Source organism: Oncorhynchus nerka, unplaced genomic scaffold, assembly GCF_034236695.1.
Source record: "Oncorhynchus nerka isolate Pitt River unplaced genomic scaffold, Oner_Uvic_2.0 unplaced_scaffold_934, whole genome shotgun sequence".
Taxonomy (NCBI): domain Eukaryota; kingdom Metazoa; phylum Chordata; class Actinopteri; order Salmoniformes; family Salmonidae; genus Oncorhynchus; species Oncorhynchus nerka.
In genome coordinates, this window is record NW_027040372.1 from 14,354 (window position 1) to 86,442 (window position 72,089).

The 72,089-nt window shown below is 45.3% G+C and overlaps 1 protein-coding gene across 1 annotated transcript; it reads right to left on the reverse strand.

Annotated features, from left to right (window-relative positions):
• Nucleotides 1-34,187: 34,187 nt before the first annotated feature.
• Nucleotides 34,188-51,428, reverse strand: LOC135570686 (cleavage stimulation factor subunit 1-like). The gene is given in 8 exon segments (XM_065016642.1): nucleotides 34,188-35,029; nucleotides 43,614-43,631; nucleotides 43,634-43,821; nucleotides 48,765-48,946; nucleotides 49,463-49,660; nucleotides 50,099-50,376; nucleotides 50,649-50,846; nucleotides 51,350-51,428. Coding segments are annotated over 7 exon segments (1,293 nt in total). The 5' UTR covers nucleotides 50,818-50,846; nucleotides 51,350-51,428; the 3' UTR covers nucleotides 34,188-34,769.
• Nucleotides 51,429-72,089: the final 20,661 nt, after the last annotated feature.

A 72,089-nucleotide genomic window follows, 5' to 3' on the forward strand; every position in this document is an offset into this window, starting at 1 on the left:
TATCAGATGACCTTCTGACACTACTAGTCTGTTCCCTATCAAATGACACTACTAGTCTGTTCCCTATCAGTTGACACTACTAGTCTGTTCCCTATCAGATGACCTTCTGACACTACTAGTCTGTTCCCTATCAGATGACACTACTAGCCTGTTCCCTATCAGATGACACTACTAGTCTGTTCCCTATCAGATGACACTACTAGTCTGTTCCCTATCAGATGACACTACTAGTCTGTTCCCTATCAGATGACACTACTAGCCTGTTCCCTATCAGATGACACTACTAGTCTGTTCCCTATCAGATGACACTACTAGTCTGTTCCCTATCAGATGACACTACTAGCCTGTTCCCTATCAGATGACACTACTAGTCTGTTCCCTATCAGATGACACTACTAGCCTGTTCCCTATCAGATGACACTACTAGCCTGTTCCCTATCAGATGACACTACTAGTCTGTTCCTATCAGATGACACTACTAGCCTGTTCCCTATCAGATGACACTACTAGTCTGTTCCTATCAGATGACACTACTAGTCTGTTCCCTATCAGATGACCTTCTGACACTACTAGTCTGTTCCCTATCAGATGACCTTCTGACACTACTAGTCTGTTCCCTATCAGATGACACTACTAGTCTGTTCCCTATCAGATGACACTACTAGTCTGTTCCCTATCAGATGACCTTCTGACACTACTAGTCTGTTCCCTATCAGATGACACTACTAGTCTGTTCCCTATCAGATGACCTTCTGACACTACTAGTCTGTTCCCTATCAGATGACACTACTAGTCTGTTCCCTATCAGATGACACTACTAGTCTGTTCCTATCAGATGACACTACTAGTCTGTTCCCTATCAGATGACCTTCTGACACTACTAGTCTGTTCCTATCAGATGACACTACTAGTCTGTTCCCTATCAGATGACACTACTAGTCTGTTCCCTATCAGATGACACCACTAGTCTGTTCCCTATCAGATGACACTACTAGTCTGTTCCCTATCAGATGACACCACTAGTCTGTTCCCTATCAGATGACCATCCGACACTACTAGTCTGTTCCCTGTCAGATGACACCACTAGTCTGTTCCCTATCAGATGACACCACTAGTCTGTTCCCTATCAGATGACACCACTAGTCTGTTCCCTATCAGATGACACCACTAGTCTGTTCCCTATCAGATGACACTACTAGTCTGTTCCCTATCAGATGACACCACTAGTCTGTTCCCTATCAGATGACACCACTAGTCTGTTCCCTATCAGATGACACTACTAGTCTGTTCCCTATCAGATGACACTACTAGTCTGTTCCCTATCAGATGACCTTCTGACACTACTAGTCTGTTCCCTATCAGATGACACTACTAGTCTGTTCCCTATCAGATGACACTACTAGTCTGTTCCCTATCAGATGAAACTACTAGTCTGTTCCCTATCAGATGACCTTCTGACACTACTAGTCTGTTCCCTATCAGATGACCTTCTGACACTACTAGTCTGTTCCCTATCAGATGACCTTCTGACACTACTAGTCTGTTCCCTATCAAATGACACTACTAGTCTGTTCCCTATCAGTTGACACTACTAGTCTGTTCCCTATCAGATGACCTTCTGACACTACTAGTCTGTTCCCTATCAGATGACACTACTAGCCTGTTCCCTATCAGATGACACTACTAGTCTGTTCCCTATCAGATGACACTACTAGTCTGTTCCCTATCAGATGACACTACTAGTCTGTTCCCTATCAGATGACACTACTAGCCTGTTCCCTATCAGATGACACTACTAGTCTGTTCCCTATCAGATGACACTACTAGTCTGTTCCCTATCAGATGACACTACTAGCCTGTTCCCTATCAGATGACACTACTAGTCTGTTCCCTATCAGATGACACTACTAGCCTGTTCCCTATCAGATGACACTACTAGCCTGTTCCCTATCAGATGACACTACTAGTCTGTTCCCTATCAGATGACACTACTAGCCTGTTCCCTATCAGATGACACTACTAGTCTGTTCCCTATCAGATGACACTACTAGTCTGTTCCCTATCAGATGACCTTCTGACACTACTAGTCTGTTCCCTATCAGATGACCTTCTGACACTACTAGTCTGTTCCCTATCAGATGACACTACTAGTCTGTTCCCTATCAGATGACACTACTAGTCTGTTCCCTATCAGATGACCTTCTGACACTACTAGTCTGTTCCCTATCAGATGACACTACTAGTCTGTTCCCTATCAGATGACCTTCTGACACTACTAGTCTGTTCCCTATCAGATGACACTACTAGTCTGTTCCCTATCAGATGACACTACTAGTCTGTTCCCTATCAGATGACACTACTAGTCTGTTCCCTATCAGATGACCTTCTGACACTACTAGTCTGTTCCCTATCAGATGACACTACTAGTCTGTTCCTATCAGATGACACTACTAGTCTGTTCCTATCAGATGACACCACTAGTCTGTTCCCTATCAGATGACACTACTAGTCTGTTCCCTATCAGATGACACCACTAGTCTGTTCCCTATCAGATGACCATCCGACACTACTAGTCTGTTCCCTGTCAGATGACACCACTAGTCTGTTCCCTATCAGATGACACCACTAGTCTGTTCCCTATCAGATGACACCACTAGTCTGTTCCCTATCAGATGACACCACTAGTCTGTTCCCTATCAGATGACACTACTAGTCTGTTCCCTATCAGATGACACCACTAGTCTGTTCCCTATCAGATGACACCACTAGTCTGTTCCCTATCAGATGACACTACTAGTCTGTTCCTATCAGATGACACCACTAGTCTGTTCCCTATCAGATGACACTACTAGTCTGTTCCTATCAGATGACACTACTAGTCTGTTCCCTATCAGATGACACTACTAGTCTGTTCCTATCAGATGACACTACTAGTCTGTTCCCTATCAGATGGCACTACTAGACTGTTCCCTATCAGATGACACTACTAGTCTGTTCCCTATCAGATGACACTACCAGTCTGTTCCCTATCAGATGACACTACTAGTCTGTTCCCTATCAGATGACCTTCTGACACTACTAGTCTGTTCCCTATCAGATGACACTACTAGTCTGTTCCTATCAGATGACACTACTAGTCTGTTCCCTATCAGATGACCATCCGACACTACAAGTCTGTTCCCTATCAGATGACACTACTAGTCTGTTCCCTATCAGATGACACTACTAGTCTGTTCCCTATCAGATGACACTACTAGCCTGTTCCCTATCAGATGACACTACTAGTCTGTTCCTATCAGATGACACTACTAGCCTGTTCCCTATCAGATGACACTACTAGTCTGTTCCCTATCAGATGACACTACTAGTCTGTTCCTATCAGATGACACTACTAGTCTGTTCCCTATCAGATGACACTACTAGTCTGTTCCCTATCAGATGACCTTCCGACACTACTAGTCTGTTCCCTATCAGATGACACTACTAGTCTGTTCCCTATCAGATGACCTTCTGACACTACTAGTCTGTTCCCTATCAGATGACCTTCTGACACTACTAGTCTGTTCCCTATCAGATGACACTACTAGTCTGTTCCCTATCAGATGACCTTCTGACACTACTAGTCTGTTCCCTATCAGATGACACTACTAGTCTGTTCCCTATCAGATGACACTACTAGTCTGTTCCCTATCAGATGACACCACTAGTCTGTTCCCTATCAGATGACACTACTAGTCTGTTCCCTATCAGATGACACCACTAGTCTGTTCCCTATCAGATGACCATCCGACACTACTAGTCTGTTCCCTGTCAGATGACACCACTAGTCTGTTCCCTATCAGATGACACCACTAGTCTGTTCCCTATCAGATGACACCACTAGTCTGTTCCCTATCAGATGACACCACTAGTCTGTTCCCTATCAGATGACACTACTAGTCTGTTCCCTATCAGATGACACCACTAGTCTGTTCCCTATCAGATGACACCACTAGTCTGTTCCCTATCAGATGACACTACTAGTCTGTTCCCTATCAGATGACACCACTAGTCTGTTCCCTATCAGATGACACTACTAGTCAGATGACACTACTAGTCTGTTCCCTATCAGATGACACTACTAGTCTGTTCCCTATCAGATGACACTACTAGTCTGTTCCCTATCAGATGACACTACTAGACTGTTCCCTATCAGATGACACTACTAGTCTGTTCCTATCAGATGACACTACCAGTCTGTTCCCTATCAGATGACACTACTAGTCTGTTCCCTATCAGATGACCTTCTGACACTACTAGTCTGTTCCCTATCAGATGACACTACTAGTCTGTTCCCTATCAGATGACACTACTAGTCTGTTCCCTATCAGATGACCATCCGACACTACAAGTCTGTTCCCTATCAGATGACACTACTAGTCTGTTCCCTATCAGATGACACTACTAGTCTGTTCCCTATCAGATGACACTACTAGCCTGTTCCCTATCAGATGACACTACTAGTCTGTTCCCTATCAGATGACACTACTAGCCTGTTCCCTATCAGATGACACTACTAGTCTGTTCCCTATCAGATGACACTACTAGTCTGTTCCCTATCAGATGACACTACTAGTCTGTTCCCTATCAGATGACACTACTAGTCTGTTCCTATCAGATGACCTTCCGACACTACTAGTCTGTTCCCTATCAGATGACACTACTAGTCTGTTCCCTATCAGATGACCTTCTGACACTACTAGTCTGTTCCCTATCAGATGACCTTCTGACACTACTAGTCTGTTCCCTATCAGATGACACTACTAGTCTGTTCCCTATCAGATGACCTTCTGACACTACTAGTCTGTTCCCTATCAGATGACACTACTAGTCTGTTCCCTATCAGATGACACTACTAGTCTGTTCCCTATCAGATGAAACTACTAGTCTGTTCCCTATCAGATGACCTTCTGACACTACTAGTCTGTTCCCTATCAGATGACCTTCTGACACTACTAGTCTGTTCCCTATCAGATGACCTTCTGACACTACTAGTCTGTTCCCTATCAAATGACACTACTAGTCTGTTCCCTATCAGTTGACACTACTAGTCTGTTCCCTATCAGATGACCTTCTGACACTACTAGTCTGTTCCCTATCAGATGACACTACTAGCCTGTTCCCTATCAGATGACACTACTAGTCTGTTCCCTATCAGATGACACTACTAGTCTGTTCCCTATCAGATGACACTACTAGTCTGTTCCCTATCAGATGACACTACTAGCCTGTTCCCTATCAGATGACACTACTAGTCTGTTCCCTATCAGATGACACTACTAGTCTGTTCCCTATCAGATGGCACTACTAGACTGTTCCCTATCAGATGACACTACTAGTCTGTTCCCTATCAGATGACACTACCAGTCTGTTCCCTATCAGATGACACTACTAGTCTGTTCCCTATCAGATGACCTTCTGACACTACTAGTCTGTTCCCTATCAGATGACACTACTAGTCTGTTCCCTATCAGATGACACTACTAGTCTGTTCCCTATCAGATGACCATCCGACACTACAAGTCTGTTCCCTATCAGATGACACTACTAGTCTGTTCCCTATCAGATGACACTACTAGTCTGTTCCCTATCAGATGACACTACTAGCCTGTTCCCTATCAGATGACACTACTAGTCTGTTCCCTATCAGATGACACTACTAGCCTGTTCCCTATCAGATGACACTACTAGTCTGTTCCCTATCAGATGACACTACTAGTCTGTTCCCTATCAGATGACACTACTAGTCTGTTCCCTATCAGATGACACTACTAGTCTGTTCCCTATCAGATGACCTTCCGACACTACTAGTCTGTTCCCTATCAGATGACACTACTAGTCTGTTCCCTATCAGATGACCTTCTGACACTACTAGTCTGTTCCCTATCAGATGACCTTCTGACACTACTAGTCTGTTCCCTATCAGATGACACTACTAGTCTGTTCCCTATCAGATGACCTTCTGACACTACTAGTCTGTTCCCTATCAGATGACACTACTAGTCTGTTCCCTATCAGATGACACTACTAGTCTGTTCCTATCAGATGAAACTACTAGTCTGTTCCTATCAGATGACCTTCTGACACTACTAGTCTGTTCCCTATCAGATGACCTTCTGACACTACTAGTCTGTTCCCTATCAGATGACCTTCTGACACTACTAGTCTGTTCCCTATCAAATGACACTACTAGTCTGTTCCCTATCAGTTGACACTACTAGTCTGTTCCCTATCAGATGACCTTCTGACACTACTAGTCTGTTCCCTATCAGATGACACTACTAGCCTGTTCCCTATCAGATGACACTACTAGTCTGTTCCCTATCAGATGACACTACTAGTCTGTTCCCTATCAGATGACACTACTAGTCTGTTCCCTATCAGATGACACTACTAGCCTGTTCCCTATCAGATGACACTACTAGTCTGTTCCCTATCAGATGACACTACTAGTCTGTTCCCTATCAGATGACACTACTAGCCTGTTCCCTATCAGATGACACTACTAGTCTGTTCCCTATCAGATGACACTACTAGCCTGTTCCTATCAGATGACACTACTAGCCTGTTCCCTATCAGATGACACTACTAGTCTGTTCCCTATCAGATGACACTACTAGCCTGTTCCTATCAGATGACACTACTAGTCTGTTCCCTATCAGATGACACTACTAGTCTGTTCCCTATCAGATGACCTTCTGACACTACTAGTCTGTTCCCTATCAGATGACCTTCTGACACTACTAGTCTGTTCCCTATCAGATGACACTACTAGTCTGTTCCCTATCAGATGACACTACTAGTCTGTTCCCTATCAGATGACCTTCTGACACTACTAGTCTGTTCCCTATCAGATGACACTACTAGTCTGTTCCCTATCAGATGACACTACTAGTCTGTTCCCTATCAGATGACACTACTAGTCTGTTCCCTATCAGATGACACTACTAGTCTGTTCCCTATCAGATGACCTTCTGACACTACTAGTCTGTTCCCTATCAGATGACCTTCTGACACTACTAGTCTGTTCCCTATCAGATGACACTACTAGTCTGTTCCCTATCAGATGACACTACTAGTCTGTTCCCTATCAGATGACCTTCTGACACTACTAGTCTGTTCCCTATCAGATGACACTACTAGTCTGTTCCCTATCAGATGACACTACTAGTCTGTTCCCTATCAGATGAAACTACTAGTCTGTTCCCTATCAGATGACCTTCTGACACTACTAGTCTGTTCCCTATCAGATGACCTTCTGACACTACTAGTCTGTTCCCTATCAGATGACCTTCTGACACTACTAGTCTGTTCCCTATCAAATGACACTACTAGTCTGTTCCCTATCAGTTGACACTACTAGTCTGTTCCCTATCAGATGACCTTCTGACACTACTAGTCTGTTCCCTATCAGATGACACTACTAGCCTGTTCCCTATCAGATGACACTACTAGTCTGTTCCCTATCAGATGACACTACTAGCCTGTTCCCTATCAGATGACACTACTAGTCTGTTCCCTATCAGATGACACTACTAGCCTGTTCCCTATCAGATGACACTACTAGTCTGTTCCCTATCAGATGACACTACTAGTCTGTTCCTATCAGATGACACTACTAGTCTGTTCCCTATCAGATGACACTACTAGTCTGTTCCCTATCAGATGACACTACTAGTCTGTTCCCTATCAGATGACCTTCCGACACTACTAGTCTGTTCCCTATCAGATGACACTACTAGTCTGTTCCCTATCAGATGACCTTCCGACACTACTAGTCTGTTCCCTATCAGATGACACTACTAGTCTGTTCCCTATCAGATGACCTTCTGACACTACTAGTCTGTTCCCTATCAGATGACCTTCTGACACTACTAGTCTGTTCCTATCAGATGACCTTCTGACACTACTAGTCTGTTCCCTATCAGATGACCTTCTGACACTACTAGTCTGTTCCTATCAGATGACACTACTAGTCTGTTCCTATCAGATGACCTTCTGACACTACTAGTCTGTTCCCTATCAGATGACACTACTAGTCTGTTCCCTATCAGATGACACCACTAGTCTGTTCCCTATCAGATGACACTACTAGTCTGTTCCCTATCAGATGACACTACTAGCCTGTTCCCTATCAGATGACACTACTAGTCTGTTCCCTATCAGATGACCTTCTGACACTACTAGTCTGTTCCCTGTCAGATGACACTACTAGTCTGTTCCCTATCAGATGACCTTCTGACACTACTAGTCTGTTCCCTATCAGATGACCTTCTGACACTACTAGTCTGTTCCCTATCAGATGACACTACTAGTCTGTTCCCTATCAGATGACACTACTAGTCTGTTCCCTATCAGATGACCTTTTGACACTACTAGTCTGTTCCCTATCAGATGACCTTCTGACACTACTAGTCTGTTCCCTATCAGATGACCTTCTGACACTACTAGTCTGTTCCCTATCAGATGACCTTCTGACACTACTAGTCTGTTCCCTATCAGATGACCTTCTGACACTACTAGTCTGTTCCCTATCAGATGACACTACTAGTCTGTTCCCTATCAGATGACACCACTAGTCTGTTCCCTATCAGATGACACTACTAGTCTGTTCCCTATCAGATGACACTACTAGTCTGTTCCCTATCAGATGACACTACTAGTCTGTTCCCTATCAGATGACACTACTAGTCTGTTCCCTATCAGATGGCACTACTAGACTGTTCCCTATCAGATGACACTACTAGTCTGTTCCCTATCAGATGACACTACCAGTCTGTTCCCTATCAGATGACACTACTAGTCTGTTCCCTATCAGATGACCTTCTGACACTACTAGTCTGTTCCCTATCAGATGACACTACTAGTCTGTTCCCTATCAGATGACACTACTAGTCTGTTCCCTATCAGATGACCATCCGACACTACAAGTCTGTTCCTATCAGATGACACTACTAGTCTGTTCCCTATCAGATGACACTACTAGTCTGTTCCCTATCAGATGACACTACTAGCCTGTTCCCTATCAGATGACACTACTAGTCTGTTCCCTATCAGATGACACTACTAGCCTGTTCCCTATCAGATGACACTACTAGTCTGTTCCCTATCAGATGACACTACTAGTCTGTTCCCTATCAGATGACACTACTAGTCTGTTCCCTATCAGATGACACTACTAGTCTGTTCCCTATCAGATGACCTTCCGACACTACTAGTCTGTTCCCTATCAGATGACACTACTAGTCTGTTCCCTATCAGATGACCTTCTGACACTACTAGTCTGTTCCCTATCAGATGACCTTCTGACACTACTAGTCTGTTCCCTATCAGATGACCTTCTGACACTACTAGTCTGTTCCCTATCAGATGACCTTCTGACACTACTAGTCTGTTCCCTATCAGATGACACTACTAGTCTGTTCCCTATCAGATGACCTTCTGACACTACTAGTCTGTTCCCTATCAGATGACACTACTAGTCTGTTCCCTATCAGATGACACTACTAGTCTGTTCCCTATCAGATGAAACTACTAGTCTGTTCCCTATCAGATGACCTTCTGACACTACTAGTCTGTTCCCTATCAGATGACCTTCTGACACTACTAGTCTGTTCCCTATCAGATGACCTTCTGACACTACTAGTCTGTTCCTATCAGATGACACTACTAGCCTGTTCCCTATCAGATGACACTACTAGTCTGTTCCCTATCAGATGACACTACTAGTCTGTTCCCTATCAGATGACACTACTAGTCTGTTCCCTATCAGATGACACTACTAGCCTGTTCCCTATCAGATGACACTACTAGTCTGTTCCCTATCAGATGACACTACTAGTCTGTTCCCTATCAGATGACACTACTAGCCTGTTCCCTATCAGATGACACTACTAGTCTGTTCCTATCAGATGACACTACTAGCCTGTTCCCTATCAGATGACACTACTAGCCTGTTCCCTATCAGATGACACTACTAGTCTGTTCCCTATCAGATGACACTACTAGCCTGTTCCCCTATCAGATGACACTACTAGTCTGTTCCCTATCAGATGACACTACTAGTCTGTTCCCTATCAGATGACCTTCTGACACTACTAGTCTGTTCCCTATCAGATGACCTTCTGACACTACTAGTCTGTTCCCTATCAGATGACACTACTAGTCTGTTCCTATCAGATGACACTACTAGTCTGTTCCCTATCAGATGACCTTCTGACACTACTAGTCTGTTCCCTATCAGATGACACTACTAGTCTGTTCCCTATCAGATGACACTACTAGTCTGTTCCTATCAGATGACACTACTAGTCTGTTCCCTATCAGATGACACTACTAGTCTGTTCCCTATCAGATGACACCACTAGTCTGTTCCCTATCAGATGACACTAGTAGTCTGTTCCCTATCAGATGACACTACTAGTCTGTTCCCTATCAGATGACACTACTAGTCTGTTCCCTATAAGATGACACTACTAGTCTGTTCCCTATCAGATGACACTACTAGTCTGTTCCCTATCAGATGACACTACTAGCCTGTTCCCTATCAGATGACACTACTAGTCTGTTCCCTATCAGATGACACTACTAGTCTGTTCCTATCAGATGACACTACTAGTCTGTTCCCTATCAAAATCAAATCAAATCAAATTTTATTTGTCACATACACATGGTTAGCAGATGTTAATGCGAGTGTAGCGAAATGCTTGTGCTTCTAGTTCCGACAATGCAGTGATAACCAACAAGTAATCTAACTAACAATTCCAAAACTACTGTCTTATACACAGTGTAAGGGGATAAGGAATATGTACATAAGGATATATGAATGAGTGATGGTACAGAGCAGCATACAGTAGATGGTATCGAGTACAGTATATACATATGAGATGAGTATGTAGACAAAGTAAACAAAGTGGCATAGTTAAAGTGGCTAGTGACATAAGAATGCAGTCGATGATCTAGAGTACAGTATATACATATGCATATGAGATGAATAATGTAGGGTAAGTAACATTATATAAGGTAGCATTGTTTAAAGTGGCTAGTGATATATTTACATAATTTCCCATCAGATGACACTACTAGTCTGTTCCCTATCAGATGACACTACTAGTCTGTTCCCTATCAGATGACACTACTAGTCTGTTCCCTATCAGATGACACCACTAGTCTGTTCCCTATCAGATGACACTACTAGTCTGTTCCCTATCAGATGACACTACTAGTCTGTTCCCTATCAGATGACACCACTAGTCTGTTCCCTATCAGATGACCATCCGACACTACTAGTCTGTTCCCTGTCAGATGACACCACTAGTCTGTTCCCTATCAGATGACACCACTAGTCTGTTCCCTATCAGATGACACCACTAGTCTGTTCCCTATCAGATGACACCACTAGTCTGTTCCCTATCAGATGACACCACTAGTCTGTTCCCTATCAGATGACACTACTAGTCTGTTCCCTATCAGATGACACTACTAGCCTGTTCCCTATCAGATGACACTACTAGTCTGTTCCCTATCAGATGACCTTCTGACACTACTAGTCTGTTCCCTGTCAGATGACACTACTAGTCTGTTCCCTATCAGATGACCTTCTGACACTACTAGTCTGTTCCCTATCAGATGACCTTCTGACACTACTAGTCTGTTCCCTATCAGATGACACTACTAGTCTGTTCCCTATCAGATGACACTACTAGTCTGTTCCCTATCAGATGACACTACTAGTCTGTTCCCTATCAGATGACCTTCTGACACTACTAGTCTGTTCCTATCAGATGACACTACTAGTCTGTTCCCTATCAGATGACACTACTAGTCTGTTCCCTATCAGATGACACCACTAGTCTGTTCCCTATCAGATGACACTACTAGTCTGTTCCCTATCAGATGACACCACTAGTCTGTTCCTATCAGATGACCATCCGACACTACTAGTCTGTTCCCTGTCAGATGACACCACTAGTCTGTTCCCTATCAGATGACACCACTAGTCTGTTCCCTATCAGATGACACCACTAGTCTGTTCCCTATCAGATGACACCACTAGTCTGTTCCCTATCAGATGACACTACTAGTCTGTTCCTATCAGATGACACCACTAGTCTGTTCCTATCAGATGACACCACTAGTCTGTTCCCTATCAGATGACACTACTAGTCTGTTCCCTATCAGATGACACTACTAGTCTGTTCCCTATCAGATGACACTACTAGTCTGTTCCTATCAGATGACACTACTAGTCTGTTCCTATCAGATGACACTACTAGTCTGTTCCCTATCAGATGGCACTACTAGTCTGTTCCCTATCAGATGACACTACTAGTCTGTTCCCTATCAGATGACACTACCAGTCTGTTCCCTATCAGATGACACTACTAGTCTGTTCCCTATCAGATGACCTTCTGACACTACTAGTCTGTTCCCTATCAGATGACACTACTAGTCTGTTCCCTATCAGATGACCATCCGACACTACAAGTCTGTTCCCTATCAGATGACACTACTAGTCTGTTCCCTATCAGATGACACTACTAGCCTGTTCCCTATCAGATGACACTACTAGTCTGTTCCCTATCAGATGACACTACTAGCCTGTTCCCTATCAGATGACACTACTAGTCTGTTCCCTATCAGATGACCATCCGACACTACAAGTCTGTTCCCTATCAGATGACACTACTAGTCTGTTCCCTATCAGATGACACTACTAGCCTGTTCCCTATCAGATGACACTACTAGTCTGTTCCCTATCAGATGACACTACTAGCCTGTTCCCTATCAGATGACACTACTAGTCTGTTCCCTATCAGATGACACTACTAGTCTGTTCCCTATCAGATGACACCACTAGTCTGTTCCCTATCAGATGACACTACTAGTCTGTTCCCTATCAGATGACACTACTAGTCTGTTCCCTATCAGATGACACTACTAGTCTGTTCCCTATCAGATGACACTACTAGTCTGTTCCCTATCAGATGACACTACTAGTCTGTTCCCTATCAGATGACCTTCCGACACTACTAGTCTGTTCCCTATCAGATGACACTACTAGTCTGTTCCCTATCAGATGACCTTCTGACACTACTAGTCTGTTCCCTATCAGATGACCTTCTGACACTACTAGTCTGTTCCCTATCAGATGACCTTCTGACACTACTAGTCTGTTCCCTATCAGATGACCTTCTGACACTACTAGTCTGTTCCCTATCAGATGACACTACTAGTCTGTTCCCTATCAGATGACCTTCTGACACTACTAGTCTGTTCCCTATCAGATGACACTACTAGTCTGTTCCCTATCAGATGACACTACTAGTCTGTTCCCTATCAGATGACACTACTAGCCTGTTCCCTATCAGATGACACTACTAGTCTGTTCCCTATCAGATGAAACTACTAGTCTGTTCCCTATCAGATGACCTTCTGACACTACTAGTCTGTTCCCTATCAGATGACCTTCTGACACTACTAGTCCGTTCCCTATCAGATGACCTTCTGACACTACTAGTCTGTTCCCTATCAGATGACACTACTAGTATGTTCCCTATCAGATGACACTACTAGTCTGTTCCCTATCAGATGACCTTCTGACACTACTAGTCTGTTCCCTATCAGATGACACTACTAGTCTGTTCCCTATCAGATGACACTACTAGTCTGTTCCCTATCAGATGACACTACTAGTCTGTTCCCTATCAGATGACACTACTAGCCTGTTCCCTATCAGATGACACTACTAGTCTGTTCCCTATCAGATGACACTACTAGTCTGTTCCCTATCAGATGACACTACTAGCCTGTTCCCTATCAGATGACACTACTAGTCTGTTCCTATCAGATGACACTACTAGCCTGTTCCCTATCAGATGACACTACTAGCCTGTTCCCTATCAGATGACACTACTAGTCTGTTCCCTATCAGATGACACTACTAGTCTGTTCCCTATCAGATGACACTACTAGTCTGTTCCCTATCAGATGACACTACTAGTCTGTTCCCTATCAGATGACCTTCTGACACTACTAGTCTGTTCCCTATCAGATGACACTACTAGTCTGTTCCCTATCAGATGACACTACTAGTCTGTTCCCTATCAGATGACCTTCTGACACTACTAGTCTGTTCCCTATCAGATGACACTACTAGTCTGTTCCCTATCAGATGACACTACTAGTCTGTTCCCTATCAGATGACACTACTAGTCTGTTCCCTATCAGATGACACTACTAGTATGTTCCCTATCAGATGACACTACTAGTCTGTTCCCTATCAGATGACACCACTAGTCTGTTCCCTATCAGATGACACTAGTAGTCTGTTCCCTATCAGATGACACTACTATTCTGTTCCCTATCAGATGACACTACTAGTCTGTTCCCTATAAGATGACACTACTAGTCTGTTCCCTATCAGATGACACTACTAGTCTGTTCCCTATCAGATGACACTACTAGCCTGTTCCCTATCAGATGACACTACTAGTCTGTTCCCTATCAGATGACACTACTAGTCTGTTCCCTATCAGATGACACTACTAGTCTGTTCCCTATCAAAATCCAATCAAATCAAATTTTATTTGTCACATACACATGGTTAGCAGATGTTAATGCGAGTGTAGCGAAATGCTTGTGCTTCTAGTTCCGACAATGCAGTGATAACCAACAAGTAATCTAACTAACAATTCCAAAACTACTGTCTTATACACAGTGTAAGGGGATAAGGAATATGTACATAAGGATATATGAATGAGTGATGGTACAGAGCAGCATACAGTAGATGGTATCGAGTACAGTATATACATATGAGATGAGTATGTAGACAAAGTAAACAAAGTGGCATAGTTACATAAGAATGCAGTCGATGATCTAGAGTACAGTATATACATATGCATATGAGATGAATAATGTAGGGTAAGTAACATTATATAAGGTAGCATTGTTTAAAGTGGCTAGTGATATATTTACATAATTTCCCATCAGATGACACTACTAGTCTGTTCCCTATCAGATGACACTACTAGTCTGTTCCCTATCAGATGACACTACTAGTCTGTTCCCTATCAGATGACACCACTAGTCTGTTCCCTATCAGATGACACTACTAGTCTGTTCCCTATCAGATGACACTACTAGTCTGTTCCTATCAGATGACACCACTAGTCTGTTCCCTATCAGATGACCATCCGACACTACTAGTCTGTTCCCTGTCAGATGACACCACTAGTCTGTTCCCTATCAGATGACACTACTAGTCTGTTCCCTATCAGATGACACCACTAGTCTGTTCCCTATCAGATGACCATCCGACACTACTAGTCTGTTCCCTGTCAGATGACACCACTAGTCTGTTCCCTATCAGATGACACCACTAGTCTGTTCCCTATCAGATGACACCACTAGTCTGTTCCCTATCAGATGACACCACTAGTCTGTTCCCTATCAGATGACACTACTAGTCTGTTCCCTATCAGATGACACCACTAGTCTGTTCCCTATCAGATGACACCACTAGTCTGTTCCCTATCAGATGACACTACTAGTCTGTTCCCTATCAGATGACACCACTAGTCTGTTCCCTATCAGATGACACTACTAGTCTGTTCCCTATCAGATGACACTACTAGTCTGTTCCCTATCAGATGACACTACTAGTCTGTTCCCTATCAGATGGCACTACTAGACTGTTCCCTATCAGATGACACTACTAGTCTGTTCCCTATCAGATGACACTACCAGTCTGTTCCCTATCAGATGACACTACTAGTCTGTTCCCTATCAGATGACCTTCTGACACTACTAGTCTGTTCCCTATCAGATGACACTACTAGTCTGTTCCCTATCAGATGACACTACTAGTCTGTTCCCTATCAGATGACCATCCGACACTACAAGTCTGTTCCCTATCAGATGACACTACTAGTCTGTTCCTATCAGATGACACTACTAGTCTGTTCCCTATCAGATGACACTACTAGCCTGTTCCCTATCAGATGACACTACTAGTCTGTTCCCTATCAGATGACACTACTAGCCTGTTCCCTATCAGATGACACTACTAGTCTGTTCCCTATCAGATGACACTACTAGTCTGTTCCCTATCAGATGACACTACTAGTCTGTTCCCTATCAGATGACACTACTAGTCTGTTCCCTATCAGATGACCTTCCGACACTACTAGTCTGTTCCCTATCAGATGACACTACTAGTCTGTTCCCTATCAGATGACCTTCTGACACTACTAGTCTGTTCCCTATCAGATGACCTTCTGACACTACTAGTCTGTTCCCTATCAGATGACCTTCTGACACTACTAGTCTGTTCCCTATCAGATGACCTTCTGACACTACTAGTCTGTTCCCTATCAGATGACACTACTAGTCTGTTCCCTATCAGATGACCTTCTGACACTACTAGTCTGTTCCCTATCAGATGACACTACTAGTCTGTTCCCTATCAGATGACACTACTAGTCTGTTCCCTATCAGATGAAACTACTAGTCTGTTCCCTATCAGATGACCTTCTGACACTACTAGTCTGTTCCTATCAGATGACCTTCTGACACTACTAGTCTGTTCCCTATCAGATGACCTTCTGACACTACTAGTCTGTTCCCTATCAAATGACACTACTAGTCTGTTCCCTATCAGTTGACACTACTAGTCTGTTCCCTATCAGATGACCTTCTGACACTACTAGTCTGTTCCCTATCAGATGACACTACTAGCCTGTTCCTATCAGATGACACTACTAGTCTGTTCCCTATCAGATGACACTACTAGTCTGTTCCCTATCAGATGACACTACTAGTCTGTTCCCTATCAGATGACACTACTAGCCTGTTCCCTATCAGATGACACTACTAGTCTGTTCCCTATCAGATGACACTACTAGTCTGTTCCCTATCAGATGACACTACTAGCCTGTTCCCTATCAGATGACACTACTAGCCTGTTCCCTATCAGATGACACTACTAGTCTGTTCCTATCAGATGACACTACTAGCCTGTTCCCTATCAGATGACACTACTAGTCTGTTCCCTATCAGATGACACTACTAGTCTGTTCCCTATCAGATGACCTTCTGACACTACTAGTCTGTTCCCTATCAGATGACCTTCTGACACTACTAGTCTGTTCCCTATCAGATGACACTACTAGTCTGTTCCCTATCAGATGACACTACTAGTCTGTTCCCTATCAGATGACCTTCTGACACTACTAGTCTGTTCCCTATCAGATGACACTACTAGTCTGTTCCCTATCAGATGACACTACTAGTCTGTTCCCTATCAGATGACACTACTAGTCTGTTCCCTATCAGATGACACTACTAGTCTGTTCCCTATCAGATGACACCACTAGTCTGTTCCCTATCAGATGACACTAGTAGTCTGTTCCCTATCAGATGACACTACTAGTCTGTTCCCTATCAGATGACACTACTAGTCTGTTCCCTATAAGATGACACTACTAGTCTGTTCCCTATCAGATGACACTACTAGTCTGTTCCCTATCAGATGACACTACTAGCCTGTTCCCTATCAGATGACACTACTAGTCTGTTCCCTATCAGATGACACTACTAGTCTGTTCCCTATCAGATGACACTACTAGTCTGTTCCCTATCAAAATCAAATCAAATCAAATTTTATTTGTCACATACACATGGTTAGCAGATGTTAATGCGAGTGTAGCGAAATGCTTGTGCTTCTAGTTCCGACAATGCAGTGATAACCAACAAGTAATCTAACTAACAATTCCAAAACTACTGTCTTATACACAGTGTAAGGGGATAAGGAATATGTACATAAGGATATATGAATGAGTGATGGTACAGAGCAGCATACAGTAGATGGTATCGAGTACAGTATATACATATGAGATGAGTATGTAGACAAAGTAAACAAAGTGGCATAGTTAAAGTGGCTAGTGACATAAGAATGCAGTCGATGATCTAGAGTACAGTATATACATATGCATATGAGATGAATAATGTAGGGTAAGTAACATTATATAAGGTAGCATTGTTTAAAGTGGCTAGTGATATATTTACATAATTTCCCATCAGATGACACTACTAGTCTGTTCCCTATCAGATGACACTACTAGTCTATCAGATGACACTACTAGTCTGTTCCCTATCAGATGACACCACTAGTCTGTTCCCTATCAGACGACACTACTAGTCTGTTCCCTATCAGATGACACTACTAGTCTGTTCCCTATCAGATGACACCACTAGTCTGTTCCCTATCAGATGACCATCCGACACTACTAGTCTGTTCCCTGTCAGATGACACCACTAGTCTGTTCCCTATCAGATGACACCACTAGTCTGTTCCCTATCAGATGACACCACTAGTCTGTTCCCTATCAGATGACACTACTAGTCTGTTCCCTATCAGATGGCACTACTAGTCTGTTCCCTATCAGATGACACTACTAGTCTGTTCCCTATCAGATGACACTACTAGTCTGTTCCCTATCAGATGACACTACTAGTCTGTTCCCTATCAGATGACACCACTAGTCTGTTCCCTATCAGATGACACTACTAGTCTGTTCCCTATCAGATGACACTACTAGTCTGTTCCCTATCAGATGACACCACTAGTCTGTTCCCTATCAGATGACCATCCGACACTACTAGTCTGTTCCCTGTCAGATGACACCACTAGTCTGTTCCCTATCAGATGACACCACTAGTCTGTTCCCTATCAGATGACACCACTAGTCTGTTCCCTATCAGATGACACCACTAGTCTGTTCCCTATCAGATGACACCACTAGTCTGTTCCCTATCAGATGACACTACTAGTCTGTTCCCTATCAGATGACACTACTAGCCTGTTCCCTATCAGATGACACTACTAGTCTGTTCCCTATCAGATGACCTTCTGACACTACTAGTCTGTTCCCTGTCAGATGACACTACTAGTCTGTTCCCTATCAGATGACCTTCTGACACTACTAGTCTGTTCCCTATCAGATGACCTTCTGACACTACTAGTCTGTTCCCTATCAGATGACACTACTAGTCTGTTCCCTATCAGATGACACTACTAGTCTGTTCCCTATCAGATGACCTTTTGACACTACTAGTCTGTTCCCTATCAGATGACCTTCTGACACTACTAGTCTGTTCCCTATCAGATGACCTTCTGACACTACTAGTCTGTTCCCTATCAGATGACCTTCTGACACTACTAGTCTGTTCCCTATCAGATGACCTTCTGACACTACTAGTCTGTTCCCTATCAGATGACCTTCTGACACTACTAGTCTGTTCCCTATCAGATGACCTTCTGACACTACTAGTCTGTTCCCTATCAGATGACACTACTAGTCTGTTCCCTATCAGATGACACTACTAGTCTGTTCCCTATCAGATGACACTACTAGTCTGTTCCCTATCAGATGACCTTCTGACACTACTAGTCTGTTCCCTATCAGATGACACTACTAGTCTGTTCCCTATCAGATGACACCACTAGTCTGTTCCCTATCAGATGACACTACTAGTCTGTTCCCTATCAGATGACCATCCGACACTACTAGTCTGTTCCCTGTCAGATGACACTACTAGTCTGTTCCCTATCAGATGACACTACTAGTCTGTTCCCTATCAGATGGCACTACTAGACTGTTCCCTATCAGATGACACTACTAGTCTGTTCCCTATCAGATGACACTACCAGTCTGTTCCCTATCAGATGACACTACTAGTCTGTTCCCTATCAGATGACCTTCTGACACTACTAGTCTGTTCCCTATCAGATGACACTACTAGTCTGTTCCCTATCAGATGACACTACTAGTCTGTTCCCTATCAGATGACCATCCGACACTACAAGTCTGTTCCCTATCAGATGACACTACTAGTCTGTTCCCTATCAGATGACACTACTAGTCTGTTCCCTATCAGATGACACTACTAGCCTGTTCCCTATCAGATGACACTACTAGTCTGTTCCTATCAGATGACACTACTAGTCTGTTCCTATCAGATGACACTACTAGTCTGTTCCCTATCAGATGACACTACTAGTCTGTTCCCTATCAGATGACCTTCCGACACTACTAGTCTGTTCCCTATCAGATGACACTACTAGTCTGTTCCCTATCAGATGACCTTCTGACACTACTAGTCTGTTCCCTATCAGATGACCTTCTGACACTACTAGTCTGTTCCTATCAGATGACCTTCTGACACTACTAGTCTGTTCCCTATCAGATGACCTTCTGACACTACTAGTCTGTTCCCTATCAGATGACACTACTAGTCTGTTCCCTATCAGATGACCTTCTGACACTACTAGTCTGTTCCCTATCAGATGACACTACTAGTCTGTTCCTATCAGATGACACTACTAGTCTGTTCCCTATCAGATGAAACTACTAGTCTGTTCCCTATCAGATGACCTTCTGACACTACTAGTCTGTTCCCTATCAGATGACCTTCTGACACTACTAGTCTGTTCCCTATCAGATGACCTTCTGACACTACTAGTCTGTTCCTATCAAATGACACTACTAGTCTGTTCCCTATCAGTTGACACTACTAGTCTGTTCCCTATCAGATGACCTTCTGACACTACTAGTCTGTTCCCTATCAGATGACACTACTAGCCTGTTCCCTATCAGATGACACTACTAGTCTGTTCCCTATCAGATGACACTACTAGTCTGTTCCCTATCAGATGACACTACTAGTCTGTTCCCTATCAGATGACACTACTAGCCTGTTCCCTATCAGATGACACTACTAGTCTGTTCCCTATCAGATGACACTACTAGTCTGTTCCCTATCAGATGACACTACTAGCCTGTTCCCTATCAGATGACACTACTAGTCTGTTCCCTATCAGATGACACTACTAGCCTGTTCCCTATCAGATGACACTACTAGCCTGTTCCCTATCAGATGACACTACTAGTCTGTTCCCTATCAGATGACACTACTAGCCTGTTCCCTATCAGATGACACTACTAGTCTGTTCCCTATCAGATGACACTACTAGTCTGTTCCCTATCAGATGACCTTCTGACACTACTAGTCTGTTCCCTATCAGATGACCTTCTGACACTACTAGTCTGTTCCCTATCAGATGACACTACTAGTCTGTTCCCTATCAGATGACACTACTAGTCTGTTCCCTATCAGATGACCTTCTGACACTACTAGTCTGTTCCCTATCAGATGACACTACTAGTCTGTTCCCTATCAGATGACACTACTAGTCTGTTCCCTATCAGATGACACTACTAGTCTGTTCCCTATCAGATGACACTACTAGTCTGTTCCCTATCAGATGACACCACTAGTCTGTTCCCTATCAGATGACACTAGTAGTCTGTTCCCTATCAGATGACACTACTAGTCTGTTCCCTATCAGATGACACTACTAGTCTGTTCCCTATAAGATGACACTACTAGTCTGTTCCCTATCAGATGACACTACTAGTCTGTTCCCTATCAGATGACACTACTAGTCTGTTCCCTATCAGATGACACTACTAGTCTGTTCCCTATCAGATGAAACTACTAGTCTGTTCCCTATCAGATGACCTTCTGACACTACTAGTCTGTTCCCTATCAGATGACCTTCTGACACTACTAGTCTGTTCCCTATCAGATGACCTTCTGACACTACTAGTCTGTTCCCTATCAAATGACACTACTAGTCTGTTCCCTATCAGTTGACACTACTAGTCTGTTCCCTATCAGATGACCTTCTGACACTACTAGTCTGTTCCCTATCAGATGACACTACTAGCCTGTTCCCTATCAGATGACACTACTAGTCTGTTCCCTATCAGATGACACTACTAGTCTGTTCCTATCAGATGACACTACTAGTCTGTTCCCTATCAGATGACACTACTAGCCTGTTCCCTATCAGATGACACTACTAGTCTGTTCCCTATCAGATGACACTACTAGTCTGTTCCCTATCAGATGACACTACTAGCCTGTTCCCTATCAGATGACACTACTAGTCTGTTCCCTATCAGATGACACTACTAGCCTGTTCCCTATCAGATGACACTACTAGCCTGTTCCCTATCAGATGACACTACTAGTCTGTTCCCTATCAGATGACACTACTAGCCTGTTCCCTATCAGATGACACTACTAGTCTGTTCCCTATCAGATGACACTACTAGTCTGTTCCCTATCAGATGACCTTCTGACACTACTAGTCTGTTCCCTATCAGATGACCTTCTGACACTACTAGTCTGTTCCCTATCAGATGACACTACTAGTCTGTTCCCTATCAGATGACACTACTAGTCTGTTCCCTATCAGATGACCTTCTGACACTACTAGTCTGTTCCCTATCAGATGACACTACTAGTCTGTTCCCTATCAGATGACACTACTAGTCTGTTCCCTATCAGATGACACTACTAGTCTGTTCCCTATCAGATGACACTACTAGTCTGTTCCTATCAGATGACACCACTAGTCTGTTCCTATCAGATGACACTAGTAGTCTGTTCCCTATCAGATGACACTACTAGTCTGTTCCCTATCAGATGACACTACTAGTCTGTTCCCTATAAGATGACACTACTAGTCTGTTCCCTATCAGATGACACTACTAGTCTGTTCCCTATCAGATGACACTACTAGCCTGTTCCCTATCAGATGACACTACTAGTCTGTTCCCTATCAGATGACACTACTAGTCTGTTCCCTATCAGATGACACTACTAGTCTGTTCCCTATCAAAATCAAATCAAATCAAATTTTATTTGTCACATACACATGGTTAGCAGATGTTAATGCGAGTGTAGCGAAATGCTTGTGCTTCTAGTTCCGACAATGCAGTGATAACCAACAAGTAATCTAACTAACAATTCCAAAACTACTGTCTTATACACAGTGTAAGGGGATAAGGAATATGTACATAAGGATATATGAATGAGTGATGGTACAGAGCAGCATACAGTAGATGGTATCGAGTACAGTATATACATATGAGATGAGTATGTAGACAAAGTAAACAAAGTGGCATAGTTAAAGTGGCTAGTGACATAAGAATGCAGTCGATGATCTAGAGTACAGTATATACATATGCATATGAGATGAATAATGTAGGGTAAGTAACATTATATAAGGTAGCATTGTTTAAAGTGGCTAGTGATATATTTACATAATTTCCCATCAGATGACACTACTAGTCTGTTCCCTATCAGATGACACTACTAGTCTGTTCCCTATCAGATGACACTACTAGTCTGTTCCCTATCAGATGACACCACTAGTCTGTTCCCTATCAGATGACACTACTAGTCTGTTCCCTATCAGATGACACTACTAGTCTGTTCCCTATCAGATGACACCACTAGTCTGTTCCCTATCAGATGACCATCCGACACTACTAGTCTGTTCCCTGTCAGATGACACCACTAGTCTGTTCCCTATCAGATGACACCACTAGTCTGTTCCCTATCAGATGACACCACTAGTCTGTTCCCTATCAGATGACACTACTAGTCTGTTCCCTATCAGATGGCACTACTAGTCTGTTCCCTATCAGATGACACTACTAGTCTGTTCCCTATCAGATGACACTACTAGTCTGTTCCCTATCAGATGACACTACTAGTCTGTTCCCTATCAGATGACACCACTAGTCTGTTCCTATCAGATGACACTACTAGTCTGTTCCCTATCAGATGACACTACTAGTCTGTTCCCTATCAGATGACACCACTAGTCTGTTCCCTATCAGATGACCATCCGACACTACTAGTCTGTTCCCTGTCAGATGACACCACTAGTCTGTTCCCTATCAGATGACACCACTAGTCTGTTCCCTATCAGATGACACCACTAGTCTGTTCCCTATCAGATGACACCACTAGTCTGTTCCCTATCAGATGACACCACTAGTCTGTTCCCTATCAGATGACACTACTAGTCTGTTCCCTATCAGATGACACTACTAGCCTGTTCCCTATCAGATGACACTACTAGTCTGTTCCCTATCAGATGACCTTCTGACACTACTAGTCTGTTCCCTGTCAGATGACACTACTAGTCTGTTCCCTATCAGATGACCTTCTGACACTACTAGTCTGTTCCCTATCAGATGACCTTCTGACACTACTAGTCTGTTCCCTATCAGATGACACTACTAGTCTGTTCCCTATCAGATGACACTACTAGTCTGTTCCCTATCAGATGACCTTTTGACACTACTAGTCTGTTCCCTATCAGATGACCTTCTGACACTACTAGTCTGTTCCCTATCAGATGACCTTCTGACACTACTAGTCTGTTCCCTATCAGATGACCTTCTGACACTACTAGTCTGTTCCCTATCAGATGACCTTCTGACACTACTAGTCTGTTCCCTATCAGATGACCTTCTGACACTACTAGTCTGTTCCCTATCAGATGACCTTCTGACACTACTAGTCTGTTCCCTATCAGATGACACTACTAGTCTGTTCCCTATCAGATGACACTACTAGTCTGTTCCTATCAGATGACACTACTAGTCTGTTCCCTATCAGATGACCTTCTGACACTACTAGTCTGTTCCCTATCAGATGACACTACTAGTCTGTTCCCTATCAGATGACACTACTAGTCTGTTCCCTATCAGATGACACCACTAGTCTGTTCCCTATCAGATGACACTACTAGTCTGTTCCCTATCAGATGACACCACTAGTCTGTTCCCTATCAGATGACCATCCGACACTACTAGTCTGTTCCCTGTCAGATGACACCACTAGTCTGTTCCCTATCAGATGACACCACTAGTCTGTTCCCTATCAGATGACACCACTAGTCTGTTCCCTATCAGATGACACCACTAGTCTGTTCCCTATCAGATGACACTACTAGTCTGTTCCCTATCAGATGACACCACTAGTCTGTTCCCTATCAGATGACACCACTAGTCTGTTCCCTATCAGATGACACTACTAGTCTGTTCCCTATCAGATGACACTACTAGTCTGTTCCCTATCAGATGACACTACTAGTCTGTTCCCTATCAGATGACACTACTAGTCTGTTCCCGATCAGATGACACTACTAGTCTGTTCCCTATCAGATGGCACTACTAGTCTGTTCCCTATCAGATGACACTACTAGTCTGTTCCCTATCAGATGACACTACCAGTCTGTTCCCTATCAGATGACACTACTAGTCTGTTCCCTATCAGATGACCTTCTGACACTACTAGTCTGTTCCCTATCAGATGACACTACTAGTCTGTTCCCTATCAGATGACCATCCGACACTACAAGTCTGTTCCCTATCAGATGACACTACTAGTCTGTTCCCTATCAGATGACACTACTAGTCTGTTCCCTATCAGATGACACTACTAGTCTGTTCCCTATCAGATGACACTACTAGCCTGTTCCCTATCAGATGACACCACTAGTCTGTTCCCTATCAGATGACCATCCGACACTACTAGTCTGTTCCCTGTCAGATGACACCACTAGTCTGTTCCCTATCAGATGACACCACTAGTCTGTTCCCTATCAGATGACACCACTAGTCTGTTCCCTATCAGATGACACCACTAGTCTGTTCCCTATCAGATGACACTACTAGTCTGTTCCCTATCAGATGACACCACTAGTCTGTTCCCTATCAGATGACACCACTAGTCTGTTCCCTATCAGATGACACTACTAGTCTGTTCCCTATCAGATGACACTACTAGTCTGTTCCCTATCAGATGACACTACTAGTCTGTTCCCTATCAGATGACACTACTAGTCTGTTCCCTATCAGATGACACTACTAGTCTGTTCCCTATCAGATGACACTACTAGTCTGTTCCCTATCAGATGACACTACCAGTCTGTTCCCTATCAGATGACACTACTAGTCTGTTCCCTATCAGATGACCTTCTGACACTACTAGTCTGTTCCCTATCAGATGACACTACTAGTCTGTTCCCTATCAGATGACCATCCGACACTACAAGTCTGTTCCCTATCAGATGACACTACTAGTCTGTTCCCTATCAGATGACACTACTAGTCTGTTCCCTATCAGATGACACTACTAGCCTGTTCCCTATCAGATGACACTACTAGTCTGTTCCCTATCAGATGACACTACTAGCCTGTTCCCTATCAGATGACACTACTAGTCTGTTCCCTATCAGATGACACTACTAGTCTGTTCCCTATCAGATGACACCACTAGTCTGTTCCCTATCAGATGACACTACTAGTCTGTTCCCTATCAGATGACACTACTAGTCTGTTCCCTATCAGATGACACTACTAGTCTGTTCCCTATCAGATGACACTACTAGTCTGTTCCCTATCAGATGACACTACTAGTCTGTTCCCTATCAGATGACCTTCCGACACTACTAGTCTGTTCCCTATCAGATGACACTACTAGTCTGTTCCCTATCAGATGACCTTCTGACACTACTAGTCTGTTCCCTATCAGATGACCTTCTGACACTACTAGTCTGTTCCCTATCAGATGACCTTCTGACACTACTAGTCTGTTCCCTATCAGATGACCTTCTGACACTACTAGTCTGTTCCCTATCAGATGACACTACTAGTCTGTTCCCTATCAGATGACCTTCTGACACTACTAGTCTGTTCCCTATCAGATGACACTACTAGTCTGTTCCCTATCAGATGACACTACTAGTCTGTTCCCTATCAGATGACACTACTAGCCTGTTCCCTATCAGATGACACTACTAGTCTGTTCCCTATCAGATGAAACTACTAGTCTGTTCCCTATCAGATGACCTTCTGACACTACTAGTCTGTTCCCTATCAGATGACCTTCTGACACTACTAGTCTGTTCCCTATCAGATGACCTTCTGACACTACTAGTCTGTTCCCTATCAGATGACACTACTAGTATGTTCCCTATCAGATGACACTACTAGTCTGTTCCCTATCAGATGACCTTCTGACACTACTAGTCTGTTCCCTATCAGATGACACTACTAGTCTGTTCCCTATCAGATGACACTACTAGTCTGTTCCCTATCAGATGACACTACTAGTCTGTTCCCTATCAGATGACACTACTAGCCTGTTCCCTATCAGATGACACTACTAGTCTGTTCCCTATCAGATGACACTACTAGTCTGTTCCCTATCAGATGACACTACTAGCCTGTTCCCTATCAGATGACACTACTAGTCTGTTCCCTATCAGATGACACTACTAGCCTGTTCCCTATCAGATGACACTACTAGCCTGTTCCCTATCAGATGACACTACTAGTCTGTTCCCTATCAGATGACACTACTAGTCTGTTCCCTATCAGATGACCTTCTGACACTACTAGTCTGTTCCTATCAGATGACCTTCTGACACTACTAGTCTGTTCCTATCAGATGACACTACTAGTCTGTTCCTATCAGATGACACTACTAGTCTGTTCCTATCAGATGACCTTCTGACACTACTAGTCTGTTCCCTATCAGATGACACTACTAGTCTGTTCCCTATCAGATGACACTACTAGTCTGTTCCCTATCAGATGACACTACTAGTCTGTTCCCTATCAGATGACACTACTAGTCTGTTCCTATCAGATGACACTACTAGTCTGTTCCTATCAGATGACACCACTAGTCTGTTCCCTATCAGATGACACTAGTAGTCTGTTCCCTATCAGATGACACTACTAGTCTGTTCCCTATCAGATGACACTACTAGTCTGTTCCCTATAAGATGACACTACTAGTCTGTTCCCTATCAGATGACACTACTAGTCTGTTCCCTATCAGATGACACTACTAGCCTGTTCCCTATCAGATGACACTACTAGTCTGTTCCCTATCAGATGACACTACTAGTCTGTTCCCTATCAGATGACACTACTAGTCTGTTCCCTATCAAAATCCAATCAAATTTTATTTGTCACATACACATGGTTAGCAGATGTTAATGCGAGTGTAGCGAAATGCTTGTGCTTCTAGTTCCGACAATGCAGTGATAACCAACAAGTAATCTAACTAACAATTCCAAAACTACTGTCTTATACACAGTGTAAGGGGATAAGGAATATGTACATAAGGATATATGAATGAGTGATGGTACAGAGCAGCATACAGTAGATGGTATCGAGTACAGTATATACATATGAGATGAGTATGTAGACAAAGTAAACAAAGTGGCATAGTTACATAAGAATGCAGTCGATGATCTAGAGTACAGTATATACATATGCATATGAGATGAATAATGTAGGGTAAGTAACATTATATAAGGTAGCATTGTTTAAAGTGGCTAGTGATATATTTACATAATTTCCCATCAGATGACACTACTAGTCTGTTCCCTATCAGATGACACTACTAGTCTGTTCCCTATCAGATGACACTACTAGTCTGTTCCCTATCAGATGACACCACTAGTCTGTTCCCTATCAGATGACACTACTAGTCTGTTCCCTATCAGATGACACTACTAGTCTGTTCCCTATCAGATGACACCACTAGTCTGTTCCCTATCAGATGACCATCCGACACTACTAGTCTGTTCCCTGTCAGATGACACCACTAGTCTGTTCCCTATCAGATGACACCACTAGTCTGTTCCCTATCAGATGACACCACTAGTCTGTTCCCTATCAGATGACACCACTAGTCTGTTCCCTATCAGATGACACCACTAGTCTGTTCCCTATCAGATGACACTACTAGTCTGTTCCCTATCAGATGACACTACTAGCCTGTTCCCTATCAGATGACACTACTAGTCTGTTCCCTATCAGATGACCTTCTGACACTACTAGTCTGTTCCCTGTCAGATGACACTACTAGTCTGTTCCCTATCAGATGACACTACTAGTCTGTTCCCTATCAGATGACACTACTAGTCTGTTCCCTATCAGATGACCTTCTGACACTACTAGTCTGTTCCCTATCAGATGACCTTCTGACACTACTAGTCTGTTCCCTATCAGATGACACTACTAGTCTGTTCCCTATCAGATGACCTTTTGACACTACTAGTCTGTTCCCTATCAGATGACCTTCTGACACTACTAGTCTGTTCCCTATCAGATGACCTTCTGACACTACTAGTCTGTTCCCTATCAGATGACCTTCTGACACTACTAGTCTGTTCCCTATCAGATGACCTTCTGACACTACTAGTCTGTTCCCTATCAGATGACCTTCTGACACTACTAGTCTGTTCCCTGTCAGATGACACTACTAGTCTGTTCCCTATCAGATGACCTTCTGACACTACTAGTCTGTTCCCTATCAGATGACCTTCTGACACTACTAGTCTGTTCCCTATCAGATGACACTACTAGTCTGTTCCCTATCAGATGACACTACTAGTCTGTTCCCTATCAGATGACCTTTTGACACTACTAGTCTGTTCCCTATCAGATGACCTTCTGACACTACTAGTCTGTTCCCTATCAGATGACCTTCTGACACTACTAGTCTGTTCCCTATCAGATGACCTTCTGACACTACTAGTCTGTTCCCTATCAGATGACCTTCTGACACTACTAGTCTGTTCCCTATCAGATGACCTTCTGACACTACTAGTCTGTTCCCTATCAGATGACCTTCTGACACTACTAGTCTGTTCCCTATCAGATGACACTACTAGTCTGTTCCCTATCAGATGACACTACTAGTCTGTTCCCTATCAGATGACACTACTAGTCTGTTCCCTATCAGATGACCTTCTGACACTACTAGTCTGTTCCCTATCAGATGACACTACTAGTCTGTTCCCTATCAGATGACACTACTAGTCTGTTCCCTATCAGATGACACCACTAGTCTGTTCCCTATCAGATGACACTACTAGTCTGTTCCCTATCAGATGACACCACTAGTCTGTTCCCTATCAGATGACCATCCGACACTACTAGTCTGTTCCTGTCAGATGACACCACTAGTCTGTTCCCTATCAGATGACACCACTAGTCTGTTCCTATCAGATGACACCACTAGTCTGTTCCCTATCAGATGACACCACTAGTCTGTTCCCTATCAGATGACACTACTAGTCTGTTCCCTATCAGATGACACCACTAGTCTGTTCCCTATCAGATGACACCACTAGTCTGTTCCCTATCAGATGACACTACTAGTCTGTTCCCTATCAGATGACACCACTAGTCTGTTCCCTATCAGATGACACTACTAGTCTGTTCCCTATCAGATGACACTACCAGTCTGTTCCCTATCAGATGACACTACTAGTCTGTTCCCTATCAGATGACCTTCTGACACTACTAGTCTGTTCCCTATCAGATGACCATCCGACACTACTAGTCTGTTCCCTGTCAGATGACACTACTAGTCTGTTCCCTATCAGATGACACTACTAGTCTGTTCCCTATCAGATGACACTACTAGTCTGTTCCCTATCAGATGACACCACTAGTCTGTTCCCTATCAGATGACACTACTAGTCTGTTCCCTATCAGATGACACTACTAGTCTGTTCCCTATCAGATGACACCACTAGTCTGTTCCCTATCAGATGACACTACTAGTCAGATGACACTACTAGTCTGTTCCCTATCAGATGACACTACTAGTCTGTTCCCTATCAGATGACACTACTAGTCTGTTCCTATCAGATGACCTTCTGACACTACTAGTCTGTTCCCTATCAGATGACACTACTAGTCTGTTCCCTATCAGATGACACTACTAGTCTGTTCCCTATCAGATGACACTACTAGCCTGTTCCCTATCAGATGACACCACTAGTCTGTTCCCTATCAGATGACACTACTAGTCTGTTCCCTATCAGATGACACTACTAGTCTGTTCCCTATCAGATGACCTTCCGACACTACTAGTCTGTTCCCTGTCAGATGACACTACTAGTCTGTTCCCTATCAGATGACACTACTAGTCTGTTCCCTATCAGATGACACTACTAGTCTGTTCCCTATCAGATGACCTTCTGACACTACTAGTCTGTTCCCTATCAGATGACACTACTAGTATGTTCCCTATCAGATGACACTACTAGTCTGTTCCCTATCAGATGACACTACTAGTCTGTTCCCTATCAGATGACCTTCTGACACTACTAGTCTGTTCCCTATCAGATGACACTACTAGTCTGTTCCCTATCAGATGACACTACTAGTCTGTTCCCTATCAGATGACACTACTAGTCTGTTCCCTATCAGATGACACTACTAGCCTGTTCCCTATCAGATGACACCACTAGTCTGTTCCCTATCAGATGACACTACTAGTCTGTACCCTATCAGATGACACTACTAGTCTGTTCCCTATCAGATGACACTACTAGTCTGTTCCCTATCAGATGACCTTCCGACACTACTAGTCTGTTCCCTGTCAGATGACACTACTAGTCTGTTCCCTATCAGATGACACTACTAGTCTGTTCCCTATCAGATGACACCACTAGTCTGTTCCCTATCAGATGACACTACTAGTCTGTTCCCTATCAGATGACACTACTAGTCTGTTCCCTATCAGATGACACCACTAGTCTGTTCCCTATCAGATGACCAGCGGGAGAAGTATACATCGCTGCTGCTTTGAACGGTGAGTTTTCTCGTTGTTTTGAGGATTTCAAAGTGTTTGTAAAATGACATGCTGTTGGTTTCCTCTCCTTTCACCTTTAATGTGGACCACGCTCCCACTGACCTGCAACTTGAGCTGATCCATCTTCAGTCTGATGCGGTGATTGGAGAACTATTCAGAACAATGCCACTGACGAGGTTCTATGCATCTCTCGATGAACAAAGCTTTCCAAAGATTAGGAGTCGAGCTCAGAAGACGTTTGTACTGTTTGGGTGAACCTATGTATGTGAACAGACATTCTCAGTGATGAAATATAACAAGTCAAGGCACAGATCATCTCTTACTGACTCTCACCTCTCAGCAATCCTGAGCAGTTTCAGAAACTATACCTGACTTCACTGCTCTAGTCAATGCCCATCAGAGACTTCCCTCCTCTAGTCAACGCCCATCAGAGACTTAACACCTCACACTGATTGAGTAGTTTAAATGTAATGTTGAGCTCTCTCTCTCTCTCGTGTATTTGTGCCGTTAACTAGAGTTCTGTCCGTGGTGCTGAATGCACAGTGTACTTTGCCTCCCATGTAGTTCATTGCATGTTTAATAATAAATACCTACCAAAAGGAGAACATGGTTTATTTCTGTGCATGTTAAAAAGTAAAATAAGTAGCATATCTGGACGTGATTTACAGTAGATATATCTGTCACAGTCACACGTATAATCCTGTAATATGATTTTTTTTTATGTATTTTTATTTAACGAGGCAAGTTAGTTAACTAGCCTAGGAACAGTGGGTTAACTAGCCTAGGAACAGTGGGTTAACTAGCCTAGGAACAGTGGGTTAACTAGCCTAGGAACAGTGGGTTAACTAGCCTAGGAACAGTGGGTTAACTAGCCTAGGAACAGTGGGTTAACTAGCCTAGGAACAGTGGGTTAACTAGCCTAGGAACAGTGGGTTAACTAGCCTAGGAACAGTGGGTTAACTAGCCTAGGAACAGTGGGTTAACTAGCCTAGGAACAGTGGGTTAACTAGCCTAGGAACAGTGGGTTAACTAGCCTAGGAACAGTGGGTTAACCAGCCTAGGAACAGTGGGTTAACTAGCCTAGGAACAGTGGGTTAACTAGCCTAGGAACAGTGGGTTAACTAGCCTAGGAACAGTGGGTTAACTAGCCTAGGAACAGTGGGTTAACTAGCCTAGGAACAGTGGGTTAACTAGCCTAGGAACAGTGGGTTAACTAGCCTAGGAACAGTGGGTTAACTGGCCTAGGAACAGTGGGTTAACTAGCCTAGGAACAGTGGGTTAACTAGCCTAGGAACAGTGGGTTAACTAGCCTAGGAACAGTGGGTTAACTAGCCTAGGAACAGTGGGTTAACTAGCCTAGGAACAGTGGGTTAACTAGCCTAGGAACAGTGGGTTAACTAGCCTAGGAACAATGGGTTAACTAGCCTAGGAACAATGGGTTAACTAGCCTAGGAACAATGGGTTAACTAGCCTAGGAACAATGGGTTAACTAGCCTAGGAACAATGGGTTAACTAGCCTAGGAACAATGGGTTAACTAGCCTAGGAACAATGGGTTAACTAGCCTAGGAACAATGGGTTAACTAGCCTAGGAACAATGGGTTAACTAGCCTAGGAACAATGGGTTAACTAGCCTAGGAACAATGGGTTAACTAGCCTAGGAACAATGGGTTAACTGCCTAGGAACAGTGGGTTAACTAGCCTAGGAACAGTGGGTTAACTAGCCTAGGAACAGTTGGTTAACTAGCCTAGGAACAATGGGTTAACTAGCCTAGGAACAGTGGGTTAACTAGCCTAGGAACAGTGGGTTAACTAGCCTAGGAACAGTGGGTTAACTAGCCTAGGAACAGTGGGTTAACTAGCCTAGGAACAGTGGGTTAACTAGCCTAGGAACAGTGGGTTAACTAGCCTAGGAACAGTGGGTTAACTAGCCTAGGAACAATGGGTTAACTAGCCTAGGAACAATGGGTTAACTAGCCTAGGAACAGTGTGTTAACTAGCCTAGGAACAGTGGGTTAACTAGCCTAGGAACAATGGGTTAACTAGCCTAGGAACAATGGGTTAACTAGCCTAGGAACAGTGTGTTAACTAGCCTAGGAACAGTGGGTTAACTAGCCTAGGAACAGTGTGTTAACTAGCCTAGGAACAGTGGGTTAACTAGCCTAGGAACAGTGGGTTAACTAGCCTAGGAACAATGGGTTAACTAGCCTAGGAACAGTGGGTTAACTAGCCTAGGAACAGTGGGTTAACTAGCCTAGGAACAGTGGGTTAACTAGCCTAGGAACAATGGGTTAACTAGCCTAGGAACAGTGGGTTAACTGCCTTGTTCAGGGGCAGAACAACAGATTTTTACCTTGTCAGCTCGGGGACCCGATCTTTCGGTTACTAGTCCATTGCTCTAACCACTAGGCTACCTGCCGCGCGATTCTGGGCAAAAATATATTCTAATGTGGCCCTCCATGGAAAAGAATTACCAGGCGTGCTATAGAAGAACGCTGCATATTTCAATACTATAGAACGTTTAACTTTATACTAGAACAAGTCTAAGATTTTCAAGACTAATTTCAAGTCAAAGAACTGACAGGAAAACATATTTTCTTCAATGTTTTATTAAAAATGTCAGAAAGACAAACAAAAAAAGGGGAAAAAAGTGGAAAACCACAAACTCAACTACGGAGTTGTTTTATCAAAAGATTAAAGAAACGTATTAATGAGCATGTTGCTCACGGTCTTCAAAATATCTAGAAGATTAGTTAATGATTACTATTCCCAACAACGCTGTTCATGTAATCAGCCAGCCAATCAGCTGTGTTCTCTACCAACATGGCTACCCACCATGGTGAAACCAGGCCCAGATAGAAACTCACTGGTCAAACACGGCCGCCTGGATGTCATACCTGGGTACTACAGTCATGACAAGCCATTACAGAGTCATCAGAAAGACCCCACTAGCGCCACTGAAATCCAGTCCAAGATGGAGGCAGGGTAGTCAACTCAGACACGGTTTGTTGTAACGTCTGAGGCTGCAGGACCCTGATGCTGTCCAGTGTCAGGTAAGGAGCTGTTTGGCTGTGGAGTCGTCGTCAATGGGGGGTTTCCTCAGTGGTGAGGGATTTTGTTTGGGCTCTGTGGTAGTGTGTTGGTACAGAGGGGTCAGAGGTACAACAGAGGGGTCTCAGTCGGTGGTAGTACGTCTGTACCAGAAGCGGGCCCTGAAGTCATCACTACAGGTCATGAACCCTGGGTTGGTGGGGGAGTGGACGATACAGCGGACGATGTTGTTGTGACCCAGGGACAGAAGGTTCTTCCTCTCTGCAGATCGGGAGTCCCAGCAGCATAGAGAGATGGTTCTCTCATCAGGCAGCAGAACATAGTCCTCTGTGTGGTTGAACACACCCTGGGTACGATGCATCTGACGACCACTCAGACCAGCACCTGACGGGAGGAAGACGCACACGGATAAGTTAGGGGCAAGAATGATTCCACATCAGAGTAACATTGTCCTGACTCAACCCATCCCAGACCTCCTCTCTCTTTGTCCTGACTCAACCCATCCCAGACCTCCTCTCTCTTTGTCCTGACTCAACCCACCCCAGACCTTCTCTCACTTTGTCCTGACTCAACCCACCCCAGACCTCCTCTCTCGTTGTCCTGACTCAACCCATCCCAGACCTCTCGTTGTCCTGACTCAACCCATCCCAGACATCCTCTCTCTTTGTCCTGACTCAACCCATCCCAGACCTCTCTCTTTGTCCTGACTCAACCATCACCACCCCAGACCTCCTCTCTCTTTGTCCTGACTCAACCCACCCCCAGACCTCTCTTTGTCCTGACTCAACCCATCCCAGACCTCCTCTCTCTTTGTCCTGACTCAACCCATCCCAGACCTCTTTCTTTGTCCTGACTCAACCCTTCCCAGACCTCCTCTCTCTTTGTCCTGACTCAACCCATCCCAGACCTCCTCTCTCTCTTTGTCCTGACTCAACCCACCCCAGACCTCCTCTCTCTTTGTCCTGACTCAACCCATCCCAGACCTCCTCTCTCTTTGTCCTGACTCAACCCATCACAGACCTCCTCTCTCTTTGTCCTGACTCAACCCACCCCAGACCTTCTCTCACTTTGTCCTGACTCAACCCACCCCCAGACCTCCTCTCTTTGTCCTGACTCAACCCATCCCAGACCTCCTCTCTCTTTGTCCTGACTCAACCCACCCCAGACCTCCTCTCTCTTTGTCCTGACTCAACCCATCCCAGACCTCCTCTCTCTTTGTCCTGACTCAACCCATCCCAGACCTCTCTCTTTGTCCTGACTCAACCATCACCACCCCAGACCTCCTCTCTCTTTGTCCTGACTCAACCCACCCCCAGACCTCTCTTTGTCCTGACTCAACCCATCCCAGACCTCCTCTCTCTTTGTCCTGACTCAACCCACCCCAGACCTCCTCTCTCTTTGTCCTGACTCAACCCATCCCAGACCTCCTCTCTCTTTGTCCTGACTCAACCCATCCCAGACCTCTTTCTTTGTCCTGACTCAACCCTTCCCAGACCTCCTCTCTCTTTGTCCTGACTCAACCCATCCCAGACCTCCTCTCTCTTTGTCCTGACTCAACCCATCCCAGACCTCCTCTCTCTTTGTCCTGACTCAACCCATCACAGACCTCCTCTCTCTTTGTCCTGACTCAACCCACCCCAGACCTTCTCTCACTTTGTCCTGACTCAACCCACCCCAGACCTCCTCTCTCGTTGTCCTGACTCAACCCATCCCAGACCTCTCGTTGTCCTGACTCAACCCATCCCAGACCTCCTCTCTCTTTGTCCTGACTCAACCCATCCCAGACCCCCTCTCCCTTTGTCCTGACTCAACCCACCCCAGACCTCCTCTCTCTTTGTCCTGACTCAACCCACCCCCAGACCTCCTCTCTTTGTCCTGACTCAACCCATCCCAGACCTCCTCTCTCTTTGTCCTGACTCAACCCACCCCAGACCTCCTCTCTCTTTGTCCTGACTCAACCCACCCCCAGACCTCCTCTCTTTGTCCTGACTCAACCCACCCCAGACCTCCTCTCTCTTTGTCCTGACTCAACCCATCCCAGACCTATCTCTTTGTCCTGACTCAACCCATCCCAGACCTCTCTCTTTGTCCTGACTCAACCATCACCACCCCAGACCTCCTCTCTCTTTGTCCTGACTCAACCCACCCCCAGACCTCTCTTTGTCCTGACTCAACCCATCCCAGACCTCCTCTCTCTTTGTCCTGACTCAACCCACCCCAGACCTCCTCTCTCTTTGTCCTGACTCAACCCATCCCAGACCTCTCACTTTGTCCTGACTCAACCCATCCCAGACCTCCTCTCTCTTTGTCCTGACTCAACCCATCCCAGACCTCTTTCTTTGTCCTGACTCAACCCTTCCCAGACCTCCTCTCTCTTTGTCCTGACTCAACCCATCCCAGACCTCCTCTCTCTTTGTCCTGACTCAACCCATCCCAGACCTCCTCTCTCTTTGTCCTGACTCAACCCATCCCAGACCTCTCTCTTTGTCCTGACTCAACCATCACCACCCCAGACCTCCTCTCTCTTTGTCCTGACTCAACCCACCCCCAGACCTCTCTTTGTCCTGACTCAACCCTTCCCAGACCTCCTCTCTCTTTGTCCTGACTCAACCCATCCCAGACCTCCTCTCTCTCTTTGTCCTGACTCAACCCACCCCAGACCTCCTCTCTCTTTGTCCTGACTCAACCCATCCCAGACCTCCTCTTTGTCCTGACTCAACCCATCCCAGACCTCTCTCTTTGTCCTGACTCAACCCATCCCAGACCTCCTCTCTCTTTGTCCTGACTCAACCCATCCCAGACCTCTCTCTTTGTCCTGACTCAACCCACCCCAGACCTCTTTGTCCTGACTCAACCCACCCCAGACCTCCTCTCTCTTTGTCCTGACTCAACTGAACCCACCCCAGACCTCCTCTCTCTTTGTCCTGACTCAACCCATCCCAGACCTCCTCTTTGTCCTGACTCAACCCATCCCAGACCTCTCTCTTTGTCCTGACTCAACCCATCCCAGACCTCCTCTCTCTTTGTCCTGACTCAACCCATCCCAGACCTCTCTCTTTGTCCTGACTCAACCCACCCCAGACCTCTTTGTCCTGACTCAACCCACCCCAGACCTCCTCTCTCTTTGTCCTGACTCAACTGAACCCATCCCAGACCTCCTCTCTCTTTGTCCTGACTCAACCCACCCTAGACTTCTCTCTTAGTCCTGACTCAACCCACCCCAGACCTCTCTCTTAGTCCTGACTCAACCCACGCCAGACCTCTCTTTGTCCTGACTCAACCCACCCCAGACCTCCTCTCTTTGTCCGGACTCAACTGAACCCATCCCAGACCTCTCTCTTTGTCCTGACTCAACCCATTCCAGACCTCTCTCTTTGTCCTGACTCAACCCACCCCAGACCTCTCTCTTTGTCCTGACTCAACCCACCCCAGACCCCTCTATTTGTCCTGACTCAACCCATCCCAGACCTCCTCTCTCTTTGTCCTGACTCAACCCATCCCAGACCTCCTCTCTCTTTGTCCTGACTCAACCCACCCCAGACCTCTCTCTTTGTCCTGACTCAACCCATCCCAGACCTCCTCTCTCTTTGTCCTGACTCAACCCATCCCAGACCTCCTCTCTCTTTGTTCTAACTCAACCCACCCCAGACCTCTCTTTGTCCTGACTCAACCCACCCCAGACCTCCCTTTGTCCTGACTCAACCCATCCCAGACCTCTCTTTGTCCTGACTCAACCCACCCCAGACCTCTCTCTTAGTCCTGACTCAACTCACCCCAGACCTCCTCTCTCTTTGCCCTGACTCAACCCACCCCAGACCTCCTCTCTCTTTGTCCTGACTCAACCCACCCCAGACCTCCTCTCTCTTTGTCCTGACTCAGCCCATCCCAGACCTCCTCTCTCTTTGTTCTAACTCAACCCACCCCAGACCTCTCTTTGTCCTGACTCAACCCACCCCAGACCTCTCTTTGTCCTGACTCAACCCATCCCAGACCTCCCTTTGTCCTGACTCAACCCATCCCAGACCTCCTCTCCCTTTGTCCTGACTCAACCCATCCCAGACCTCCTCTCTCTTTGTCCTGACTCAACCCACCCCAGACCTCTCTTTGTCCTGACTCAACCCATCCCAGACCTCCCTTTGTCCTGACTCAACCCACCCCAGACCTCTCTCTTTGTCCTGACTCAACTCACCCCAGACCTCCTCTCTCTTTGTCCTGACTCAACCCACCCCAGATCTCCTCTCTCTTTGTCCTGACTCAACCCACCCCAGACCTCCTCTCCCTTTGTCCTGACTCAACCCACCCCCAGACCTCCTCTCTCTTTTTCCTGACTCAACCCATCCCAGACCTCCTCTCTCTTTGTCCTGACTCAACCCACCCCAGACCTCCTCTCTCTTTGTCCTGACTCAACCCACCCCAGACCTCCTCTCTCTTTGTCCTGACTCAAAGAAGCTAAGGCCAGCTTCTTCAGGCAGAAGTTTGCATCCTCTAGCTCCAACTCCAAAAAGTTCTGGGACACTGTGAAGTCCATGGAGAATAAGAGCACCTCCTCCCAGCTGCCCACTGCACTGAGGCTAGGTAACACGGTCTCCACCGATAAATCCACGATTATCGAAAGCTTCAATAAGCACTTCTCAACGGCTGGCCATGCCTTCCGCCTGGCTACTCCAACCTCGGCCAACAGCTCCGCCCCCCCCGCAGCTCCTCGCCCAAGCCTCTCCAGGTTCTCCTTTACCCAAATCCAGATAGCAGATGTTCTGAAAGAGCTGCAAAACCTAGACCCGTACAAATCAGCTGGGCTTGACAATCTGGACCCTCTATTTCTGAAACTATCTGCCGCCATTGTCGCAACCCCTATTACCAGCCTGTTCAACCTCTCTTTCATATCGTCTGAGATCCCCAAGGATTGAAAGCTGCCGCAGTCATCCCCCTCTTCAAAGGGGAGACACCTTGGACCCAAACTGCTATAGACCTATATCCATCCTGCCCTGCCTATCTAAGGTCTTCGAAAGCCAAGTCAACAAACAGGTCACTGACCATCTCGAATCCCACCGTACCTTCTCCGCTGTGCAATCTGGTTTCCGAGCCGGTCACGGGTGCACCTCAGCCACGCTCAAGGTACTAAACGATATCATTACCGCCATCGATAAAAGACAGTACTGTGCAGCCGTCTTCATCGACCTCGCCAAGGCTTTCGACTCTGTCAATCACCATATTCTTATCGGCAGACTCAATAGCCTCGGTTTCTCGGATGACTGCCTTGCCTGGTTCACCAATTACTTTGCAGACAGAGTTCAGTGTGTCAAATCGGAGGGCATGCTGTCCGGTCCTCTGGCAGTCTATGGGGGTGCCACAGGGTTCAATTCTCGGGCCGACTCTTTTCTCTGTATATATCAATGATGTTGCTCTTGCTGCGGGCAATTCCCTGATCCACCTCTACGCAGACGACACCATTCTATATACTTTCGGCCCGTCATTGGACACTGTGCTATCTAACCTCCAAACGAGCTTCAATGCCATACAGCACTCCTTCCGTGGCCTCCAACTGCTCTTAAACGCGAGTAAAACCAAATGCATGCTTTTCAACCGATCGCTGCCTGCACCCGCATGCCCGACTAGCATCACCACCCTGGATGGTTCCGACCTTGAATAGGTGGACATCTATAAGTACCTAGGTGTCTGGCTAGACTGCAAACTCTCCTTCCAGACTCACATCAAACATCTCCAATCGAAAATCAAATCAAGAGTCGGCTTTCTATTCCGCAACAAAGCCTCCTTCACTCACGCCGCCAAGCTTACCCTAGTAAAACTGACTATCCTACCGATCCTCGATTTCGGCGACGTCATCTACAAAATGGCCTCCAACACTCTACTCAGCAAACTGGATGCAGTCTATCATAGTGCCATCCGTTTTGTCACCAAAGCACCTTATACCACCCACCACTGCGACTTGTATGCTCTAGTCGGCTGGCCCTCGCTACATATTCGTCGCCAGACCCACTGGCTCCAGGTCATCTACAAGTCCATGCTAGGTAAAGCTCCGCCTTATCTCAGTTCACTGGTCACGATGGCAACACCCATCCGTAGCACACGCTCCAGCAGGTGTATCTCACTGATCATCCCTAAAGCCAACACCTCATTTGGCCGCCTTTCGTTCCAGTACTCTGCTGCCTGTGACTGGAACGAACTGCAAAAATCGCTGAAGTTGGAGACTTTTATCTCCCTCACCAACTTCAAACATCAGCTATCCGAGCAGCTAACCGATCGCTGCAGCTGTACATAGTCTATTGGTAAATAGCCCACCCATTTTCACCTACCTCATTCCCATACTGTTTTTATACTGTTTTTTTTATTTTTTTATTTACTTTTCTGCTCTTTTGCACACCAATATCTCTACCTGTACATGACCATCTGATCATTTATCACCCCAGTGTTAATCTGCAAAATTGTATTATTCGCCTACCTCCTCATGCCTTTTGCACACATTGTATATAGACTGCCCATTTTTTTTTCTACTGTGTTATTGACTTGTTAATTGTTTATTCCATGTGTAACTCTGTGTTGTCTGTTCACACTGCTATGCTTTATCTTGGCCAGGTCGCAGTTGCAAATGAGAACTTGTTCTCAACTAGCCTACCTGGTTAAATAAAGGTTAAATAAAAAAATAAAATAAAAAAGACCTCCTCTCTCTCTTTGTCCTGACTCAACTCAACCCACCCCAGACCTCCTCTCTCTTTGTCCTGACTCAACCCATCCCAGACCTCCTCTCTCTTTGTCCTGACTCAACCCATCCCAGACCCCCTCTCCCTTTGTCCTGACTCAACCCACCCCAGACCTCCTCTCTCTTTGTCCTGACTCAACCCACCCCCAGACCTCCTCTCTTTGTCCTGACTCAACCCATCCCAGACCTCCTCTCTCTTTGTCCTGACTCAACCCACCCCAGACCTCCTCTCTCTTTGTCCTGACTCAACCCATCCCAGACCTCTCTCTTTGTCCTGACTCAACCCATCCCAGACCTCTCTCTTTGTCCTGACTCAACCCATCCCAGACCTCCTCTCTCTTTGTCCTGACTCAACCCATCCCAGACCTCCTCTCTCTTTGTCCTGACTCAACCCACCCCAGACCTCCTCTCTCTTTGTCCTAACTCAACCAACACCACCCCAGATAAATAAATAATGAAATATGTTCAATTTGGTTTAAATAAAACAAACAGTGTTGGAGAAGAAAGTAATATGTGCCTGGTAAAAAAAAGCTAACGTTTAAGTTCCTTGCTCAGAACATGAGAACATGTGAAAGTTGGTGGTTCCTTTTAACATGAGACTTCAATATTCCAAGGTAAGAGGTTTTAGGTTGAAGTTAATATAGTATTTACAGGACTATTTCCCTCTATACTATTTGTATTTCATTAACCTTTGACTATTGGATGTTCTTATAGGCACTATAGTATTGCCAGTGTAACAGTATAGCTTCCGTCCCCCTCCTCGCTCCTACCTGGGCTCGAACCAGGAACACATCGACAACAGCCACACTCGAAGCATCGTTACCCATCGCTTCACAAAAGCCGCGGCCCTTGCAGCGCAAGGGGAATAACTACTCCAAATCTAAAAGTGAGTGACGTTTGAAACAGTATTAGCGCACACCCAGCTAACTAGCTAGCCATTTCACATTGGTTACACCAGCCATTAGGCTGATAGACTTGAAGTCATAAACAGCGCTGTGCTTGTGAAGAGCTGCTGGCAAAACGCACGAAAGTGCTGTTTGAATGAATGATTACGGGCCTGCTGCTGCTCAGTCAGACTGCTCTATCAAATCAGACTTAATAACACACAGAAATACGAGCCTTTGGTCATTAATATGATTGAATCTGGAAACTATCATTTCGAAAACAAAACGTTTATTATTTCAGTGAAATACGGAACCGTTCGGTATTTTATCTAACGGATGGCATCCATAAGTCTAAATATTCCCGTGACATTGCACAACCAATGTACATCATATTTACGTGAAATTCTGGCAAATTAGTTTGCAATAAGCCAGGCAGCCCAAACTGTTGCATATACACTGACTCTGCGTGCAATGAACACAAGAGAAATGACAATTTCACCTGGTTGATATTGCCTGCTAAACTGGATTGGTAGTAACTAGTGATTATGATTGATTGTCTTTTATAAGATAAGTTTAATGCTAGCTAGCAATTTACCTTAGCTTCTACTACATTCGCGTAACAGGCAGGCTACTCGTGGAGTGCAATGGTTAGAGCGTTGGACTAGTTAACTGTGCGGTTGCAAGACTGGAACCCCTGAGCTGACAAGGTAAAAATCTGTCGTTCTGCCCCTGAACAAGGCAGTTAACCCACCGTTTCTAGGCAGTCATTGAAAATAAGAATTTGATTTAACTTGCCTCGTTAAATAACAGATACAAATAAATATATATATATTTTTTTTAAACAGAAATCGGTGCCCAAAAATACCGATTGTTATGAAAACTTGAAATCGGCCATACCGATTAATCAGTCGACACCACCCCAGAACACCTCAGCCCCTCTCCCTGTCTATTCCCCAATAACACACTCATCTTAGGGGGAGATAGGAAAGGGTTTAAGGGGGGTTAAGGCTAGTGTCTGGGGGGGTTAAGGCTAGTGTCTGGGGGGTTAAGGCTAGTGTCTGGGGGGGGGTTAAGGCTAATGTCTGGGGGGGTTAAGGCTAGTGTCTGGGGGGGGTTAAGGCTAGTGTCTGGGGGGGTTAAGGCTAGTGTCTGGGGGGGATTAAGGCTAGTGTCTGGGGGTGGGAGGTTAAGGCTAGTGTCTGGGGGGGGTTAAGGCTAGTGCCTGGGGGGTTAAGGCTAGTGTCTGGGGGGATTAAGGCTAGTGTCTGGGGTGGGAGGTTAAGGCTAGTGTCTGGGGGGGTTAAGGCTAGTGTCTGGGGGGGGTTAAGGCAAGTGTCTGTGGTAAGGGGTTCGGGTAAGAGGTTACCTGTGTATTTGACCAGGGGCGCCCGGTGGAGATCTCCCACAGTTTGGCGACAGAGTCTTTCCCGGTGGAGAGGACGTACTTGGAGTTCTTCGAGAAGACAGCGGAGCAGACCTCCGCCCCATCATGGGCCTTATCAAACGTCATCACACAGCGGTTAGACACGCCGTCCCACAGCTTGATACTGCCGTCCTTACTGCACGTCACATAGCTGGAGACACAGAATGAGCAGAGGGTTAAGGTCATGGGTCAGGGACTGAGCCAGTCTAGTGAACCCACCTGTTGACACTGTCAGGGTTAAGGTCATGGGTCAGGGACTGAGCCAGTCTAGTGAACCCACCTGTTGACACTGTCAGGGTTAAGGTCATGTGTTGGGGACCTAAGGGCTGTGGCAGTTATATTCTGTCAGGGTTAAGGTCATGTGTTGGGGACCTAAGGGCTGTGGCAGATATATTCTGTCAGGGTTAAGGTCATGTGTTGGGGACCTAAGGGCTGTGGCAGATATATTCTGTCAGGGTTAAGGTCATGTGTTGGGGACCTAAGGGCTGTGGCAGATATATTCTGTCAGGGTTAAGGTCATGTGTTGGGGACCTAAGGGCTGTGACAGATATATTCTGTCAGGGTTAAGGTCATGTGTTAGGGACCTAAGGGCTGTGGCAGATATATTCTGTCAGGGTTAAGGTCATGTGTTGGGGACCTAAGGGCTGTGGCAGATATATTCTGTCAGGGTTAAGGTCATGTGTTGGGGACCTAAGGGCTGTGGCAGATATATTCTGTCAGGGTTAAGGTCATGTGTTGGGGACCTAAGGGCTGTGGCAGATATATTCTGTCAGCTGGTTATTGTCAAGCAGAAGACTGCCAGACCTAAGGACTGTGGCAGATATATTCTGTCAGGGTTAAGGTCATGTGTTGGGGACCTAAGGGCTGTGGCAGATATATTCTGTCAGGGTTAAGGTCATGTGTTGGGGACCTAAGGGCTGTGGCAGATATATTCTGTCAGCTGGTTATTGTCAAGCAGAAGACTGCCAGACCTAAGGGCTGTGGCAGATATATTCTGTCAGGTTAAGGTCATGTGTTGGGGACCTAAGGGCTGTGGCAGATATATTCTGTCAGGGTTAAGGTCATGTGTTGGGGACCTAAGGGCTGTGGCAGATATATTCTGTCAGCTGGTTATTGTCAAGCAGAAGACTGCCAGAAGAAGAACAGAATATGAGTTGGCCTGCTATGTTATCTGGCTATAGACTGTAGACTTGTTCATTTATCAGACTAGATACTGTATGTTATCTGGCTATAGACTGTAGGCTTGTTCCTTTATCAGACTAGATACTGTATGTTATCTGGCTATAGACTGTAGACTTGTTCCTTTATCAGACTAGATACTGTATGTTATCTGGCTATAGACTGTAGACTTGTTCCTTTATCAGACTAGATACTGTATGTTATCTGGCTATAGACTGTAGGCTTGTTCATTTATCAGACTAGATACTGTATGTTATCTGGCTATAGACTGTAGGCTTGTTCATTTATCAGACTAGATACTGTATGTTATCTGGCTGTAGACTTGTTCATTTATTAGACTAGATACTGTATGTTATCTGGCTATAGACTGTAGACTTGTTCATTTATCAGACTAGATACTGTATGTTATCTGGCTATAGACTGTAGGCTTGTTCATTTATCAGACTAGATACTGTATGTTATCTGACTATAGACTGTATGTTATCTGACTATAGACTGTAGGCTTGTTCATTTATCAGACTAGATACTGTATGTTATCAGACTAGATACTGTATGTTATCAGACTAGATACTGTATGTTATCTGGCTGTAGACCTGTTCATTTATCAGACTAGATACTGTATGTTATCTGACTATAGACTGTAAACTTGTTCATTTATCAGACTAGATACTGTATGTTATCTGACTATAGACCTGTTCATTTATCAGACTAGATACTGTATGTTATCTGGCTGTAGACTTGTTCATTTAGCAGACAAGATATTGACATAATTTTATAGAATGAGAAAATTAAACTTAGCTGAATAAAAGAGGATATTTTTCCCCATTCCCGGGGCGAGTACTTATATGAAGTGGCTACGTTGAGCATAAAAGTGATGATTTGAAACTGGTCCTAAATGCTAGATTTAGACTTACATGGTAACTTTAGTTGTGAATAATACAAACCTTAGAAATCAAAAGATACACTACATGACCACAAGTATGTAGACTAGAGGTCGACTGATTATGATTTTTCAACGCCGATACCGATTTAAATCGGCCGATTTTATTTATTTATTTGTAATAATGACAATTACAACAATACTGAAAGAACACTTATTTTAACTTAATATAATACATCAATAAAATCTATTTAGCCTCAAATAAATAATGAAACATGTTCAATTTGGTTTAAATAATGCAAAAACAAAGTGTTGGAGAAGAAAGTAAAAGTGCAATATGTGCCATGTAAGAAAGCTAAAGTTTCAGTTCCTTGCTCAGAACATGAGAACATATGAAAGCTGGTGGTTCCTTTTAACACGAGTCTTCAATATTCCCAGGTAAGAGGTTTTAGGTTGTAGTTATTATAGGAATTATAGGACTATTTCCCTCTATACCATTTGTATTTCATTAACCTTTGACTATTGGATGTTCATATAGGCACTTTAGTATTGCCAGTGTAACAGTATAGTTTCCGTCCCTCTCCTCGCTCCTCCCTGGGCTCGAACCAGCAACAACGACAATTAGCGCGCGCTAACATGTTAGCCATTTCACTTCGGTCACACGAGCCTCATCTCGGGAGTTGATAGGTTTGAAGTCTTCTAATTAAATTACATTTTCACAGAACCGCTTGTTGCAATTTGGATGAGGCTCTGTTGTTCAGATATCGGTAAGTAAACTGGAGGCAGGGCATGAAAGGGATAACAAATCCAGTTGTTTGTATCATCCGTTGTGGGGAAGTACCTGCGTAATTGCGCACCCAATTCACTCAGGTGCTTCACTATATCACATGACATTGTCCGTAAATTGAGTTAATTTGCACACAAAAAAAATCATACAATGATGGAAAGACCTGTGTGTTGTCCTTGTTAATGCAGACAGAAGGGCGCCAACTTCTTAATCATAGCCTCAATTTTGTTCCGCACATTGAATATAGTTGCAGAGAGTCCCTGTAATCCTAGATTCAGATCATTCAGGGGAGAACAAACATCACCCAGATAGGCCAGTTGTGTGAAACTTGTCATCATGCAAGAGGTCAGACAAGTGAAAATTATGGTCAGTTAAGAAAACTTTAAGCTCGTCTCTCAATTCAAAAGACGTGCCAATACTTTTCCCCTTGATAACCAGCGCACTTCTGTATGTTGTAAAAGCGTTACATGGTCGCTGCCCTTATCATTGCATAACGCAGAAAATACACGAGAGTTCAGGGGCCTTGCTTTAACAAAGTTAACCATTTTCACTGTAGTGTCCAAAACATCTTTCAAGCTGTCAGGCATTTCCTTGGCAGCAAGAGCCTCTCGGTGGATGCTGCAGTGTACCCAAGAGCCTCTAGGTGGATGCTGTAGTGTACCCAAGAGCCTCTCGGTGGATGCTGCAGTGTACCCAAGAACCTCTAGGTGGATGCTGCAGTGTACCCAAGAACCTCTAGGTGGATGCTGTAGTGTACCCAAGAGCCTCTAGGGGGATGCTGCAGTGTACCCAAGAGCCTCTAGGGGATGCTGCAGTGTACCCAAGAGCCTCTAGGGGGATGCTGCAGTGTACCCAAGAGCCTCTAGGGGAATGCTGCAGTGTACCCAAGAGCCTCTAGGGGGATGCTGCAGTGTACCCAAGAGCCTCTAGGTGGATACTGCAGTGTACCCAAGAGCCTCTAGGTGGATACTGCAGTGTACCCAAGAGCCTCTAGGTGGATGCTGCAGTGTACCCAAGAGCCTCTTGGTGGATGCTGCAGTGACCCAAGAGCCTCTCGGTGGATGCTGCAGTGTACCCAAGAGCCTCTAGGTGGATGCTGCAGTGTACCCAAGAGCCTCTCGGTGGATGCCGCAGTGACCCAAGTGGAATCGGGAGCAACTGCTTGCACGCACGTTACCACTCCACTAGGTCTTCCTGTCATGGCTTTTGCGCCAGATACCAACACATCTTGACCACCAAAGTCCATTTGATGTCAAAGCTGTCCAATACTTCATTATTATTATTTTTTTTATATCCTTGCTTGTTGTCCTGGTGTCCAGAAGAGGATGTCTTCCTTAATTGACTCCCCATAAACGTAACAGACATATACCAGGAGCTGTACCAGGCCCGCCAGGTCTGTTGACTCATCCAGCTGTAATGCATATAATTCACTGGCTTGTATGCGAAGCAGTAATTGTTTCAAACATCTCCTGCCATGTCATGAAAGTGTTGTTTGATGAAGACATAGTCTGTATAGTTTATTTGGGCCTTTTCCCCAGCATTGTCCCAGCATTATCCTCAGCAGCAGGAAGAATGAAGTCCTCCACAATAGTATGGGTCTTGCCTGTCCTAGCCACTCGGTAGCTCACCATATAAGATGCTTCTCACCCCTTCTTATTAATGGTATCTGTTGCTTTTATACATGTCTTACTACTCGAAAATCATACTTATTCACATTCGAAAAACTCCAGTGGCTTGTTTTTCAAGTTGTCATGTTTCGTTTCTAAATGTCTGTGCAAGAGTAACGGTTAATGTGATTGGATGAGTAACGGTTAATGTGATTGGATGAGTAACGGTTAATGTGATTGGATGAGTAACGGTTAATGTGATTGGATGAGTAACGGTTAATGTGATTGGATGAGTAACGGTTAATGTGATTGGATGAGTAACGGTTAATGTGATTGGATGAGTAACGGTTAATGTGATTGGATGTTAATTATTTAACTAGGTTACCTGTTTTTGACATTGTGTTGTTGAACACTAGATGGTTTAACTGTATTTTTGGCAGTGAAACGAAGTTACTCAGGCGAGAAAAAAACCTCACCCAGATGTATAGCCCCGTTGGGAAATATCAATGGACTTTTTGAACACGAAGAAAAATAAATAAAAAAATAAAAAAAGTGAATCACATTTTTATTTGGCGTACCCACGACAGCATTGCACCCAGTTTGGGAATACCTGATCTAGAGGGTTAGAGGTCAGGGGTTACCTGTTAGCATTAGGGTTGTAGTTGACTCCACTGATGGTGTCAGTATGCTGGTCTAGAGGGTTGCAGGAGACGAAGCATTGGAAGGTGTTAACGTCGTAGAGGCGGAGGGTCGGGTGCTGTGTCCCCACCAACAGGAAGTCACCTGACGGGTGGAAGGAGATGGCACGCAGCATCTCTGCTTCCTGTGGGGAGCAGACACAGAGACACACTACTGTTAGTATATCTAATCCAGGGTTGCTAACTGCTGGGCTCAAAAAGGTGACAATTACATTATTTTCAGAGCAGTTGTCACAATACCAACATTTTACTAACTATGTGATAAAAAGCCAATTCTCACCAAGTAGTAATATGATACAACAGGTTTGCCCCGCCAGGCCAGCACGCATGTTCCCGTTTTCTATAGGTTCTGTCCAAACCCCTGATATCTCTACTCAACACAACTTCCTGTTTTCTAATGGTTCTGCACCCCCCCCCCCCAATCGACATCTACACCCCCCCAGCTCCCATCACTGTCTACACAAACAGACAATCCGAGAGGAGAACGTTGTTACCTGTACCCGTCTAAAGGCCCCGCCTCTGTTGCTACCCGTCTAAAGGCCCCGCCTCTGTTGCTACCCGTCTAAAGGCCCCGCCTCTGTTGCTACCCGTCTAAAGGCCCCGCCTCTGTTGCTACCCGTCTAAAGGCCCCGCCTCGTTACCTGTACATGTTTGAAGGCTCTCTTGGCAGAGGGCTTGGAGTAGTCAAACAGTTTGAGGGTGTAGTCACGTGACCCAGACGCCAGGATCTGTTCCGTGGGGTGGAATGCCAGACACGTGACCTCATCCACGTGGTCGTACAGTGTTCTGATCACAGGGTGGTTCTCCATGTTCTGCTGGGCTGTCTCATTCATCATCACCTAGAACACACAGGAACATTAATGTTCTGATCACCTAGGTCTTATTACAGCACACCGTTCTTATTAGACAAATACGGGTAGGTCTCTATCATAGTGTTGCATGGTATACCAAAACTTCTATACCCTCCTGCGATACAAAAAACAAAGTTTCGGTGCTAGAATTTGTTACATTCAGTCTGTCAAATGTCTCGAGAGGCTCAAGTCTGTCTATCAGAGCAGCCCCTTTATAAAAGGAAGCGCAGAGCCTGCTCCAGTTCCTCATTCATCATCATCTGTCTGGCTGCATTATCTCCCCACTCATGTTTCACACAAGTTAACCTACTTGAATAATGCAACATGGCAGGTAAATATGTTCAAACTGTTTGCAAAACAATGTCCATACAGGCTACAACACTTTACAATTCAAGACCATACCACTATGTCAGCCCCCTGTCTCACCTCTATGGGCATGGCACTCTTGGCCAGCATACGTTCTGTGTCCAAGACTTTGATGGAGGCGTCTGCGGAGCCCGTAGCAATGAGCTGCCCGTCCCGGCTGTAGGTGGCCACGCGACAGGGACCCTTATGAGACGTCACGTAACAAGTCTCGTACTCAGACGCCTCGGGGGACATGGACTGGACATCAGCGTCAAACTCCAGGTCGATGCCAACGCCTGGTGCCACTGTGTCAGACCGCCCGATGGCATACTGCACCGCACTGTCATCATTCTCCATGCCTGGAGAGAGGAGGTTGGATGGAGAGATACAGTTTTACAATCTTGTGCACCACAGTCATCATTCTCCTTGCCTGGGGGTGAATGGAGCAATACAGTTGATTAAAACAGTGACACAACACTACAGCCATTTAGCTAGCAAACTACACTGTCACCATTCGCTATGTCTTGGGAGGACGGGATGGATGAATCAGTGGAGCAGTATAGTTCCAAAACAACCACACTGCAGACATGTAGTTAGTATTCTCCTACGAGCTAGTCCACTACCCACTCACCTATCTTGGCCAGCTGCATGAGGTTCTCAGAGGGCGACACGACGCTCTGTGGCTTCACCTCCGTGATGAGGTTGTTGGCGATGTTGGTGTAACCGTCATACAGCAACTGGCTGATGATCAGCCGGTACAGGTGCTGTCGGTCCCGCAGCGTCGGTTTGGGACGGTACATCTCCGCTCAGGCTTCTTCAACGAACTTGGCTGAAATCGATCAAAACATGGTCATCATTATTTGCTACAAATCAAAAACGTTTTTATTATGGACTTTTAACTTCTATAACTTCAACTAGCTAGCAAAGAAAGCTTAACTATCATGCGAATACTATGGAAGCCCACTGGCTGGTTAAGTAACTAACGTTAGCATACCAACGGGACATACAATGCAAGATAGCTGCTGTAGCTAGCTACGACAAAAGCCATTCGTAACATTCACATTACAAACATAAATCGTAGACCGTACAAACTGTTAACAAGCACCTTATGTTTGCAATAATAACCAACCGAGTTTAGGAAGTAAAATCAAATAACGTTAAATGAAAATGCATTGATTGAACTTATCTACTGCTAGCTAGCTAGCCCAACATTGTGCAAGCAACGACTGCACCAAACGGGTTAAAAACTTGGTTTAATTGGTTGCGATCATGTATAACACAACAATAATATCAAGAAAATGTATCAAACTTAAAGAAACGTTAGCTACATACATAAAACCTTTCAAATGTTGCAAAAATACCTTTGCCTTGGTTCAAGGGACGCTTGGGGTTACAAAAGCATGCGCTGCGTAACTGCGTCACTTGCATCACGTATCACATCTTTGCGTCGGTACGTAACGGGGCGTGGGTTTTGACCATAGAAATTACAATGAATAGAACGTATTAGAAGCTCTTACCCTGGCTGGTAAACAAACGGGTACACTCAAAATGGCTGCCTGGTAATGTGTTGTAATCATTTCCATGGTATGGTTTGGAATGTTCTATCAACTGATATTGGATTTACCTGGTAATGTAGAATGTTCATTCAAAGGATGCTAACTGATGGCTCATGCAATGACATTTTTGTTTTATTTAATATAAATTGTGTTAACTCAACAAATCACACAGCACAGGTTGAAGGGTGCATTTCCTGCTTTTACTTTCTGGCATGGGTACACTCAAAATGGCTGCCAGTCCACCCATTATGCCATCACTGACTTGAATGGAGATGGCCTTTCTATTCATTCTTATTTCTGTTTTTGCTGTGCTCCAAACAACTGGCAAATAAAACAGACAAACATCAGCCATTCATCAGCCATCTCCAACTGGGAAAAATAGTTTTGAACTGTCATCCAACTTGGAGTTCCAAGTCAGAAACTCTGGCATCTTTCTAGCGCTCCGACTTTCCGACCTGAAGATCACTGACGTCATGATTTGACCTCAGGATTCTTTCAGAGTTCCCAGTTGTCTTGAAAGCACCATTTGTTCCCGAGCTTCCCCAGGTAACACGAATGTCTGGCCCACATTTGGCCTGATTCCGGCATGCCAGATCTAAATCTGCTGGCCTGGGTCTGGCTGCCGGATCCGGCCCGAGTCCGAAATGAATGACGGTACAGACTAGGCCCGATCTGGCAGTCTGAACGGAGACAGAATTGGCCCAGCAATGGCCTAAATTCACTCGATTCTACCCCCCAACCACTAAAAAAAGATTTATATTAAATGTAAGTAGTAATATTTATATTAAATGTAAATAGTAATATTTATATTACATGTAAGTAGTAATATTTGTATTAAATGTAAATAGTAATATTTGTATTAAATGTAAGTAGTAATATTTTATTAAATGTAAATAGTAATATTTATATTACATGTAAGTAGTAATATTTGTATTAAATGTAAATAGTAATATTTTGAAATATAAGTAGTAATATTTGTATTAAATGTGGGTAGTAATATTGCAGCTATCAACTGAACTATGAATGAACATAAACATAAAAAATACATTCTAATTTTAAAACTTTTACTTAAATAGATGGAATTGACTTTGTGTGGGTGTCATCCCTCCACAGGCAACATCTGTGTACAGTAGCATGGATGTATCCAAATAAATGTCACTAGAAAACAGCTCAGTCAAATGCAAATGCAGCTACTTAGAATAAAATCAATATGCAGAGTTGACACTACTATGTTAGCCATCGTTGACTAGCTAACTAGCAAGGGATCAGAACATTGCCAGCCTGCCTAGCAATCAAATAAATAGAATGAACAACAAGTCCACTTCTCTAGCAACCTAACCGATACAACTAACAACAAGGTATAGTGGAATGATGAAATAGTATACACATTTACTGGTAAAAATGTGTGATTGTTTTCTTTGGAAACGGTGGTATAAGTGGGATAAACCCCTCTGTTCTGTACATTATCTTGAACTAATAAACACGGTACCAAGTACAAAGTCGTCCATTATTTCCAGATAATGTACAAAGCGTCAGTGTTTATCTCTTACATGCATGTGTGTATGTAAATGCATCTACAGTTGAAGTCAGAAGTTTACATACACTTAGGTTGGAGTCATTAAATCTCGTTTTTCAACCAGTCCACAAATTTCTTGTTAATAACAAACTATAGTTTTGGCAAGTCGGTTAGGACATCTACTTTGTGCATGACACAAGTAATTTTTCCCAAAAATGTTTACAGACAGATTATTTAACTTATAATTCACTGTATCACAATTCCAGTGGGTCAAGTTTACGTACACTAAGTTGACTGTGCCTTCAAACAGCTTGGAAAATTCCAGAAAATTATGTCATGGCTTTAGAAGCATCTGATAGGCTAATTGACATAATTTGAGTCAATTGGAGGTGTACCTGTGAATGTTTTTCAAGGCCTACCTTCAAACTCAGGGAAAATCAAAAGACCCCAGAAAAATTTGTGGACCTCCACAAGTCTGGTTCATCCTTGGGAGCATTTTCCAAACGCCTGAAGGAACCATGTTCATCTGTACAAACAATAGTATGCAAGTATAAACACCATGGGACCACGCAGCCATCATACCGCTCAGGAAGGAGACGCGTTCTGTCTCCTAGAGATGAACGTACTTTGGTGCGGAAAGTGCAAATCAATCACAGAACAGCAGCAAAGCACCTTGTGAAGATGCTGAATGAAACCAGTACAAAGTATCTAAATCCACAGTAAAACGAGTCCTATATCGACATAACCTGAAAGGCTGCTCAGCAAGGAAGAAGCCACTGCTCCAAAACTACCATATAAAAGCCAGACTACGGTTTGCAACTGCACATGGGGACAAAGATAGTACTTTTTGGAGAAATGTCCTCTGGTCTGATGAAACAAAATAGAACTGTTTGGCCATATTGACCATTGTTATGTTTGGAGGAAAAGGGGGAGGCTTGCAAGCCAAAGAACACCATCCCAACCATGAAGCACGGGGTGGCAGCATCATGTTGCGGGGGGTGCTTTTTTAACCGATGTGAAATGGCTAGCTAGTTAGCGGTGGTGCGCTAATAGCTTTTCAATCGGTGACGTCACTTGCTCTGAGACCTTGAAGTAGTTGTTCCCCCTGTGCTCTGCAAGGGCTGCGGCTTTTGTGGAGTGATGGGTAGCAATACTTCGTGGGTGTCAGTTGTTGATGTGTGCAGAGGGTCTCTGGTTCGTGCCCAGGTAGGGGCGAGGAAAGGGACAGAAGTTATACTGTTACATTGATGCTGTTGACACGGATCACTGGTTGCTGCGGAAAAGGAGGAGGTCAAACCGAGTGTAACCGATGTGAAATGGCTAGCTAGTTAGCGGTGGTGCACGCTAATAGCGTTTCAATCGGTGACGTCACAATGCTTCCAGGGTGGCTGTTGTTTAACAACTACTTCAAGGTCTCAGAGCAAGTGACATCACCGATTGAAACACTATTAGCGCACACCACCGCTAAGTAGCTAGCCATTTCACATCGTTTACAAAAGCCCCCCCCCAACAGAAGCACCCCTGGTTCGAGCCCCGGGTCGGTGCGAGGGAACAGAAGGTATACTGTTACACTTTTCTGCAGGAGGGACTGGTGCACTTCACAAAACAGTGGCATCATGAGGCAGGAAATTTATGTGGATATATTGAAGCAACATCTCAAGACATCAGTCAGGAAGTTAAAGCTTGGTCGCAAATGGGTCTTCCAAATGGACAATGACACCAAGCATACTTCCAAAGTTGTGGCAAAATGGCTTAAAGACAACAAAGTCAAGGTATTGGAGTGGCCATCACAAAGCCCTGACCTCAATCCTATAGAACATTTGTGGGCAGAACTAAAAAAGCGTGTGCGAGCAAGGAGGCCTACAAACCTGACTCAGGTACACCAGCTCTGTCAGGAGGAATGGGCCAAAATTCACCCAATTTATTGTGGGAAGCTTGTGGAAGCCTACCCAAAACATTTGACCCAAGTTAAACAATTTAAAGGCAATGCTACTAAATACTAATTGAGTGTATGTAAACCTCTGACCCACTGGGAATGTGATGAAAGAAATGAAAGCTGAAATAAATCATTCTCTCTACTATTATGACATTTCACATTCTTAAAATAAAGTGGTGATCCTAACTGGCCTAAAACAGGGAATTTATACCAAGATTAAATGTCAGGAATTGTGAAAAACTGAGTTTAAATGTATTTGGCTAAGGTATGTAAACTTCAGACTTCAACTGTATGTAAATAAGGTATTTCTGTTTTTAACTTGTATTTGATTTGCAAAAATGTCTAAAAACATGTTTTCGCTTTGTTATTATTGTGAATTGTGTGTAGATTGATGAGGACATTTTATTTATTTATTCCATTTTAGAATAAGGCTGTAACGTAACAAAATGTGCAAAAAGTGAAGGGGTCTGAACACTTTCGAAATGAACTGTAAATATGTGCCTGTTGTAGTGCCACCATGTGGTCAATCTGAATGTGTTTGAATATGTTGAGTCTTGACAGGGTTTGGAACACGTGTACCAAGTCTGGTTACAATACAAATACCAGTGTCTGGTTTATATGCATTTATGTACCACACCCACATGAATGTTTATTGGTCAGTTGTTTGCCATACTAATCTGGGTAAATATTGCATAGACCTTGATCCAAAGATGCCGTAGATGCCATAAATAAAGTTTAATCCGAATAGGGCAAATAGAAATAATGTGGTGACCCTAACTGACCTAACACAGGGACTTTTTGTGAAGATTAAATGTCAGGAATTGTGAAAAACGGAGTTTAAATGTATTTGGCTAAGGTATGTAAACTTCCGACTTCAACTGTATACTGTACATATGAAAGTGGCCAATGATATCAAATCTGTAGGTAGGCAGCCGCCTCTCTGTGCTAGTGATGGCTGTTTAACAATCTGATGGCCTTGAGATTGAAAAACAGCTTCTATCTCTCTGTCCCAGCTTTGATGCACCTGTACAGTCTTTACCTTATGGATGGTAGCGGGGTGAACAGACAGTGGCTCGGGTGGTTATTGTCCTTGATGATCTTTATGGCCTTTGTGACATCGGGAGCTGTAGGTTTCCTGGAGGGCAGGTAGTTTGCCCCCTGGTTGTGCAGACCGCACCACCCTCTGGAGAGCCCTGCGGTGGTGAGTGGTGCAGTTGCCGTACCAGGTGATGATACTGTAAAAGTTAGTGGGGATTTTAGGAGCCAAGCAAAATGTATTCAGCCTCCTGAGGTTAAACGCTCTTGCGCTTCCTTAACCACACTGTCTGTGTGAGTGGACCATTTCAGTTTGTCTGTGATATGTACGCAGAGGAACTTGTGGGCCCCCAGTGTTGAGGATCAGCGGAGTGGAGATGTTGTTTCCTACCTACACCAGCAATTCCAAGATCCAGTTGCACAAGGTGGGGTCGAGACCCAGGGACTCAAGCTTAATGATGAGTTTGGAGGGTACTATGGTGTTGAATGCTGAGCTGTAGTCAATGAACAGCATTCTTTCATAGGTATTCCTCTTGTCCAGATGGGTTAGGGCAGTGTGATTGCGATTGCATTGTCTGTGGACCTATTGGGGTGTACAGTTTGTATTTTGACACCTGAAACCCCACCTCTTTAAGGAATACCTAGGATAGGATAAAGTAATCCCCCCTTAAAAGATTTAGATGCACTACTGTTCCACTGGATGTCATAAGGTGAATGCACCAATTTGTAAGTCGCTCTGGATAAGAGCGTCTGCTAAATGACTTAAATGTAAATGTAAATGCAAATTGGAGTGGGTCTAGGGTATCAGGTAGGGTGGACATGATATGATCCTTGACTAGTCTCTCAAAGTACTTAATGATGACAGAAGTCAGTGCTACGGGGTGATAGTCATTTAGTTCAGTTACCTTGGCTTTCTTGGGTACAGGAACAATGGTGGACATGTTGAAGCATATGGGGACAACAGACTGGGATAGGGATTGATTGAATATGTCCGTAAACACACCAGCCAGCTGGTCTGTGCATGCTCTGAGGACGTGGCTAGGGATGCTGTCTCAGCCAGCAGCCTTGAGAGGGTTAACAAGTTTACATTTTTACTCACATCCGCCACGAAGAAGGAGAGCCCACAGTCTTTGTTAGCGGGCCGTGTCAGTGGCAATGTATTGTCCTCAAAACGCAGAAAGAGGTTGTTACATTTGTATTGGAGCAAGATGACGATGTCCGCGACGGGGCTGGTTTTCTTTTTGTAATCCGTGATTGTCTGTAGACCCTGCCACATACAGTGCCTTGCGAAAGTATTCGGCCCCCTTGAACTTTGCGACCTTTTGCCACATTTCAGGCTTCAAACATAAAGATATAAAACTGTATTTTTTGTGAAGAATCAACAACAAGTGGGACACAATCATGAAGTGGAACGACATTTATTGGATATTTCAAACTTTTTAACAAATCAAAAACTGAAAAATTGGGCGTGCAAAATTATTCAGCCCCCTTAAGTTAATACTTTGTAGCGCCACCTTTTGCTGCGATTACAGCTGTAAGTCGCTTGGGGTATGTCTCTATCAGTTTTGCACATCGAGAGACTGATTTTTTCCCCATTCCTCCTTGCAAAACAGCTCGAGCTCAGTGAGGTTGGATGGAGAGCATTTGTGAACAGCAGTTTTCAGTTCTTTCCACAGATTCTCGATTGGATTTAGGTCTGGACTTTGACTTGGCCATTCTAACACCTGGATATGTTTATTTTTGAACCATTCCATTGTAGATTTTGCTTTATGTTTTGGATCATTGTCTTGTTGGAAGACAAATCTCCGTCCCAGTCTCAGGTCTTTTGCAGAATCCATCAGGTTTTCTTCCAGAATGGTCCTGTATTTGGCTCCATCCATCTTCCCATCAATTTTAACCATCTTCCCTGTCCCTGCTGAAGAAAAGCAGGCCCAAACCATGATGCTGCCACCACCATGTTTGACAGTGGGGATGGTGTGTTCAGGGTGATGTGCTGTGTTGCTTTTACGCCAAACATAACGTTTTGCATTGTTGCCAAAAAGTTCAATTTTGGTTTCATCTGACCAGAGCACCTTCTTCCACATGTTTGGTATGTCTCCCAGGTGGCCCATGGCAAACTTTAAACAACACATTTTATGGATATCTTTAAGAAATGGCTTTCTTCTTGCCACTCTTCCATAAAGGCCAGATTTGTGCAATATACGACTGATTGTTGTCCTATGGACAGAGTCTCCCACCTCAGCTGTAGATCTCTGCAGTTCATCCAGAGTGATCATGGGCCTCTTGGCTGCATCTCTGATCAGTCTTCTCCTTGTATGAGCTGAAAGTTTAGAGGGACGGCCAGGTCTTGGTAGATTTGCAGTGGTCTGATACTCCTTCCATTTCAATATTATCGCTTGCACAGTGCTCCTTGGGATGTTTAAAGCTTGGGAAATCTTTTTGTATCCAAATCCGGCTTTAAACTTCTTCACAACAGTATCTCGGACCTCTGAGACTATCACAGTGCAGGTGCATTTATACGGAGACTTGATTACACACAGGTGGATTGTATTTATCATCATTAGTCATTTAGGTCAACATTGGATCATTCAGAGATCCTCACTGAACTTCTGGAGAGAGTTTGCTGCACTGAAAGTAAAGGGGCTGAATAATTTTGCACACCCAATTTTTCAGTTTTTGATTTGTTAAAAGTTTGACATATCCAATAAATGTCGTTCCACTTCATGATTGTGTCCCACTTGTTGTTGATTCTTCACAAAAATACAGTTTTATATCTTTATGTTTGAAGCCTGAAATGTGGCAAAAGGTCGCAAAAGTTCAAGGGAGCCGAATACTTTGCAAGGCACTGTATGTCTCATGTCTGAGCTGTTGAATTGCGACTCCACTTTGTTTCTATACGGATGTTTTGCCTGCTTGATGGCCTTACAGAGAATAACTGTTTGTATTCGGTCATGTTTCCAGTTGCTTTGCCATGATTAAATGTGGTGGTACGTGCTTTCAGTTTCACTGTTTGTATTCGGTCATGTTTCCAGTTGCTTTGCCATGATTAAATGTGGTGGTACGTGCTTTCAGTTTCACTGTTTGTATTCGGTCATGTTTCCAGTTGCTTTGACATGATTAAATGTGGTGGTACGTGCTTTCAGTTTCACTGTTTGTATTCGGTCATGTTTCCAGTTGCTTTGCCATGATTAAATGTGGTGGTACGTGCTTTCAGTTTCACTGTTTGTATTCGGTCATGTTTCCAGTTGCCTTGCCATGATTAAATGTGGTGGTACGTGCTTTCAGTTTCACTGTTTGTATTCGGTCATGTTTCCAGTTGCTTTGCCATGATTAAATGTGGTGGTACGTGCTTTCAGTTTCACTGTTTGTATTCGGTCATGTTTCCAGTTGCTTTGCCATGATTAAATGTGGTGGTACGTGCTTTCAGTTTCACTGTTTGTATTCGGTCATGTTTCCAGTTGCTTTGCCATGATTAAATGTGGTGGTACGTGCTTTCAGTTTCACTGTTTGTATTCGGTCATGTTTCCAGTTGCTTTGCCATGATTAAATGTGGTGGTACGTGCTTTCAGTTTCACTGTTTGTATTCGGTCATGTTTCCAGTTGCTTTGCCATGATTAAATGTGGTGGTACGTGCTTTCAGTTTCACTGTTTGTATTCGGTCATGTTTCCAGTTGCTTTGCCATGATTAAATGTGGTGGTACGTGCTTTCAGTTTCACTGTTTGTATTCGGTCATGTTTCCAGTTGCCTTGCCATGATTACATGTGGTGGTACGTGCTTTCAGTTTCACTGTTTGTATTCGGTCATGTTTCCAGTTGCTTTGCCATGATTAAATGTGGTGGTACGTGCTTTCAGTTTCACTGTTTGTATTCGGTCATGTTTCCAGTTGCCTTGCCATGATTAAATGTGGTGGTACGTGCTTTCAGTTTCACTGTTTGTATTCGGTCATGTTTCCAGTTGCTTTGCCATGATTAAATGTGGTGGTACGTGCTTTCAGTTTCAATCCATGGTTTCTGGTTAGGGAAGGTTTTAATAGTCACAGTGGGTATAACATCTCCTATACACTTCCTTATAAACTTGCTCACCGAGTCAGCGTATATGTCAATGTAATTCTCTGAGGCTACCCGGAACATATCTCAGTCCACGTGATCAATACAATCTTGAAGCGTGGAATCCGATTGGTCAGACCAGCGTTGGCTATACCTAAGCACGGACACTTCCTGTTTTAGTTTTTGCCTGTAGGAGGGGAGCAACAAGATGGAGTCATGGTTGGTTTAGCCAAAAGGAAGGCGGGGGACTGCCTTGTATGTATCGCAGAAGTTAGAGTAGCAATGGTCGAGTGTGTTACTCGCTCGCGTACTGCAATCAGTATGCTGATAGAATTTAGGTAGCCTTATTCTCAAATTAGCTTAGTTAAAATCCCCAGCTACAATAAATGTAGCCTCAGGATATGTGGTTTCCAGTTTGCATAAAGTCCAGTGAAGTTCCTTGATGGCCGTCTTGGTATCCGCTTGCAGGGGGACATACACAGCTGTGACGATAACCGAGGAGAGGTCTCTTGGGAGATAATACGGTCGGCATTTGATTGTGAGGAATTCTAGGTCTGAGTTCTTGAGTTCTTATATGTTTTTACAATTACACCATGAGTCATTAATCATGAAACATACACCCCTATCCTTCATCTTACCAGAGAGATGTTTATTCCTGTCGGCACGATGCACTGAAAATCTCGTTGTCTGTACTGACTCCGACAGCATGTCCCCAGCTAGCCATGTTTCCGTGAAACAGAGTATGTTACAATCCTGGATATCTCTTTGGAAAGAGACAGGAAATAGTAGCCTATTGTTGACTTGGTGATGTGAGTTCTCAATCTTCAATTAAACTTTGTCTATGTTCGGGTTCGGCAAAAATGTGGCATGCAAACTTTGGTTATGACACAGAAAAAACTTTGGCAAGTTACAGCTTCGGCGATATAATTCATAACCTACCTGTGTTACGTCTGCTTCCAACACACTCTCAAACACATAGATCCCCTGAACGCAGCTCACTCTCCAGCCCACTTTCCAGCTCACACTCTCAAACACATAGATCCCCTGAACGCAGCTCACTCTCCAGCCCACTTTCCAGCTCACACTCTCAAACACATAGATCCCCTGAACGCAGCTCACTCTCCAGCCCACTTTCCAGCTCACACTCTCAAGCACATAGATCCCAATCACCTGAATTCTAATCACCTGTTCACACACCTGCATGTCATTATCACACACTATTTAGTTCAGTTCTTTGCATTCCATCACTGTGAGGTATTGTTTGTTTTGTGACACACGTCTATTCAGAGCGCTGGTTTGCATGTAATTTGATCTTCCCGTGTATGATAGTTTTTGCCTAACTAAAGATGCCTATTCCCTATTCCCTGCCTCTATTTTAGCCTATCGGTGTTATTACAGTGTTTAATAGTCACATGTACAGGGTTACAGGTGTTATTACAGGGTACAGTGTTTAATAGTCACATGTACAGGGTTACAGGTGTTATTACAGTGTTTAGTAGTCACATGTACAGGGTTACAGGTGTTATTACAGGGTACAGTGTTTTATAGTCACATGTACAGGGTTACAGGTGTTATTACAGTGTTTAGTAGTCACATGTACAGGGTTACAGGTGTTATTACAGGGTACAGTGTTTAATAGTCACATGTACAGGGTTACAGGTGTTATTACAGGGTACAGTGTTTAATAGTCACATGTACAGGGTTACAGGTGTTATTACAGGGTACAGTGTTTAATAGTCACATGTACAGGGTTACAGGTGTTATTACAGGGTACAGTGTTTAATAGTCACATGTACAGGGTAGCAGGTGTTATTACAGGGTACAGTGTTTAATAGTCACATGTACAGGGTTACAGGTGTTATTACAGTGTACAGTGTTTAATAGTCACATGTACAGGGTTGCAGGTGTTATTACAGGGTACAGTGTTTAATAGTCACATGTACAGGGTTACAGGTGTTATTACAGTGTTTAATAGTCACATGTACAGGGTTACAGGTGTTATTACAGTGTTTTATAGTCACATGTACAGGGTTACAGGTGTTATTACAGTGTTTAGTAGTCACATGTACAGGGTTACAGGTGTTATTACAGTGTAATAGTCACATGTACAGGGTTGCAGGTGTTATTACAGTGTTTAATAGTCACATGTACAGGGTTACAGGTGTTATTACAGGGTACAGTGTTTAGTAGTCACATGTACAGGGTAGCAGGTGTTATTACAGGGTACAGTGTTTATTAGTCACATGTACATGGTTACAGGTGTTATTACAGGGTACAGTGTTTAATAGTCACATGTACAGGGTTGCAGGTGTTATTACAGGGTACAGTGTTTAATAGTCACATGTACAGGGTAGCAGGTGTTATTACAGTGTAATAGTCACATGTACAGGGTTACAGGTGTTATTACAGGGTACAGTGTTTAATAGTCACATGTACAGGGTTACAGGTGTTATTACAGGGTACAGTGTTTAATAGTCACATTTACAGGGTTGCAGGTGTTATTACAGGGTACAGTGTTTTATAGTCACATGTACAGGGTTACAGGTGTTATTACAGTGTTTTATAGTCACATGTACAGGGTTACAGGTGTTATTACAGGGTACAGTGTTTAATAGTCACATGTACAGGGTAGCAGGTGTTATTACAGGGTACAGTGTTTAATAGTCACATGTACAGGGTTACAGGTGTTATTACAGGGTACAGTGTTTAATAGTCACATGTACAGGGTTACAGGTGTTATTACAGGGTACAGTGTTTAATAGTCACATGTACAGGGTAGCAGGTGTTATTACAGGGTACAGTATTTAATAGTCACATGTACAGGGTAGCAGGTGTTATTACAGTGTAATAGTCACATGTACAGGGTTACAGGTGTTATTACAGTGTACAGTGTTTAATAGTCACATGTACAGGGTTACAGGTGTTATTACAGGGTACAGTGTTTATTAGTCACATGTACAGGGTTACAGGTGTTATTACAGGGTACAGTGTTTAATAGTCACATGTACAGGGTTACAGGTGTTATTACAGGGTTTAATAGTCACATGTACAGGGTTACAGGTGTTATTACAGGGTACAGTGTTTAATAGTCACATGTACAGGGTAGCAGGTGTTATTACAGGGTACAGTGTTTAATAGTCACATGTACAGGGTTGCAGGTGTTATTACAGGGTACAGTGTTTAATAGTCACATGTACAGGGTAGCAGGTGTTATTACAGGGTACAGTGTTTAATAGTCACATGTACAGGGTTACAGGTGTTATTACAGTGGAATAGTCACATGTACAGGGTTACAGGTGTTATTACAGTGTACAGTGTTTATTAGTCACATGTACATGGTTACAGGTGTTATTACAGGGTACAGTGTTTAATAGTCACATGTACAGGGTTGCAGGTGTTATTACAGGGTACAGTGTTTAATAGTCACATGTACAGGGTAGCAGGTGTTATTACAGTGTAATAGTCACATGTACAGGGTTACAGGTGTTATTACAGGGTACAGTGTTTAATAGTCACATGTACAGGGTTACAGGTGTTATTACAGGGTACAGTGTTTAATAGTCACATGTACAGGGTTACAGGTGTTATTACAGTGTTTTATAGTCACATGTACAGGGTTACAGGTGTTATTACAGTGTTTTATAGTCACATGTACAGGGTTACAGGTGTTATTACAGTGTTTTATAGTCACATGTACAGGGTTACAGGTGTTATTACAGTGTTTTATAGTCACATGTACAGGGTTACAGGTGTTATTACAGGGTACAGTGTTTAATAGTCACATGTACAGGGTTACAGGTGTTATTACAGGGTACAGTGTTTAATAGTCACATGTACAGGGTTACAGGTGGTATTACAGGGTACAGTGTTTAATAGTCACATGTACAGGGTTACAGGTGTTATTACAGTGTTTTATAGTCACATGTACAGGGTTACAGGTGTTATTACAGTGTTTTATAGTCACATGTACAGGGTTACAGGTGTTATTACAATGACCATAGGGGGAACAGCAGCATGATCATTGAGGAGGTGGGGAATGACCATAGGGGGAACAGCAGCATGATCATTGAGGAGTTTGGGGAACAGCAGCATGATCATTGAGGAGGTGGGGGAATGACCATAGGGAGAACAGCAGCATGATCATTGAGGAGGTAGGGGAATGACCATAGGGGAACAGCAGCGTGATCATTGAGGAGGTGGGGGAATGACCATAGGGGAACAGCAGCATGATCATTGAGGAGGTGGGGGGAACAGCAGCATGATCATTGAGGAGGTGGGGGAATGACCATAGGGGGAACAGCAGCATGATCATTGAGGAGGTGGGGGGAACAGCAGCATGATCATTGAGGAGGTGGGGGGAACAGCAGCATGATCATTGAGGAGGTGGGGGGAATGACCATAGGGGAACAGCAGCATGATCATTGAGGAGGTGAGGGGAACAGCAGCATGATCATTGAGGAGGTGGGGGAACAGCAGCATGATCATTGAGGAGGTGGGGGGAATGACCATAGGGGAACAGCAGCATGATCATTGAGGAGGTGGGGGGAATGACCATAGGGGAACAGCAGCATGATCATTGAGGAGGTGGGGGTAATGACCATAGGGGGAACAGCAGCATGATCATTGAGGAGGTGGGGGCAATGACCATAGGGGGAACAGCAGCATGATCATTGAGAGGTGGGGGAATGACCATAGGGGAACAGCAGCATGATCATTGAGGAGGTGGGGGGAACAGCAGCATGATCATTGAGGAGGTGGGGGAATGACCATAGGTGGGGGAACAGCAGCATGATCATTGAGGAGGTGGGGGGATGACCATAGGGGGAACAGCAGCATGATCATTGAGGAGGTGGGGGAACAGCAGCATGATCATTGAGGAGGTGGGGGAATGACCATAGGGAACAGCAGCATGATCATTGAGGAGGTGGGGGAATGACCATAGGGGAACAGCAGCATGATCATTGAGGAGGTGGGGGGGAATGACCATAGGGGGAACAGCAGCATGATCATTGAGGAGGTGGGGGAATGACCATAGGGGAACAGCAGCATGATCATTGAGGAGGTGGGGGGGAATGACCATAGGGGGAACAGCAGCATGATCATTGAGGAGGTGGGGAATGACCATAGGGGAACAGCAGCATGATCATTGAGGAGGTGGGAACAGCAGCATGATCATTGAGGAGGTGGGGGAACAGCAGCATGATCATTGAGGAGGTGGGGGGAATGACCATAGGGGAACAGCAGCATGATCATTGAGGAGGTGGGGGAATGACCATAGGGGGAACAGCAGCATGATCATTGAGGAGGTGGGGGAATGACCATAGGGGGAACAGCAGCATGATCATTGAGGAGGTGGGGGAACAGCAGCATGATCATTGAGGAGGTGGGGAACAGCAGCATGATCATTGAGGAGGTGGGGGGACAGCAGCATGATCATTGAGGAGGTGGGGGGGAATGACCATAGGGGGAACAGCAGCATGATCATTGAGGAGGTGGGGGAATGACCATAGGGGAACAGCAGCATGATCATTGAGGAGGTGGGGGTAATGACCATAGGGGACACAGCATGATCATTGAGGAGGTGGGGGCAATGACCATAGGGGGAACAGCAGCATGATCATTGAGGAGGTGGGGGAATGACCATAGGGGAACAGCAGCATGATCATTGAGGAGGTGGGGGGAACAGCAGCATGATCATTGAGGAGGTGGGGGGAATGACCATAGGGGAACAGCAGCATGATCATTGAGGAGGTGGGGGGATGACCATAGGGGGAACAGCAGCATGATCATTGAGGAGGTGGGGGGAACAGCAGCATGATCATTGAGGAGGTGGGGGAATGACCATAGGGGGAACAGCAGCATGATCATTGAGGAGGTGGGGGAATGACCATAGGGAACAGCAGCATGATCATTGAGGAGGTGGGGGGGGAACAGCAGCATGATCATTGAGGAGGTGGGGGGGGAATGACCATAGGGGGAACAGCAGCATGATCATTGAGGAGGTGGGGGAATGACCATAGGGGAACAGCAGCATGATCATTGAGGAGGTGGGGGAATGACCATAGGGAACAGCAGCATGATCATTGAGGAGGTGGGGGAATGACCATAGGGGAACAGCAGCATGATCATTGAGGAGGTGGGGAACAGCAGCATGATCATTGAGGAGGTGGGGGGGGAACAGCAGCATGATCATTGAGGAGGTGGGGGAATGACCATAGGGGAACAGCAGCATGATCATTGAGGAGGTGGGGGGGAATGACCATAGGGGGAACAGCAGCATGATCATTGAGGAGGTGGGGGGAATGACCATAGGGAACAGCAGCATGATCATTGAGGAGGTGGGGGAATGACCATAGGGGGAACAGCAGCATGATCATTGAGGAGGTGGGGGGAACAGCAGCATGATCATTGAGGAGGTGGGGGGGAACAGCAGCATGATCATTGAGGAGGTGGGGGAATGACCATAGGGGGAACAGCAGCATGATCATTGAGGAGGTGGGGGAATGACCATAGGGGAACAGCAGCATGATCATTGAGGAGGTGGGGGAATGACCATAGGGGAACAGCAGCATGATCATTGAGGAGGTGGGGGGGGAATGACCATAGGGGAACAGCAGCATGATCATTGAGGAGGTGGGGGAATGACCATAGGGGGAACAGCAGCATGATCATTGAGGAGGTGGGGGAACAGCAGCATGATCATTGAGGAGGTGGGGGGAACAGCAGCATGATCATTGAGGAGGTGGGGGAATGACCATAGGGAACAGCAGCATGATCATTGAGGAGGTGGGGGAATGACCATAGGGGGAACAGCAGCATGATCATTGAGGAGGTGGGGGGAATGACCATAGGGGAACAGCAGCATGATCATTGAGGAGGTGGGGGGGGAATGACCATAGGGGAACAGCAGCATGATCATTGAGGAGGTGGGGGAATGACCATAGGGGAACAGCAGCATGATCATTGAGGAGGTGGGGGGAACAGCAGCATGATCATTGAGGAGGTGGGGAATGACCATAGGGAGAACAGCAGCATGATCATTGAGGAGGTGGGGGTAATGACCATAGGGGAACAGCAGCATGATCGTTGAGGAGGTGGGGGTAATGACCATAGGGGAACAGCAGCATGATCATTGAGGAGGTGGGGGAATGACCATAGGGGGAACAGCAGCATGATCATTGAGGAGGTAGGGGGAATGACCATAGGGGGAACAGCAGCATGATCATTGAGGGAGGTGGGGGAATGACCATAGGGGGAACAGCAGCATGATCATTGAGGAGGTGGGGGGAACAGCAGCATGATCATTGAGGAGGTGGGGGAATGACCATAGGGGAACAGCAGCATGATCATTGAGGAGGTGGGGGGGAACAGCAGCATGATCATTGAGGAGGTGGGGGGGAACAGCAGCATGATCATTGAGGAGGTGGGGGTAATGATCATAGGGGAACAGCAGCATGATCATTGAGGAGGTGGGGGAATGACCATAGGGGGAACAGCAGCATGATCATTGAGGAGGTGGGGGGAATGACCATAGGGGAACAGCAGCATGATCATTGAGGAGGTGGGGGGAATGACCATAGGGGAACAGCAGCATGATCATTGAGGAGGTGGGGGGGAATGACCATAGGGGGAACAGCAGCATGATCATTGAGGAGGTGGGGGAGAATGTAGTGAGAGTTAAGGGTGTGGGGAGTAGCGGGTCAGGTTAGTGAGAGTTAAGGGTGTGGGGAGAAGCGGGTCAGGTTAGTGAGAGTTAAGGGTGTGGGGGAGTAGCGGTTCAGGTTAGTGAGAGTTAAGGGTGTGGGGGAGTAGCGGGTCAGGTTAGTGAGAGTTAAGGGTGTGGGGGAGTAGCGGGTCAGGTTAGTGAGGAGTTAAGGGTGTGGGGGTAGCGGGTCAGGTTAGTGAGAGTTAAGGGTGTGGGGAGTAGCGGGTCAGGTTAGTGAGAGTTAAGGGTGTGGGGAGTAGCGGGTCAGGTTAGTGAGGAGTTAAGGGTGTGGGGAAGTAGCGGGTCAGGTTAGTGAGAGTTAAGGGTGTGGGGGAGTAGCGGGTCAGGTTAGTGAGAGTTAAGGGTGTGGGGGAGTAGCGGGTCAGGTTAGTGAGAGTTAAGGGTGTGGGGGAGTAGCGGGTCAGGTTAGTGAGAGTTAAGGGTGTGGGGGAGTAGCTGAGATGTCACATCTGAGATGTGTACGCAGAGGAATTTTAACTTATTGACTGTTTCCACGGTGGCCCCATTGATGAGGGGATGTGTCCAGCCTGGTTCCTCCTGAAGTCCACAATCCTCTCCTTTGTTTTGCTGACGTTGAGGGAGAGGTTGTCTACCTGGCACCACGCCGTCAGAGTGCCTACCTCCTGATGAGGTGATCAGTGATCAGTGTTGGTGATCAGGCCCGTCGTGTCTGCGAACTTGATGATGGATTTAGAAATGCAGACCAGGGTTGCTGCAGACCAGGTTTCTCCCGTTATCTTTCTCCCCGACCCAGATCCTGAAACCGGGGTCAGGCAACTGTCAACCCAACACCAAGTGAACATGTTCTGGGCACCTCCCTCTTCCTCGAGTCTGGTCACCCAACCAGCTGCTTTTCCAGGTGGAGCACAAAGCCTCCACCAGAACCACGCAGGGAGCCCTGCCTATATAATGGTTATTTAGGTTAACACCGAGATCCAGCTAAAGTCATAGTTCTGCCTAGTGTTCCATGTATATGTGTCAAATTCAGAGCTGTTTCCCACATCACCTCCTCCATTCAGAGCCGTTTCCAATAGCACCTCCTCCATTCAGAGCCATTTCCAATCACACCTCCTCCATTCAGAGCCGTTTCCCACATCACCTCCTCCATTCAGAGCCGTTTCCAATAGCACCTCCTCCATTCAGAGCTGTTTCCAACATCTCCATTCAGAGCAGTTTCCAATAGCACCTCCTCCATTCAGAGCCATTTCCCACATCACCTCCTCCATTCAGAGCCGTTTCCAACATCTCCATTCAGAGCTGTTTCCAATAGCACCTCCTCCATTCAGAGCCGTTTCCCACAGCACCTCCTCCATTCAGAGCTGTTTCCAATAGCACCCTCTCCATTCAGAGCCGTTTCCAACATCTCCATTCAGAGCTGTTTCCAACATCTCCATTCAGAGCCGTTTCCAATAGCACCTCCTCCATTCAGAGCTGTTTCCCACATCACCTCCTCCATTCAGAGCCGTTTCCAATAGCACCTCCTCCATTCAGAGCCGTTTCCAATAGCACCTCCTCCATTCAGAGCCGTTTCCAATAGCACCTCCTCCATTCAGAGCCGTTTCAATAGCACCTCCTCCATTCAGAGCCGTTTCCCACATCACCTCCTCCATTCAGAGCTGTTTTCCAATAGCACCTCCTCCATTCAGAGCCGTTTCCAATAGCACCTCCTCCATTCAGAGCAGTTTCCAATAGCACCTCCTCCATTCAGAGCCGTTTCCAATAGCACCTCCTCCATTCAGAGCCGTTTCCAATAGCACCTCCTCCATTCAGAGCCGTTTCCCACATCACCTCCTCCATTCAGAGCTGTTTTCCAATAGCACCTCCTCCATTCAGAGCCGTTTCCAATAGCACCTCCTCCATTCAGAGCCGTTTCCAATAGCACCTCCTCCATTCAGAGCCGTTTCCCACATCACCTCCTCCATTCAGAGCCGTTTCCCACATCACCTCCTCCATTCAGAGCCGTTTCCAATAGCACCTCCTCCATTCACAACTGTTTCCAATAGCACCTCCTCCATTCAGAGCCGTTTCCAATAGCACCTCCTCCATTCAGAGCCGTTTCCAATAGCACCTCCTCCATTCAGAGCCCGTTTCCAGCACCCTCTCCATTCAGAGCCGTTTCCACAGCTTCCCTCTCCATTCCAGAGCCGTTTCCAATAGCACCTCCTCCATTCAGAGCCGTTTCCAATAGCACCCTCTCCATTCAGAGCCGTTTCCAATAGCACCTCCCTCCATTCAGAGCCGTTTCCAATAGCACCTCCTCCATTCAGAGCCGTTTCCAATAGCACCTCCTCCATTCAGAGCCGTTTCACAGGTAGGACAGGTTGTCCAGGTTTGGCACCGTCTCTCTGCTCTTCATCAACCGGTTTAGGGCGGGCGGGTTAACATCTAGTTTCACATCAGATGTCCACTTCCCTGTATACAGACACACTGGGAAGAGTGTGCTGCCTCTGCTCTCTGTCAGTCCCCATGTCTCTGCTGACACTCAACACCGTCCTGTCAGGACTGTTTCTCCTTCAACATAGTACTATCTCAATCTGGGAGTATAGTAGTGCTAGCTTGGCACTGGGAGTGGCTAGCTGCAGGTAGTGACAGTCTGGGTGTGGGGAAAGAGGTGGCTGGGCTGGAGGTAGTGACAGTCTGGGTGTGGGGAAGAGGTGGCTGGGCTAGCAGGTAGTGACAGTCTGGGTGTGGGGAAGAGGTGGTTGGGCTATGAGTATTTAACTGTCGGTGTGGGGTAGTGGCAGGGCTAGCAGGTAGTGACAGTCTGGGTGTGGGGAAGAGGTGGCTGGGCTAGCAGGTAGTGACAGTCTGGGTGTGGGGGAAGAGGTGTCTGGGCTAGCAGGTATTTAACTGTCGTGTGGGGTAGAGGTGGCTGGGCTAGTGGTAGTGACAGTCTGGGTGTGGGGAAGAGGTGGCTGGAGCTGAGTAGTGACAGTCTGGGTGTGGGGAAGAGGTGGCTGGGCCAGCAGGTATTTAACTTTGTCTCGTGGGGTAGAGGTGGCTGGGCTAGCAGGTAGTGACAGTCTGGGTGTGGGGGAAGAGGTGGCTGGGCTAGCAGGTAGTGACAGTCTGGGTGTGGGAAGAGGTGGCTGGGCTAGCAGGTAGTGACAGTCTGGGTGTGGGGAAGAGGTGGCTGGGCTAGCAGGTAGTGACAGTCTGGGTGTGGGGTAGAGGTGGCTGGGCTAGCAGGTAGTGACAGTCTGGGTGTGGGGTAGAGGTGGCTGGGCTAGCAGGTAGTGACAGTCTGGGTGTGGGGAAGAGGTGGCTGGGCTAGCAGGTATTTAACTGTCTCCCCCCTGGGTAGAGGTGGTTGGGCTAGCAGGTATTTAACTGTCTCGGGTGGGGTAGAGGTGGTTAGGCTAGCAGGTATTTAACTGTCTCGTGTGGGGTAGAGGTGGCTGGGCTAGCAGGTAGTGACAGTCTGGGTGTGGGGAAGAGGTGGCTGGGCTAGCAGGTATTTAACTGTCGTGTGGGGTAGAGGTGGCTGGGCTAGCAGGTAGTGACAGTCTGGGTGTGGGGAAGAGGTGGCTGGGCTAGCAGGTATTTAACTGTCTCGTGTAGGGTAGAGGTGGCTGGGCTAGCAGGTAGTGACAGTCTGGGTGTGGGGTAGAGGTGGCCGGGCTAGCAGGTAGTGACAGTCTGGGTGTGGGGAAGAGGTGGCTGGGCTAGCAGGTATTTAACTGTCTCGTGTGGGGTAGAGGTGGCTGGGCTAGCAGGTATTTAACTGTCTCGTGTGGGGAAGAGGTGGCTGGGCTAGCAGGTATTTAACTGTCTCGGGTGGGGTAGAGGTGGCTGGGCTAGCAGGTATTTAACTGTCTCGGGTGGGGTAGAGGTGGCTGGGCTAGCAGGTAGTGACAGTATGGGTGTGGGGTGGAGGTGGCTGGGCTAGCAGGTAGTGACAGTCTGGGTGTGGGGAAGAGGTGGCTGGGCTAGCAGGTAGTGACAGTCTGGGTGTGGGGAAGAGGTGGCTGGGCTGGCAGGTAGTGACAGTCTGGGTGTGGGGAAGAGGTGGCTGGGCTGGGTATTTAACTGTCGTGTGGGGTAGGGTGGCTGGAGTAGGTAGTGACAGTCTGGGTGTGGGAAGAGGTGGCTGGGCTAGCAGGTAGTGACAGTCTGGGTGTGTGGAAGAGGTGGCTGGGCTAGCAGGTATTTAACTGTCTCGTGTAGTAGAGGTGGCTGGGGCTGGTAGTGACAGTCTGGGTGTGGGGAAGAGGTGGCTGGGCTAGCAGGTAGTGACAGTCTGGGTGTGTGGAAGA